Below are 71141 nucleotides of genomic sequence, written 5' to 3' on the forward strand. Positions count from 1 at the left end.
TTGTATTCTAGTGAGTAGGATGCAAAGGTGAGCTGATAAACAGCACGTACAACTGTGCATATTTGACGCAAATAGTCGACTGTGACGTGCGTATGTGGTTTAATATGTCATGCTATACAATAGTGGGTCAGCCATACATGTCAGTATATTATATAGGATAAACCGTTTCCTCGATATCCTTTATATATAATTGCCAAAATGGTCTTCGTACAAAAGATTTCTGATGAGACGCGGGCGCTTGTTCGATTCTTAAGTATGGAAAATAAGTATTCGATTCGTGAAATTGCTAAAAAAGCTAAAATCTCTAAGTCAACTGTCGCGCGATATTTGAAAACACCGAGGCTAAAGCAGAAGAAAAGGTCATCTGCAAGTACGGGGCGACCTAAAAAGCTATCTGTTCGTGATCGCAGGCATTTAGAGCGTAGTATAAGAAAGTTGCGTGATGTTAATCCGAATTTCACATTGAAAGAGCTTATTCGCTTCAGCGGACTTGAATCTTCGGGAGCATCTTATTCAACGTTCTACAGAGAGATTAAGGGCGCAGGATTCAAGTTTTTGAACGCTAGAAAAAAGGGAGTTCTGAATCGTCGTGATTATGCCAAACGGTACAAATTTGCAAAGAAATGTGAAAAAATTTTGAAAATGAAACCAAGTTTATTCCACTCTAACATTTCGTTTTACTTGGATGGAGTTTCGTTTGTATTTAAGCGCCAACCAATACATGATGCTACTGCCCCAAAGGGTAAGATATGGAGAAAAAAGTCTGAAGGGCTACGAGTAACAAGCAAGGGCTCGAAAAATTTAGCAGGAGGGAAACGATTACATCTCCTTGTGGCTATTGCCTATAACAGAGGCGTAGTTCTGGCCAAGGAGTATGAGCATATGAGTGGGGAATACTTCAGAGATTTCGTTGAGACGAATTTGTCAAAGCTTTTCACTGGAGAAACAGAAGAAAAGTGGTTCGTTATGGATAACGATCCTTCCCAGAGAAGCAAGGCTGCCAGAAAAGCAATAATGAAAGCACGTGCTACTTTATTTGCTATTCCACCACGTTCACCAGATCTTAATCCAATCGAGAACTTATTTCATGTAGTGAAACGAGAGCTTGAGAGGCAAGTCATCGCCAGGAGCATACAGCAAGAAACGTGGCAGGAATTTAAAACAAGAGTTCAGAAAACTATATTCGAAACACTAGTTAGTTATATTAACAATCTATTATTAAGCATGCCTAAGCGCATTGAAGCTGTTATCAAATGTAAAGGATTTAGAACGAAGTATTGAGCAAGTGAAACATGAGATCTCAAAAGGCAATTGATAAAAGGAGAATAGTGCGAATAGTCGACGAATAGTGCGAATAGTCGACGAATAGTGCAAATAGTCGGCGAATAGTGCGAATAGTCGACGAATAGTGCGAATAGTCGACGAATAGTCGACGAATAGTGCGAATAGTCGGCGAATAGTGCGAATAGTCGACGAATAGTGCGAATAGTCGACGAATAGTCGCATTGTGACATATTCTTCTGTAACTCCCAAATTCTTCTGAGAGCTACGCTGCTTTGGTGTGCCGTTAACGCCACAAATTGAACTCCACTAAATTCGCTAACCACGATGATAGGATAACACGTGCGCGGATAATGGTTATAAAATGTATCTTTAATGATAAAGTTTATAATACTATGCGGTTGAAGGTATATGGTAACTGATCAATCCGGTAACGGAATATTGAATAGAGTGATCGCGGAATAGAAATATAGTGGGTAACGTTCGAACTAAAAATACAAGAATTAAACCGCACTAAGTCATGCAATCTAGGCAAATTAAATACTATAACGGGCATGCACTAAATACGAATAAATCAACTAACGTAGCTACATATGTTTACAAACTATAATAACACAAAGATAGAGTCTTACTTTAGTTGGCGCACACACCAAACTGCTGCTGAATACCGTCGATAGAGTTCGAACATAAACGTAAATAACCAATTGTAGAGTAGAGTGACCATACTCTAGTTGACAGTGATATACAATGAAACATTAAACTGTGTGCAGCTGCGCGTGTAGTCGCAAGGAAGTAACAAAACGGAAATTAACGACATACGATAACAATAACAAAGTTAGGGTTTCAAACCAACATACCGGCCCCTTAAAGGCGGTACTACGAGCCTTTACAATACCGTTTTTTAAATGGTTTGAAACACGAAATAATGTCAATAACTAAATAAGTAAATGAATAAAGCGTTAGTTTTAATAACAATGTTTATCACGATCTCATACCAACATCAGGCGGCTTCTTCTAGGAGGACGATCTTGTCTACAGGCCTCACCAACTCGTTGCTGCTTGTCTTCAGTTTCACGGATCGTACCAGTCCGTCACGCTTGTTGCGGTACACTTCCAACACCCGAGCTAAGGGCCATACTCCTCTTGGTTTGCTGTCGTCTAGCACCATAACGATGTCGTTGACTGCCACGTTCCTCTTCGAAGCGTTCCACTTTTGTCTTTTCTGCAGTAAGGGGAGATACTCCCTTACCCAACGTCTCCAGAACAGGTTGCACAGATATTGCACTTGACGCCATCTCCTTCGGTTCTGATTGTCTTCCTTTCCAAAAACACCGGGTGGAAGGGCGGGTTGGTGACGTAATAGAAGCAAGTGGTTTGGGGTGAGTGGTTCTTCGTCCCGTGGATCATCTGACAGCTTCGTGATCGGTCTGCTGTTCACCACGGACTCTACCTCGCAGAACAACGTGTTGAGGCTCTCGTCGTGAAGCACTTGTTCCGTCATCAGCGCCTTCATGACCTTCCTTACGGTTCTTATGCACCTCTCCCACACTCCACCAAAGTGAGATCCAGCGGGTGGGTTGAAGGTCCACTTGACATTTCGTTGAAGCAGGAAGTCGTGGATCTGTTCTTGATTCCATTCGTCAATGGCTTGTCTTAGCACTCGTTCACCCTTGACGAAGTTTCCTCCGTTGTCCGAGCGGATCTCCATAGGTTGACCTCGCCTTGCCACGAATCGTCGGAGAGCATCAATGAAAGAGTCGGTGTCCAACGTGTGGGCCACTTCTAGATGGATCGCTCGTGTTGTCATACAAGTGAAGAGCACTCCGTACCGCTTGACACGACTTCTCGCACGTTTTACTTCGAACGGTCCGAAGCAGTCGACGCCTGTATACGTAAACGGTGGCAGCGAGGGCGTTACCCGGTCTTCTGGCAGGTCGGCCATCTTTTGATTGCATACTGTTGACTGACGTTTCTTACAGCTGAGGCACTTGCCGATGACCTTCTTCACGGCTGATCTTCCGTCTACGATCCAATACCTTTCTCTGATGAGGGAAAGCGTGTGCTCGACGCCGGAATGACCCGCGATGTGGTGGTAATGGTTTACAAGGAGTCCAATAACATGGTGGTCTTTCGGGAGGATGATAGGGTGTTTAGCGTTGTCGTTTATTGGTGCTCTCCGCAGTCTTCCGCCGACACGTACCAACCCATTCTTTAATACTGGATCCAGCTGGAACACGCGGCTCGATTTCTTAACCGTTACGTTCTTGCGATCTTTATCGCTACTTTGGTTTATTCTTTCTAGGCATTCTCGTTCTTCGCTGAAACATTCTTGCTGCACATGTCGAATTATTTCCTTCTCAGCGTTGACCATTTCGGACACGGAAATAGGCGTGATGGACGTTGAAAACCCGATCGCTTCAGCAGGATTTAACTTCTTCTGGATGACGCGACGTTTCAGGATCGCCTGGTAGCGCAAAACCAGCGCTAGGACCTTTTTCAGCCGACTCCAAGAAGAGAAATGCTTGACTAACTCTGCAAGTGGATGTAGATTAGAAATTTTGTTCGTGTACGTGGCGGATTGTCGCTTGACCTCGGGGTCGTTGTCTCCAATGACCAAGCTCAGATCACTGGGTGGCTGTGGCCAAGCGGCCCTTGGCTTGCTCAGGAAATCCGGCCCCTGTATCCATCGCTGGAGTTGTGTCGCTGGCACGCCACGAGATGCGTCGTCGGCTGGATTGGCAAGGGTGTTGACGTAATGCCACTGGAAAGTAGAAGATGCATCAAGTATCGTAGAAATTCTATTGGAAACGAAGGTCTGAAATCGTTTATCTTTGTTCTGTAGGTAGCGTAGGACACACGTGCTGTCGGTCCAGAAGAACGTGTCGTTCACTTCGAGCGTGAGTTCTCCCCGACAGATCTTCTCCAGTCTCGTGGCTGTAACAGCTGCTGAAAGCTCCAGACGAGGTATCGTAACTTGTTTGATTGGCGCTAAACGGGACTTCCCCATTACAAACGAACACTTGATATTGCCGGCTTCATCTTCTACACGTAGGTAGGTGGCGGCTCCATAGCCGTCTTGCGACGCATCAGAGAAATGATGCAGTTGGAACGAACTGATCTTGGCGTCATTGGTAGGCTTGAGACACCGATCTATTTGCACATCCTCGAGCTTCGGCAGTTCCTTCAACCACGATTGCCAGCGGGCCAGGTGTTCGTCCGGGATTGGGTCGTCCCAACGGAGCTTCAAGCGGCATAAGTCCTGCAGGATTTGTTTCGCCTTAAGGACAAACGGAGCGACAAATCCCAGCGGATCGAAAACGGAACTGACCACCGACAAAATGCCTCGTCTGGTTGCGGGACGGTCTTTCACTACAATACTGAAACCGAATTTGTCTGATGATACGTTCCAGCGAACACCCAGGGCTCTCTGAATAGGAGATTTGTCCAAGTTCATGTCCTTGACTTGCTCCGATCTTTCTGATTCTGGTAGTGACTCCAGCACGGCTTTAGAGTTGGACGTCCACTTCGTTAATCTGAATCCTCCCCTTGCCAACAATTCCCGCAGTTGGTTTGCCAATCTCACCGCTTCCGGATCTGTTGGAATGGACTTCAAGCAGTCATCAACGTAGAAATTTCTTTCGACAGTTTCGGTTGTTTCTGGGTCGAATTCGGCCTTGTTATCTTGGGCGGTTCTCCGCAGGGCAAAGTTTGCGCAGCTGGGCGATGAGGCACCTCCGAATAGGTGTACGTTCATTTCGTACTCCTGCACTGGTTGATCCAGGTCGCCGTCCGGCCACCACAGGAATTTCAGAGCCTTACGATCTTCAGAAGGGACACGGACTTGGTAGAACATGGCCTCGACATCCGACATCATAGCCACGCGCTCCTCGCGAAATCTTGTCAAGACGCCAACAAGCGAGTTGGTAAGGTCCGGCCCCTGTAAGAGCTGGTCGTTGAGAGACGTCTGGTGATACTTGGCTGAGCAGTCGAATACCACTCTCACCTTGTCGGGTTTCTGAGGATGGAACACGGGGTGATGTGGCAGGTACCACGCAATGCTTGACTGGTCGACTTCGCGGTTCTCGACTTTGCTGGCGTAATCATTCTTGATAAGATCGTTCATGAAGCCCTTGTACTTCTCGTGTACTTCTGGTTCTCGTTGAAGACGCTTCTTCAAAAGACTTAGTCGTCTTTCCGCTACCGGTCTGTTGTTTTTGAGTTGCGGCGGATGACTCTTCCATGGCAGCCCGATTTCGTAATGACCCTCCTTCAATTGGACGCTTTCCTCCATGATTTCCAGCGCTCTCTTGTCATTTTGCGACATTGACTGTTTGGCATCGTAGGACGAGTCGTTGAACTCCAAGTTGCAATAGTCCTGGAATTGCTGCTCAAGACGAGCAGTGCTCTGCAAAAAGTTGGACGTAGCTGACGTGTTCTTTCCTCTACCAAGAGGGCCATTGAGTACCCATCCTAGGATGGTCCGAGTCGCGAAAGGTCCTCCGCTCTCACTTTGTCGTACTTCCATTGGTTGTATTGCTTCGGGGACGTCGCTTCCGATAAGCAGGCCGATTTCGGCGTCGATCTCTGGCAAGGATAATCCTTCAAGATGTGGCCAGCGGTTTACATCTTCCTGGTTACTGATGGCGTCGCGGGAGATTGGTAGAGATGGTCGTGAATACACCACTGGCATATTAACGGGCTGTGCTGCTGAATCCAGTGAAGACACTTCAAGACTCACCTGGGAGCACTGCACGAGCGAGTTTTTACCTTGTATCGTCGTCAGCGACAGACTCGTCTTGCGGCCTTGAAGGTCGAGTTGGTCGAGCAGGGCTTCGGTGCAGAATGATGTATTCGAGCCCGAATCCAAGAATGCATACGTTTCCACCGTCTTAGATGCACCATGGCCAGATGCCTTGACGCGAACAGGAACGATGGCCAGCGCTGTCACAGAATCGTATCTTGGCGCGTTGGGTTTGGTCGACATTCGAACGTACAAACTATCGGCTTGTGTAGGGTTTCGTCTGCTGGCGTACTGTTTCCGTTGGCTACGCTCTCTTGACTGGTTTCTACGTCTACAGGGGGTGTTGCATCAGCATCGTGTTCGGGCGTCTTCTCGGACCTCGGATGCAGAAACGTCGAGTGCTTTGTTTCACATTCTGGCACCTTGCAGTAACTGGGTTTGGGACACGCATTAACAAAATGTCCTGGCAGTAGACAGTTGAGGCACAGTTTGCTGTTTCTGACTACTTGTCTTCTTTCGGCCAACGATTGCTTCCGGAACTTTTCGCAGCGTGACAGCCAGTGGGCCATCTTACACAGTGGGCACCACTTTTCTCTGGCTTCGGTCGAGGTTTGCTCGCCCCCTTGCGTTGCGAAACCGTTGGCACTACGGCGTGGTCGTTGATTTCCTGGGCCGGTGATTTTGTCTGACGCTCTTTCAAGTTTACCGAACACAGGATGGCTGGCTGCTCTGGCCTTCATCGTCACGAAATCTGTTAGGTCCTTGACTGTCACGTCTCTTTCTTCTTTTTCCACAATACGGTCCACCGCGTCTCGCCATTTCGCGCGAAGTGGGTACGGCAGGCGATCGACGATTTTCTTTAGGTTTTCTGGATTGTCCAGTTTCCCTATGTAACCAATTTCCTTCAATGTGTTGGTGCAACTCACCAGCTGGATGGAGAATCTCTGCAGCTCCTCGCCGTCCTCTGTTCTGATGGGGGCCCCGTTGATGAGTTTCTGTACGTGCGCGGCGGCGATCTTGTATTTCTGACCGTATCGCTCCTTAAGCAAGCGTCGCGCTTCTCTATATCCCTCCTCTGGCTGCATGGACAGACAACTTCGCATCAATTCCTGCACGCTTCCGGAAGTGTGCTGCACTAAAAGGTAGAGTCTTGCGCTGGGGTCGTTTGCCTTGCGCTCTACCAGATGTTCAAACGCACGCACAAAGTCGCAGTAACCTAGGGGATCGCCGTTAAACGTCTGTAAACTGGGTCGTGGTAAGGTGAGCGCCATTACGCTTTCTTGTTGCTGTTGGACTAGCTGCTGTAGCACCCCATTCTGACGTTCTTGCGTTGTCATTAGCGCTTGGAACGATTCCTCGCGAAACTTATCCAATTGAGAAAGGTCGTTGACGTACGAGCGTTCGTAGCCCTGCGGCGTTACAGCGCGCCATTCGGGGGCTTCAGGGTTGAGTGTTTGACGTGCAGACATGTCTACGGCAGCGGGCTTAGCTTCGGGACTTGAAGAAACCTTTGGGGCATTCTCGAGTCGTTGGTCGGTGAGATTTAACTTGCGCTGGACCGGTGGCGAACTATGCAAAACACTTTTGCCGTTACGACTGCGTATTTCCTCGATTTCGCTTTCTTCGTAGGCTCTTTGTTCAGCTTCAGCGACCGCTAACTCAGTCCTAAGTTCGAGTTTGGCTTTTCTTTGATTTAGTTTAAGCTCTTCGAGTTCGAGCTCTTGCCTTTCTTGGATAGACGCAGCTTTAGCTTCAAGCGCTGCTATCTTGGCTGCCGCTCTTGCTTTCGCGCTTGCTGAGCTTCTTGTCGAGCTGGTCTTAGACTTAGCGCGCGAGGAGGTATACGATGCCACGTTGCTAGCTGAGTCTTCCGGATGTACGATTACGTCAATGCATTGTTGTTTGAGCCACGATTGCATTTGTGTTTCTATGGCGCGCACTTGTTCTAACACGGTATGAAAATAGCTGGCAGACTGATCCAAATCGTCTTCATTCGTTAATTGTTTGTTGTATGCCTCATGAGCAGCCTTAAATTCGCTTGTAGCATGTTGTAATTCTATTGACATTTCCTTGACAACGTCAACACTGTCGCTTGAAAGCATCGACTCCGAAATCCGATTCACTTTGCGCGTTACGTTGGCCTTTGCGCTGCTACGAGCCTTCTTTAGGTCGTCGATTGCTATAGATTGTTCCATTGCGAGTTGAAGGTTCGCGATAGACAATGTTTATTGGCCGAGGTCGCGTTTATCGCCGCGCCGTGATGAGATTTGAACCAGATGGTTTACAACGCGCCGCACACAAGGCTAGCGGGATACTATTACTGTTGAAGCACAATAGAGCGTTGATTCTGACGATGCAAACGAGTAGAATTCGAACTAAATTCGAACTAATGTAACTCCCAAATTCTTCTGAGAGCTACGCTGCTTTGGTGTGCCGTTAACGCCACAAATTGAACTCCACTAAATTCGCTAACCACGATGATAGGATAACACGTGCGCGGATAATGGTTATAAAATGTATCTTTAATGATAAAGTTTATAATACTATGCGGTTGAAGGTATATGGTAACTGATCAATCCGGTAACGGAATATTGAATAGAGTGATCGCGGAATAGAAATATAGTGGGTAACGTTCGAACTAAAAATACAAGAATTAAACCGCACTAAGTCATGCAATCTAGGCAAATTAAATACTATAACGGGCATGCACTAAATACGAATAAATCAACTAACGTAGCTACATATGTTTACAAACTATAATAACACAAAGATAGAGTCTTACTTTAGTTGGCGCACACACCAAACTGCTGCTGAATACCGTCGATAGAGTTCGAACATAAACGTAAATAACCAATTGTAGAGTAGAGTGACCATACTCTAGTTGACAGTGATATACAATGAAACATTAAACTGTGTGCAGCTGCGCGTGTAGTCGCAGGAAGTAACAAAACGGAAATTAACGACATACGATAACAATAACAAAGTTAGGGTTTCAAACCAACATCTTCTAGCGATCGAATTCCGACCATACTTTACAAAACGAATAATACAAATTCCACAATACGTTTTACAGAAACTATTTTTTTGGAGAGGGGAATTCAAAAACCTGTTAGAAAACAATGCAATTCATCTAAGTGTTCTGGCAGTAATATACAAAGAATCTATTATTTAGTATAGAAAAAAAACACAAAGTTATCGACTTTTTAAAAAGTTCCTTAAAGTTCCAAACATAGTAAACCCCATAAGTATATCATAAAATAACCTAACATAACGCAATTATAGTGTATAAGAAAAAACAATACTCTATTTACATAAATTGGACATGTAGTCCTGATGCGCAGACATTTGCTTTAGCCTCTTCCGACAAACTCTGCCAGAATTCTCTTGCCACCATAACACGCCCGTCAAACATATAATTTTTCATCATAATGTGACCTGGATTAAGGTGGTAGTACGCTGCCTGAAAGCCATCGCTGTACACCAGATTTCCATGCGGGTCTTTACCCTCGACACGCTTATCATAGTGACGCACAACCACATTCTTCGGTGCTTCTCTGTAACACTTCGCAAAATTCTGAGCACAACCGTAGCATTTTTTTACCATATTAGTAAGAATCACTAGTTCATACCGATACGGGGAGTTACTTGAATGCCATTGTTTGCTGGTTGAAGGACTACACTGTTGATGATCAGGTACCGGCGGTTGCGGTGCTGGAACGGGTGGCATTATTCCCCGAGACTGATCATGAACATAAGAAATTACATGTCAAAAAAGAGCATGAATGATGATCGTCTAAAATATGCTTATTATCTAATGATGTTGGAAATGTGTCATTCTAATTTTACTAATATTTTCTGTTCGCTTATCATAGTATATAATTACCTGTGCAGTAGGGGTAATCATACCAGCAGGACGGTAGCGAGGGTTAGCAAGAGGTGGTTGAACTAAAAATGATCGCTGAATCTAAAGATATATATAACTTAGTTCAGCTCAATTTTTGCTACATGTTGTTTACAGCACGATGTATATATTTCAATTTAGTGTGTTTGCCGACTATTCGTCGACTATTCGCACTATTTGCCGACTATTCGCACTATTCGCCGACTATTCGCACTATTCGCCGACTATTCGCACTATTCGCCGACTATTCGCACTATTCGCCGACTATTCGCACTATTCTCCTTTTATCAATTGCCGATCTCAAAACGATGCACGCGCGTATAGGTGGTTCACACTTTGATTCACACAAACGTTTATTGATTGTCTGCTTGAATTTTACGCGGTATTTACATTTGTCTTTACGTTGAGCAAGCAGTGGCATCAGACCTATTTTTATTGGCATATTTTGCTTTTAATTTAACGCCAAAATAAACCAAATTTTATAAAATGAAATGATTCACACCCAAATCTATTAATACTTGAAAGGTCTTATCTGATTTATATAAACCAAAGTGTGAATCGTGCTAACTCTCAGTTTGGTCATTTATTATTGTCTGAACTTTAGGGAAAACAATATTGGACACTTCCAAGATACTATTCCAGGCCTCAACTTGATTTTAAACCGTTTTATTTTTTTGTTATTTAAGATTTTGTGTGTGTGAATCAGTGTGTGAACCAAGGTGTGAACCACTCTCATTTAATTTTAATTCGTCTGTCCCGGAAGCTTTAATGCGTTTGACTATATTATGTAATTATACACTGCTAATAATAAGTTTTGCAAAATATGAAATGCAAGTTTTCATCTCTTTTTGTTGGTGTTTTGGTATTTGCCTATGAAAATTAAATGTACACCATCTTACGTCCATCATCTCCGTGTTGACTCTGTCGATAGTACCACCTTTTACAAGTGCTAACGGAGCATCGCTGGTTGCAAAGAATGGCGTGTCTTTATCCAACACGATATCTTTGCTCATCACATTTTTGGGAGCAGGAAAATGAACAGTATCACCCTCTAACACTTGCAGGAACTCACACCAGGGTATAAGCGAAGGCTTCCAGCGAAAATCGTTTAGCCAAACCACCTCAGCATCTTCAATTCCAAGCCAAGCGAAGCTTCCAGACGCTGGGTTCATAAAACATCGGAAAATCTTTGTCAGGGGCGAAGAATGAACGATTTGCCACAATTTGCCGGCCCATAGATATATATGTTGCGATATTTCCCCCGACCACGTTTCAATGCGTCATAGATAGCAGACGCGAAACACTCTTTGGCGATTCCGTTGGTATCTAAAATTTCATTCGCAGCTGAAATCCACGCACCATGGCAACCATCGACACATGAACTAGCCGCACTCTCTTCCAGCAGTTGAAGACGTGATTTATTTGCGCGTTCCAGCTTTGCTTGCGCCTCGCTCAGCTCTTTAGCCGTATCTATGGCCTCGTTCACTATCTTAGGCCCCCGGTTCGAAACGAACTCTGCAAGGTCTGTCTTACCCTCTTCTTGCCATTTAGCCGCCAATGCCATCAGTTCCAGACGTGTCTTAATTTTTTTGGTTTGTATTATCCGTACAACGTCAAACACGGCCAGTCGCTTTTTTTTTTCCCCTTGCAAATCTTTCCTGCCTTCTTTCGTTGCCGTGACCCATTTGTAGATGGCGGTGGTCCTGAATTTGCGAGGTCTGGATGGCCTTGAGACAGCACAAATTCTGTATCTTCCTTGACAACGTATTCATATGCTGTATAGTAATTTGCGTGGTTGTCGGAAAAGTTCAGTTTTACTGCCGTATCTATTATCGATGAAATTTCTAACAGCTCGCCATCTAGCCGTGTTGCTCAATTTTATAGCCATATGGAAGTGACTACCACCGTTTTGATGCGCCTCCAAACTGACTACCCACTGGATTATCCTCGACCGGGAACAGGAATGCCATGAATTAACAATTAGGTTCGCAAATTCTACTCTGGACATGCAGTTGTGAACTGTCGCATTGACTAAACGTGATCAAATAAACGCTCTTTGGCTTTGGAATACTCGAGTTAGCAGTTGTCTCAGCCATTGCCTTCGACTAAATGAGGTGGCTAGAATAACCGGAAGTTACTTAACCTAAGGGAAAATAACTCCTGGTGCGCCCGTACAAGCCAATGTAAGCCAAGTCTTGCTACATAATATTAAACAACCTAGAGATAGATAAACGTTTATAACAGAAGTCAAAACGCGAAGTTGAACTTGATATTCAGAAAAGATTGACTCGGAGAGGCCCAATACTCTGTTAATTATTAACTTTTTCAATTTTCGCTCGAACTCGCTTTTTGAATGTGCGGAAAATTGAACTTAATAAGCCCGACCTAAATGTATCATTACCATCTGAAAATATTCCTAATACATTAACATTAACAAAATTCATTTTAGGCTGTAGGGTTCAGACAATCATTTTCAAAAGAGTTAGGACAGGTAGCCAAATTACCGATTTATAAGACAAACCCAGATCCCCCGCGCCCCCTTTTCAATGTTGTGTCCCAAATAGATGGACATTTTGTTCCGAAACGTGTTTGGATTTGAAAACCAACATTGATTGGGGGAGGGGGGTGGATGTATAGAAATCATCCTATATAGTAGATTTTAGCTAAAGATAGTAGGTGTCCCAACTACTTTTGAAAATGATTGTATGTTGTTTCTTACAGAATATTCTGCGTTGATAATGAGTCATGATTTAATATAAAATGATGCATTTTAATCAGATTCATGTTTCATAATATGAATATGAACCATGGTTTGGTTCAGGATATTGCAGTGTTTCAAAAATTGATACATAATCAAAAAACTGTGATTTGTCTAAATAGTATGAATGATATATTACTTTTTTAGACTGCACAAGTATTGGATATGGCAAACAAAAAACTTGAGGTTGCCAGAAGAACTGAGCCATCTGTTTGGGGGACAACAGTCACAACACAATGACAAATGATGGATGTCAGAGGTGTTGGAAGAGTTGGCCACCAGATGGATCAATTGACACAAGAAAACATTCTTATACACTATACCTTAGCAGGTGAATTAGCTGACGAAGATTCAGAAATATAAAATATAACATTGCATGGAAAAACATTTTCAACGCAAGCAACCTCACTAATATTAGGATCATTTTCTTGAGGACTGTTCATTTATTGCTTATTAAAAATAGTGTAGATAAAATAAGTTTATTTATGTAGATAGAACTATTCCTACATATGCACATAAGATGGAAACGTTTGAACATTCCAAAAAACATAGTGAACAAAAAAAAACTGTGAGTTATTGAAAAGGATTTATTTGTTAGAATTTGAATGCCCGAGGGTGTATAAAGAAAACAAGATGTTTCCAAACTAATAAAATGTTGTCAAGCACAAGAGTTTATCACAACTATGTTTAATCTAATAGCCAATAAGGTCCCTTCTTTTAAAACACAATGTATATGTGATGTGCAAACATAATTAACTTAAATAAAGAAAATAAAATATATTGTTAAAAGCACATAACTTTCTGCATGCCCTTGGAAGTTTGAAGCCTGTATATCAATCTTAACACTGCAGGGTTGTTTTCTGTCTCAAACTATCAACACCCTTGTTCTACAGCAAACTCTAGATACAATGTCTGCTGTAAACATTTACATTTATTTTCACATGAACAAAGTTACTTTAGGATTTCTTGCTTCATCTAAGAGGTTTGTGGGACATGGAATTGTGCACTACAAATAGCCTGGTGTCAAAATTGATTGTTTAGCATAAATATATTTTCTTTTGTCATGTTTATTGTTTTGGTTCTAACTTCTAATGCTTTTCCTATTTAGAATAGTATATTTACTCAAGTTTAAATCTGTATAAAATGGTACACAGTTTGTGTCTTTACTGCAAAACTACCTTAATTGTGAACTAGAAAATCATATTAAAATGCTCCAATTATGAAAATAAAGTTCATTTGTTAATGTGTCAGTGTATCAAGTTGAAATTTTTAAGTTTGTTGAACAGCATTCTAATTTTTTGTCTGCTTTTAACACACAAGCATTTAACTAGTGGTGGTGTGGAAGTCCAGCCATAGTATAGTTGGACTATAATTATTTAGCATAAAAATTAAAAATTTTATGGCATTAATAAACTGTAAAAGTAAACTTGGGTGCAACAGGGTTATATTTAATATAAAATGCACAGTTTTATATACGGTAATCTACCACATACCAGTAAACTATGCAATTTCTCTTCAACTATCACACGCTTGGATTCTGCTCATGTTTAAGCCAGATATTGGTCTTTCATTAAATAGTTTAATTTAAGGGCGAAACGACAATAGAAATGATGTTACAGGGCAATTTTAATACTTCTCTCCAGAAAGCATTAGCATATTATTTGTCGCGCAACTTGTATTTCGCGAACACCAACATGGGCAGCAGATGAAAATTTACGGACTTTGTATATCCCTTCTCAATGCAGACATTACATTCTTCTCTAAATAGGCACTTTCCAGACAAAAAAACATGCTTTGGATTAAGAATAACTCGTTTGTTAACAAACAAGACGCCTGTTCTGGCGTTAACTCCGGCGCACGTGCCAGTCTTTAATATAGAGCTTCTGAACATAAACAATACAGTTCATATTCGCATTTAGATGCCTTACGAAGCTAAATGTTCGATCGCGAAATTCAGCAGCACATCGTACTTTAAAAAGTATAGAAGTTCAATTGTTCGAAAATGTAAACAAACCGCATGATACATTCGCTTTGTCTCACACTTAGCCTTTGGAATTCGCGCTTATATATTATATCTTCAATCCTGTGCAAACTACGACGTGTCAACGCGCCCATACACGACCACATCATCTTGTTAAACGGCGAAATAGCAGCGATACTATTAAAATAGGACCAGAATCTACATGTATTAAATATATTCTTACTCCAATTCAATCTAAACTTAATCGAAGAGCATGAAAACAACGGTTTATTTGTTCCTCTTGAAGGAATTGCCGTATCATGCGAGCGAAATCGAATCGCGCATCGGAAAATTAGCCAAAGGTGTGCACCACAACTCTTAGGAGATAAGACTGGGACGTACATAAATACAGTCACATACACACTTTAATTACTAGAATGTTTCCCGCCATTTCAGACTTGCGACGACGAAAAATAAAAAAAACAAAAAAAAAAAAAAACAAAAAACAAAACCAGGGCGAATTTTCAACTCCGTCGCTGACGCCGGAGTAAAAAGCGATATGGTCGAAGCAAGAACATAATAGCGATTTCCAATGAAAGAACGCTACAAGTGGAAGCATGTAATACGACCACTGAGCTATATAATAATTCCTGGAGGACCGGCCACTGAGCTATATAATAATTCCTGGAGGACCGGCTCCTGATCAGAAAGTGAAGCAACAAACATGGCGGATTTTGAGCTTTGTGACGTCACCTGGTCCCCTTTGCCCATGGTATTTACCACTGACATACCGCGATACAAAGTGAAAAACTATGTGTCTCCCTCCTGGTTTTTACGAAAATATTTTTGATTTTAGGTATATATTTTTTTCGTATTTCCTCTAAAAAAGATAAAATTGTTTATCTTTTTCCCTGTTCGACAAAGTAAATGGAGAAGCGGCTTCTTGCTCTACATATGACGTTGTGAATGGCTTAATTCACTTATCGGGAAAGCTATTTTTGCCTCAGGTGAGCCGGTTTTCACATTATTTTCTTTTTTGAACTGTTTTTCTTTCGGACTATAGTATAAACAACTGCAAAAGCGTCTGGATAAATAGTTATATGCTTTTATTAGCCTTTTTGACCTTTGGTACGTGACTTAATTACGATGGGATTCATAGGAAAACTTTTTTGTGTCAGAAAGTTATCAATAGTCAATCTTTTGAATTTTGAGGTGCTGACTGCTGATACAAAATATATCACTCTCAGATTTCAACCTCTGGTAGACTTGTAGTGGCTGTTAAAGGTCTATATGTTAGGCTTGTTTGCCTTGTCAAAAGTCAATTTATCATGGTTTAATATGGACTTCTTGCACCTTGTTTATAATTAATCTACATTTAATTTGCTCTTAATGTTGATTAGTATTATTGTTACTCTCAATGGGTGCAGAGTACTGTATATATTGAGTACAGTTAATCTTAATAAGATCTCCATTTTTCAGGATGAAGATGCTATAGAATTTAACAAGAGATGGCTTGTTATGCAAATTACTGGAACATTGTACTGATAATTTTACTATATAGACTTGTTGGCTGTTGTTGGCTGACATTTTTTTACAATGGTTTTTCAGATTAAAAATAATAAATAAATGCATAAAAAACATGCATTAATTGAGCAGTGTGTCTTCAATCTGCAACAACTTTTATAATTTCCTGGACAATGCATTTCCCCCACACACCATTAAAGGGCTAAAATTATTGGGCTAATCAGGGTTTTTGGATAATAGACTGACTAATGGAGGGGTGAACAAGCACAGTTGCATTTTTGTGAATTCATTAGGCTATTATATTTGTACTACTCCTGCTATTAGGTATAATTTCATATCAAATACAAATCATCAATGACTTTTCTTAGGTCACACAGGGACACCTTTACAGGTTTAAACTAAGGTACATTACAAAAAGCATATACATCGTCTGTAGCTCATTGAGGCACAAGGTATGACCTAAATAAATATATGCCATGTAAATATCACTTCTGGTTATAACTATTGTATCCCCCACTCAGTACAATTGCTAATCTGCTGCCCAATATCTTGCATGAGCTTAGGCCTTGTTTCTTTGGATTTAATATGCACAGGCATGGACACAGGACAACATAACAGTCATAACTGGATACTTTCTGTATTCTTTAGTTCAGGGTTTAAGAAAAGTCAGATTGGTATCCATAAAAGACACTAAAAAATTACGACAATGCCCCAAAAAAATATTTATACAGTAATGTATATTGAAATTGAAAACAAAGAAAAGAGAAAAAACCTGTCAGCTTCATATCATTGTAAAATTTTCGACTTTCGTCCACGTATTAGATATTTTTTATGTTCGCCCAATATTTGTTTGTTTCGGCATTTGCAAAAACAGTACCTATGACTTGTACATAACCGAAATAAACGCTTTATTACGGGTTAGGTAAAAAATATATCGAAAAAACAGAACAACAAGGTTATTTCACGGCAGTCGGAAGAAACAAAATATTCATAAAAACCAGGGGGGGATCTACAGTAGCGGGCTCAAATTGAGCCTGGTCAGTGGTAATTACCATGGGCAAAGGGGACCAGGTGACATCAAAATGACGTCACAGAGGCCAAAATCCGCCATGTTTTTTGCTTCACTTTTTGAGCAAAAAACATTAGGAGCCGGTCCTCCAGGAATTATTATATAGCTCAGTGGGACCGGCTCTTCATTTTTCAGTAACTTCGCCGCCATCTTTTTGTCGCCAAAAACATGGCGGACTTCGCCCTTCTGCGCAACCGCAGAAGCTCTGCTGACGCCACATGGTTCCTTTTGGCCATGGTAGTTACCACTGACCAGGCTCAATTGTGAGCCCGCTACAAGGGTGTTCTCCCCCCTGGATTTAGTAAACAACAGATTCTCCCCCCTGGCCTTTATAAAAAAAATTTCCCGTGAAAACTTGTTTTGTTTTTTTGAAATATAAAGTCATGAAAACATAATTTTTTTGAAATATAAAACGTTTTTTTAAAATGAGTACAAGTCGTAGACGCTGTTATTGCCAACGCAAGAACAAATATATATTAAAACGTCAAAAAATTGTGGACAAAACTGAAGATTTTAATTCTGACACGAACTGACAGGTGTTTTTTTTATATTTTCATTATTTATACATTCCTATAACAAATGCTTGAACTTTTTGGCACTATTGTCGGACATTTTCGGGACAACTGGATATTTATAAACATCAATTAGACTTTTTTGAACCCTGCATGAGCTGCAAAATTTCTGAATTCAATTAATAATGTTTTCTTGAATGTCTTCAGGACAATATATCTAGCTATAATCCAAAGAAACAGAGGCCAAAGCTCAGGAGCAAGATGCTTGGCAGCTGCCTAAGTGCAAGAACATAGTTTCAACCAAGAGCCATATTTGCATAATATACTTTTTATTAAGGTCATCAGCTTAATTGTACCTCAATGGGCTATAAAAGTTTTCAATATTATCTAATTGCACCCCTGGTCTTATTAATAAATAATATTCATCCCTCCATAGACTCAATTACTCCTGATTAGCCCATTGAATTTAGCCCTCTTGAAGTTTGATACCATAAACAGAAAATTATAAAAGTGGCTGCAGATTGAAGATACACTGCTCACACAATGCATATATAGATATATATTTATTTCTTTTACAAATATAACAATGGTTATAAAAATACCAGCCAACAACAAAATCAGATAACATGGTAATTAAGGATAACATTGCAGATTCATAACAATGTGTACAATGTGCTTAATACATCTCAGTTCAATGTTCCAACAAATTGCATGACAATTAACAAGCCATCTCTAGCTTGCTTTATTTCATAGCATCTTCATCCTGAAAAATATAAAAGGAGATCTGATCAAGATTTATTCACAAGGTGCAAGAAGTTAAAAAATCAAATAATTATTAGGCATGATAATTGATTTGAATTTGACAAGGCAGATAAGATAATATATTAACTAGGTTTTAACAGTCACCATCATCAGAGGTTGAAATTTACACTGTTTGCAGCAAAAATCTTATTACTTTGTATCAGCACCCACTCAGCACTTTTGTCAGTTAGATCATGTAATTATTGCTTGAATCTAATAGACTCACTGGGGGGAAGGTTACCTATTTACATTATTGTTTGCTATCATGAAAACAAAATAGACCAAACTTAAAGATTGACATTGCCAGGAATTTAATTCCTTCTCCACACAAGTCAAGAAAAATGATAAAGTTTGACTGTTTGAGAATATAACATTGCACATGTACCAAAGGTCTAAAATAGTATATTTGCTGTTTGTACCATAAGTTTTGATGGATTTATATGGCTCAGAACCTTTAGTAATCAGTTTATATTCGAGTCCAAAGGCAAAAAACTGAAATTGTTATAAAAACCGGCTTACCTGGATGCCATAAAATAACAGCCGAATGAGAAAAATCATTCCCCCGATAAGTGAATTAAGCCATTCACAACGTCAGACGCAGAGCACGAAGCTACGTGTTTTTTCCATTTGTTGAACAGGGAAAAAGAGAAACACCTTTATCCATTTTATATGAGAAACAAAAAATATATACGGAAAGCTGAAAATATTTTCATAAAAACCAGGAGGGAGATGGACACAGTTTTTCACCTTGTACACGCCTAAAAACGCACGCGTTGATGCACGTTGATATCAACTTGTTCGCGGTTGTTCTCGACAGGATTGAACAATGTTGTGCTGCACCCTGTCAACAAGCTTGTTAACAATATTGTTCGTGCGTGTTAAAACGATGTTGTTCACGGTTGATGGATGAACAAGACCTGAACAAGTTGTTGCAACAGCCCAAATCAATCTGATATCATGCGTGATTTACGATGTCAACAATCGTAAACAATGATGATTCAACATTGCGTAAAACAGCATGATGACAAGCATGTTGAATGATGTTTTAACAGCTCAAAATATGTTGTCCCAACAACATTGTTTTTTCAATCTTTGGCCGGGGGGTGTTCGCCGCCGCCGCTACAGTTCACTGCGCCGCCATGCCTGTGACGGATCGAAAATGAAAAGTATCCGTTTCACCAATGGAATAATGTATTCATTTTAATTTAATAAATACAAAGGTACGACTTATATTAAACTTTTAGATAAGCAAAGTAAATTAACTCTAAGTCTCTAACTGCTTGACAAATAAATATTTCTTCCCGTGTATAAAAGCTCCTGCGATTCAAACTTCAAAGTAGTTTATATAAAACAGTTTTTAACTGCTTTAATAAAGTATTAAACAGCTCCATAAAAACAAAGGTCTTATACTCATATGAGTCTGAATTGAGAGATGAAAAAATATTAATTTGAGGATGCATTAGCGGCTTAAACTGTCAAATTACTAATTACTGCACATACATTATTTGAAACCACACCCTGTAGTAATAATTCTATATTATGATTACATATATGTTCATACATAGATTCATGAAATATAAATATTTAAGGGATTCCCCAAGATAAAACTTGTTCACCAAGTAGTAACAATGATTTGTGTTGTGAACAAACTTATATGTTGCTTTACTCACAGCCTCCCTTTCAACTGTCACAGTGTTTGACTCTCTTTATAACAACAATCTTCCTGCAGAGCAATCATGGATGAGGCATACTTGTTCAATAACACACTGAGGTGACAACAATTTCACTTGCCCAGTTAGTTCAACCTTGGGACACTGAAATGCTCCGAATATTTGGTTTCCAATTCATCTTTGGCGAATCTCACTTCCTCAACTGCCACAACTTCTTGGTCAGGATTTTGATCTTGATTCCTTTTTTGAAAATACCAAGATGATGCTGAAATAAGCAGTGATTGATTAATATTTTTTTGCGCACATTTTTGGTGAGTTCATTGGTTACTTAATTAAGATATATAAATATGATGTTGTGAGACATCCACGCATGAGATCAATGCTATACTGAACAGGAAAACAATGGTTATAATAAAATTAAAAGTATTATATAAGGTGATCGGAATGTAATTACAAAGAATATAAGTCAATTGTAGAGTTTGAGAACGTAAATACATTTGGTTATTCCTATAATATATGTTCAATTATCTTGAATGCATCAGTAAAGCTTTTGTGGTACTATATAATAACTGCAGGTGTTACTAATGTGTTAACCTTGTAACAATGAATTTGAGGCCTCTAACATTTGTTTCATATACTCATGTTGTATTAATCTTATATGTACCTGATGCTGGTCATCCACATATACAATGGCTGAACCTGAATTAATAAGAGTTTGCCTCTCACTAAGAACAGCTTTAAAGGATGTGACTTCTGTATCATAAGGGAGACCAGCTGCTTCAATTGCGACTTGTTCTAGGCACTCACTCAGAGGCTTTGTCTGCAGTTTCCCTTTGTCATAGTTTCCCTAAAACAAAGAGGCAGTCAATTATTGATGTTTTAAAGTTTTAACTTCATTTCTGTTACAAAATTATAATTTATATATGAACTAAACTACAATATGAAATAAACTACAAATTGTTTACTTTTCTTAAGCATCCAGGGTGATAAATTGCTTTATCTTCCATGCTCTCCTTCTTTGGGATGTTGTCCAAAAATTGTTGCAGCTTTGGTTCTTTTGCCAAGTTTTTGATGCATTCTGATGCTTGTAAGCTAATATGTTATATATAGAGTACATGGAATTAATATTATGCAAGGCACATGGACAAGCTGAAGCAATTCTTGCAAACACATCTGATATCAACTATATATTGCCTATAGCAAACTTGTTTGTTACAAGTATATAGTCACCTGTGGTCTTTTCCCCATGTTCCTCCTCTTAGGACAAAGCGAAGCCTTTCCATCTTAGCAAATTTTGTACATATATCTAAGCTTGATGCATGCCTGTTGCTGTTTATATTTAATCCTCTGATGAAATGATTGAAGGCCTCAAATCTAAAATATCGATTTATTTGGTGTATTAAAAGTTTGTAAACATGTTTATATAATTATATAGGTATACTGTGTTTTTTCAATCTTGTCGTTAATGTGTGGTTTTACCTTTCAGTGCAGAAACCATTTGCTGGCCCCAGGCTTTCAATGTCATCAACAAGATGTAGCAGGAGATGTACTTTAGCCTTCTTTTGAAATTCAGGGTAGGTTCTTGCCACTGCATTTGTAAATTTTTGGACTAGCTGCTTTGCTGCTTCTGAGTTCCTCTTGTCAAATTCACTTGAATATGCTAAGATGAATATCTACAATGAATATTGAACATAGAATAGGTATAAAGATCTTGAGATAGAGAATTTTTGGATTCCATTTTCACAGGATTATGAAGAGTTATCTGCTGCTCAAAAGTGCATTGACAGTCACCAAGGTCTAACAATTAATTCCAAAAGCATATGTTAATTGTTAATATGTTATGTTTCCTATATTCCTTTCAGCACATGTATTATGTATCTGGTGTTATACCTCGCTCAACAATTCCCAGACCAAGAGTTGTTCAAATGGAATGATATCTTGCAGAACAAAGACAGCAACTTGCATCCACAATTTGTAATCTCTTCCAACATATGAGCCATAGTTTCTTGTGATGTTTCCCCTGATTGTGGCTGAAAATGCACTCATGTCAAGTGCTTGAATCTTTGCATGGAGCTGGTTTTTCAATTGCTGAGGTAGGGATTGAATTGTGTTGGATAGCATATACTTAACAGGCCCAAGTAGAATTGTATGCAGTATTTCAATAGGAGTTTTGCTAAATAAAAGCAAAATGTAATTAATAGTACCAATAGAACAGGTGCTATAGAAGTTGCTGCTTATATCCCACAAATTTACAAAAGGGTATTATTACCACCTAAAGAACACCTTCAACTGTAGTATTGTAGACAGTAGTAGTAGTAGACAGTAGTAATGTACTGTCTACAAGTTTTGCAAGGTGAAAATGCCAGTAATCGCACATTTGGGTCGCCACACATTTCGAACCGTATCTGCATACATACTTATTTCCACGAAAGCACTTCAGCTTGTCGAACGCTCCGCCTTGTTCTGTTACTCCGCATTCACTTCTTTTAATTTTTTTCTGGTTTTCAGTTCTAGTGTTGGCAACAAGAATTTTACTGTGGGTAAATACGGTTTCAAATTTCTATGGTAAGTCAAAATTTTAAAATAAACGGGTTTTTATTAACATACGGACAATCTTGTATTTCATGGATCTTCTCTTGAACGTATTCATCACTTCGTATTTCTTGAATTTCTGTTCCATTATCAGATGTTGCCTATGGTGTAATTAAATGTTTTAACCTCGCGCACACATGCATGTATAACATGTAAAATCGTGTATTAAAACGCAAAAGGGCAGAGCCTCTCCCCCATTTATTGCCTCTAGATTTCCGAAACCGCGAATTTCGAGTCACGAATTTGGAAGTTGCTTTTTATCAAGTATATAGAAATTAACGTACTTTACACTTTCTACAAAATTTGTTTGCACAGCTTCCCAAGTGATGTTCGAATTCTGATGCCCGTGGATTGTCCGCTAACACGCATAATACAGGTGACTTTACCAAAATGTTCTCATTAAAATGCGCGTCGTACATTAATTTACCTTCTTCGAGTTCTGCAACGAAATGAGACAAAAAGACTGAGCATGTAGCACTATTTTTTGTCGTTTTAAACCATAATTTGAAATTTTGACTCTACCTTGTAGGTCACAGGCAATGGATTTCCCAAGTGCAACAGACGGAACTACGTTAGATGTGCTAATAAAGTGAATGTTTTCGATTTTTCGAAATTCGTTTCGTGGAAGGCCCGCCAAACTCATCGAGAAACTCTCCAACCGATTCCATTTCTTCGTTGTGTTTCCGCTTGTTTCGTCGCTAAAGACGAGCAACGGAACTGTGGAAGTCGGATTTTTTCCACCGGATTGTATCCTGTCGACGTGTGGTGCAAGAATGTCTTTGGCTTCCTGTGATAAAAAGGTTTTAATAATAAAACGTTATTATACAAAGAACAAGAAACCGCGTATGGATTTACATAAATATATGCTACTGTTTAGGAGTTTATTAGTTGCGCAAACCTGTTCTGATACTTCAGACGCTTGTTCGTTTACATATTTCTGCTTTATTTGACGAGGATGTAGATCAACTTTACATTGGATACTGGAAGTATGGATGGTCACTATCACATCTGGACAAATGCAATAACGTCCATCCCCTTCATCTTGAATATATTCGATTTTTGTCAAAATTTCCGTTTGGTTGCGAATGACCTAAAATTAAACTGACACTATAGAAGTCGCAAGCCGGTTACAAATATAGTTCAGCTGATTCGAGTATGATTATCTTTCCAAAATCGTAGCCCCTTATTCTCTAAAGTTCCTAGGTAAACGTGGAAAGCCAACCTAATATATGGGTCTAAAAAATCGACAACCCATCATCCGTTCCGTGTTCGGAGAGGACTGGAAGCCGGACAATCTTAATGGAATCTGTTTTTAAAGCACTGCACACTTACCTTAGCGAAGAATTTGGTTAGTTTTCCTATATATATATCCCCGTCAGATAAAAATTTCACGATATCTTTCAGATAATACGTCGTTCCGTTCACAGAGATCGATGAGCTTTGAAAGTCTTCGTTTTCCAACCACTTGCGTCCCTGTATCAAAGGGAATACATGTACTGTTCATTCTGCAGTTCAGTGTACGCGTTATCTTGCTTCGTGTGCATGGTATAAAACATTTGGACAAAGTTGTACCCATAGGCGTACGGGAAAGTGAAGCTGGGCTCCCCCTCCTCCTTTTCGGGCAAAACGTGTCTTGTCATTCAGGCAACGACGTTACAACGGTCTATTTAGAGGTATTTCAACAAGTTCAATTTTTACAGGTTTACTACAAATAGCGTAGATTGGATTTGGTTTCGATTCTTACGCATATCCACAGACTGTAAATGATAGCCTTTCAAAGGAAAGTCTGTCACCTGTGGTCTTCTCAGATCATATAATTTTATGATGACGTCACGAAATCTATGACGTCATGTCTTCGGACAAATTTAGTCCAGCCCCCGTACGTATGAAAATCTGCCCGTACGCCTATGGTTGTACCTATAAATCTAACCTGTGGCATCTCGTTAATATACGTGTCGTCTCTTCTGGAAATCTCATAAGCGCACTGGCTCTGGTTGGTATTGCGAGTTGAAGTTGAACGATATCCGAAGGCCGTAACCAGTAATATGGATAGCCGTTGTAATAATCCTAGAAATTGAAATGTTTACCTGTGTTAATAAATGGCCTTAATTGCACTTTGTACATTGGCCTTTTTTTAACGATCTTAGTCGGGCTTTAATCTGTATATAATACAGGAAGACATGGAAACCCAACCGCATCGTGTAATATTTACCTTTTGTGGCTGTAGTAACTCCTCTACTCCCTTAATTTTGAAATTAATCACTGAATTAAGGGAAGGAACATCTACGTGAAGTTTCTTGAATATCATCCACAGAAAATCTAGGTCTGCACGAGACTGAAAGTAGCAATTTAAATAGCAGAATTGACTAGATTATAATGATTACAATTGATGGTATAAATAGCTATTGCATTATTGTTTTCTTTTGCGAACTATTTGGTTATGAAAATGGAGAGCAGTAACTGATGATAAAAAAATGATAAAAAAATTTAACCATGCCAACCAGAAATACGAATATAGTATCGATATTCTAAAAATTTATTTGAAAATTGTTACAAATGTACTTCTTAGCCCCTGTTCTGCCGCCCCTAGAAGCTATGAAATAGGTTCATGTGCAATGCATGCACACTGTTTTAGCATGAAACAAATAATCTTGGAGAGGGAAACCTTGCAACTTATCTGTAGATGAAACTCGCTGCTGTAGTTCGGTGTGTGTTTGACTGGTTGTACGACAAGAATTGATGTTTTACTCCAGACTGAAATAATTAATGGCCGTTTTCAACTACTAAAGACGCATAATACGCCAGGACCAGGGCGCTTATATAGAGGCTTTTATCTATGTGTGCGCCCAACACCAATAACAAGGCGTAAAACACATTATTTTTACATGTGTTTCACGCCTTGTTATTGGTGTTACGCGGCTATTTAGGAAACCTTTCGCGGTGCTGGTGGCTTTTTTTAGTCCTCCATCCGCGGTGGAGCGAATTCAGAAGTACCTGCGATCAGAGTTATGGTAAAGTTAACCCGGCTTTGAAAACTAGAAACACTTCGTCATACACTACATCAGGGCAAAAATCGTCAAATCGCTTTATTCAATTCAATTCTTTGATGATAAATGAAAAATTACCTTCGGTCGGGAAACGTTATGGACGTAGCTGTAAAGCAGAAAAAATATCTCAGACGGAAACGGAAAGTATAAGCCGTTGCCTTGCTCAGATGGTCGTAGCATATTTTCTCTGTCGCTTTCTTCCTCGCTATCGCTTTGCTCCGGCTCAGAGTCGCTCAGGGCGACGTCACTGAAAGTATCGTCGCTTCCACTGTCAGAGTTATTCTCAAAGCTAATATCTTCGCACATTGGTTCTTGCATGAATAAAATTCCTGTTGACTTGTGGCATATACGTCGGTGGGTTCAAATGTGTCAGAAACCAGCTGGATATTTTGTGTCGTCGTCCTTGTCGCGAGCTGTTTCATACGATGTCCTCTTGAGGTTAAATGGACAGAATACCTATCCCACGAACTCAAAATTAACTGCACAGATGTCACAATGATATCGACATGTTCTTTTTTTCATTTTTGCGTTCAAATTAAATCAAGAATTTTTATTTACCAAATTAAATATCCCTTTGTTTTGTTAAATTCCCCGCGACGTGCTTGCCTGGCAAAAAATTTTCCCGCTTCGCATTTAGCGATTTTGATTGGTTGATTTACGTAGGTACTTGTACCTGATTGGTCGAGCCAGTAAAGGACAACAACGCATGGATGCTTTTGCTAAAACATATTTTAAAGCAGAGTTTTTTAAGGCCAAATTTCGCGCCATATTTAATTTGAAAAATGACAACCAATGAATTAAGAGCATTGGGAGCTTCACGCAGGTAAATATAATATAAATTGACGCGTTTCATCATTATTTCGAATATCTGGTCTTATAATTTCCGAAACACTGTAGGCGAAACAATTTGCTGAACGATGTTGACATTGCCCTCAACGGCAGCACGAGAAACGCACAAAGTCAGAGGAGAGGACCGTATGGCCGTGGGAACTTTCCTGCTAATATATTTGACGGTAAACAATATTACATTTTAATATTTAGTATTGTTCTGAAATTGTCTGTACATAGACATAATAGTACTGAATAAACTTTGACATTTTTTTGCCAGATGATTCCGAAACGCAAGACCCGAATTTACTGAGAGAGCCGGACACGGAGACGATGATCTAAAGGAATTGAGAGAGCTGAAAGAAATGGTCAAAGACGTGCAGAAACGGCAGGCAACAATGGAGAAGGCAATAAAGAATCTGGGCTCCAAGTTTGACAAGCAAGAATTTGACTTGGCCAAATCAAGCCATGCAGTCAGTATTTATTTATAAACAACCATGCATTTTTTGCGTTATATTTGGCACATAAGACTTTATTCTTTTTTTATAATCTACTTACTAAAACTATTATAACAGACAAATGTAACGAAAATATTGGCAAAGGCATACATTCAACTTGGACGGTTTCCCAAGACCAATGAAAGCAAGACTGTAAGTGTGTACATACACACATACATACATATGCATAACAACACTAAATATTTTCAGAAATACACTACATTTTGTTTTATGCAATATTATGATATGATTTTGAATTAAGGAACAACTACGGATTGAGTTCGAGAACTCACCATACGGGCTAAAAATTGAAGAGCTAATGAGCAAGGTTGACAAATTTGAGGGGAAAAAGTTCACATATTGGAGAAGTGAAGAGAGGAGAAGGGTAAAATTTCATCAATCCAAAATGCTTCTTGATTAAATAAGTGTTTAAATAATAAATTTAGTAAATTAAATGTCTCTCCACCTCAGATACTTGGAATTGGGAACTGGTCAGCCATGGAAAAAGCTTCAATCAAGGAGCTCTCTTCAAAGATTTGTGGGCTGCTAGGTGTGAAGTTCAATGCTACTCTAGAGAGTACAGTGCATCATCACACTGCTCTTGTGGTAAGATTATCACACATAATTTGTACTTCTTGCTTGTTGCAAGATCAAATTAATTCCATTCTATATAAAAAGATTATATATGATTAAACAATTACTTTATGGTTTCCATGTTTGGATGGCCTGATCCAATAAAAAAAACTATTAGTTATCTATTTACTAGTATCTAACTACCAGTGCTATAGGATTATGTAATTGGGGAAATAGGTTTGTAAATTAGCATGTAATGGTAACCTTTTTGGCAAAATTTACCATACCATGCAGTGGAGCAAGGTTTTTTGAATTTGACTTTAGAAACTAGGCTTGATGTATGTAGATTAGATTAAATGTACTCAAAAAACAACAGCAAAAGAACAGTTTTCTCAACGTTAACTCACCATTATCCTTCCTTTTTTCCAGAAAGTATATGTGGCTGAAACCGGAAGGGATGATTGCGTGAAGGATGATAAGTTTTGGATTAATTTCCAAACATGGAAGGAAAGAAGATATGGTGCAAGAGGGCCTTCTGCATCCGAGTGGGAGGAAATCCTACATGAAGAATGAAGAGGATAAAAACAATTTAAAAAATTTAAAAAATGACGTTGATTTGAATTTTGAAAAATATCAGTTATTTAGAAACATTAGTAATAATAATAGTAGCAATCAATAGTTGTCAATAAATTTTTCGTTTGCTGCTTAGAAGAAGAACATTTTTCATTACCATATTTTAACAATCACTTGCGGCCATCAATGACAGTGCGCCATTTGGTCGTCAGAAAAGGATAATTTACAATCCACTTTGAGTCTTTGAGAATATTATAAAGTCGGATGTGATAGAATATTATAAAGTGGTAATAAGTCTTGATCGCTACCGCCGTCATCAATATCTCCTTGTAAAGGCTTTGAATTTCAGACTGGCATAGTGGTATACTTGTTTGACGAGGATTCTAATTTCCAACCACGAGGACCTTTTCAAGAGTTTCCAACGATGACATAATTCACATGATCTAATAGGCCGTATTCTCTGGCACGAAAAGTCGCTTAGAAAACGATTTTCGTTGCCCCCCTTCGGGCACTACTTGAAAACACGATAGAAAATTAGGATAAATTATAGAAAGTCTAAATTCACTTGTTTTCACCTTCACAAACCTGCAGTTTTCGAGCATTTCATCTTCGAAAAATCAGTAAATTTGCATGTTTTGCAATACACCGACGCCATTTTGATTCAGGAAATGTATTGGATACTTGGTGTAATATACGACATATATTGCAGATTCAGCAGTTTTATACCAGGATTTAAATGAAGTTTCCAGCATTTTTGCGGGGCAAGCAGGTTTCAACAAGGAAGCTTTGAGTCAAGTTTTACGAGGTTTTTCACAAATTTTCATAGTTTTTCTAAACTAAATTAGTCAGAGAAGACTTAGACAATTTTGCTTACACGCATCAAAATCATCCACGGGCGTTTTGTTTCAGTCAAGTTATATGAAATAATTACTACACAATTCCTTTCCTGCTTAACCTTTGTTTTATATTAACTACTTTTATAATACACACGTTTTCTCAACAAAACTATTTACAACATCTCAGTTTTTTTACAAAGTTAATTACCAACGCCTTTATCTTATTATCATCAATCCACTAAAAAAACGAATTTTTTGAGCGAAGACCCAGACATCTTTACGAAGTTGAAAGAGAACAAATTTCAAACATTTTCCTTATGAAAACGTGAGAGGACTTGTGAAAACTGCCAAGTTGGCCCAGTCTAAACTTGCTGAAGTATTGGAACCTGAATCTGGAAATCCAGAAGTCAATGTTATTCAGTCGATGAAAGGAAAATGCAAAACATTTGGCGATGATGCAGAGAGACAACGAAGAGCTGAAAAGTGAAAAAGGAGTCCAGAAAGTTCACATCTTCGGAAAAGATCAGAGTGTTCCAAAATAGTGGAAAAAGTGTTTAAGATCCGGTGAAAACAAGGAATCCCTCATATATTTTTTATGTGAACACTGGAGGTGATGGGACTCCTCCCGGTGGTTTTCCATTTCAACTATGTACGTAACTGCTAAAGAAAGATGCTATGTTTTATATCCCGGTGATTCCCCGAACGATAGTGTTACAAGTAATGAGGTGTCTTCGCTTCATAGCAACCACGAAAAAGCAGACACTCGTTTAATTCTACATGCTAACCACGCAGCAGCAACGTACGATAAAGTTGTTATCAAAATCCCTGATACAGATGTTCTTATACCTGCGATTACCATGCAACAACAGATGCAAAAAGAGATTTTCTTTTGACTGGCACGGGAGATGGACGTCGTTGCGTATTTGTAGCAATTATCTCGAAATTCTTGGGCGTAGATGTTGCTCCTTGTTTACCAGGCTTTCATGCTTTTACCGGTAATGGCATTAGCAATCAAGCAGCATCATAGTATCAGTGTTTAAGTGCAGAAATTGATCTTTCATCACCGGTTGGCAATGGCTGGACGTTTGACGATAAAGAGCTAGAGATAACTTGGATGACACGCCCACCCGCTCCGCGATCTTAAATTGAGTGTGCTGAGTGAAAGTGCAAGACTGGATGCTCGACCATGCGTTATTCCTGCAAAAAGGCTGACTTAAAATGCACCGACCTATGTTTGTGTGGTGATTGCCAGAATGCAGTGGTTGAAGATGGTAATGAGAATAATAGCAGTTATGGCCTGGCTCAATCTGATGACGATGATGAACTTGAAGGATCAGGATCTATTCTGGATTTCGGAGATGACGTCGATGATGAGTTGTGGTATTAGCTGTCCGATTAAAAGGGTTGAGTTCAACGTTTCATTTGTGTTTTGAAATCATAAGGCTCTTGTAATTCTCCCACAATTTTATTTGGTTGAAATTGATTTAAGATACGCAGTATGTTGTTTCTGTATTATATAGTTTTAACTATAGCAAGTTAGTTTATTATAAAGGAGAGTAGCATCAGTGTATGGGGTAGTAAGGTTGTAGGATAATGCGTTCTTTTCTTATTTGCAAAATTCCAGACTTTGTTGTCTGCCAATTTGTTATGTGTTTTCTTTTCGGGTCAAAGAAAGAAAGATCAGCAATGGAAGAATTACCACAATTCAATTCTAAGAAGAAAGAGAAGCGTTGGCTTTTAACCTGTAAAAGCGTTGCTGCAGCATGGGAGGGAGAACACGCTCCAGATTTTCCCAGATTAAAAGAATTGTGTAGTAATTATTTTATATAAATTGACTAGAAAGAAAACGCTCGTGGATATTTTGATGCGTGTAAATAAAGTTGTTCTTATTTATTTGTAAATTCCAAGAGCAGAATGCTATAAAAAAATCACAAAATGTCGGATGTTTTTCCGATTAATTTTGTCTGTTCTCTGACTAATTTAGTTTAGAAAAACTATGAAAATTTGTGAAAAACCTCGTAAAACTTGACTCAAAGCTTCCTTGTTGAAACCTGCTTGCCCCGCAAAAATGCTGGAAACTTCATTTAAATCCTGGTATAAAACTGCTGAATCTGCAATATATGTCGTATATTACACCAAGTATCCAATACATTTCCTGAATCAAAATGGCGTCGGTGTATTGCAAAACATGCAAATTTACTGATTTTTCGAAGATGAAATGCTCGAAAACTGCAGGTTTGTGAAGGTGAAAACAAGTGAATTTAGACTTTCTATAATTTATCCTAATTTTCTATCGTGTTTTCAAGTAGTGCCCGAAGGGGGGCAACGAAACTGAACGATAATCGGCCACAGAATACGGCCTATAAAGTCAATGACCAAGCGACTGATATGAATACATTCTGTTGGATGTTTTAGAATGCGAACGTAAATAGTTTCCAAGTACTCTTAGTTTAAAATAAAACTAAATCTGCCATACAAAGGCGCGTTGAAGTGATTCAAAACAAACTGTCAAATATGATCGAATCAGTACAGTCATCGTCGCGGGTCGCTAACGCCCGCCAAATGCCTGACACATTACACAAGGTCAAGGCGGAAGTCAATAAATATTCAACATTGACAACAATGCTTATAAAGGTTGTTCGAACAGTTGAGAACAACTTGTTGTTTCGTCAATGTTGTTCCCGCTTGTTCGAACATTATTGTTGACGCTTGATGAATAAACAGCGCTGAACAACATTGTTCTGACAGCATTTGTCAAGCATGTTTCATCAACCCTGTTGCAGTTTGTTCCATCATGTTGTTGAACCATTGTTCGTTGATCAAGCGTGAACAAGTTGTTAGAACAATGTTGATAACGATTGTCGGTTGAACAACGTTGTTCAACATTGATAACAGTGTTGTTCAGGCATTGTTCGATAAACAACACCGAACAACCTGATCAATTTTTGGCTGTGTATCGCGGTATGTCAGTGGTAACCACCATGAGCAAAAGGAACCATGTGGCGTCAGCAAAGCTCAAAATCCGCCATGTTTTTGGCGACACGATTTGGCAGGGAGCCGGTCCTCCAGGAATTATTAGCGACCCATCCTCGTCCCCAGGGTCTAGCTCCGTTGCTCTCCACATAGGCCCTGGGATACGCTCACTGAGCTATATAATAATTCCTGGAGGACCGGCTCGTCATTTTTCGGTAACTTCGCCGCCATCTTTTTGTCCGCAAAAACATGGCGGACTTCGCCCTTCTGCGCAACCGCAGAAGCTCTGCTGACGCCACATGGTTCCTTTTGGCCATGGTATTTACCACTGACCAGGCTCAATTGTGAGCCCGCTACAGCAGCATTCTCCCCCCTGGATTTTGTCCTCTCGTAGATTATTTTTTATACTAAAAAAGTTCTTTGTCTGCTGTAAAATCTGAACAAAGTATTGAAATCTCAAGAACTGAGGAGAATATATTTTTAAATCAAACCGCACCAGAATTGCAGGACCAATGCAGGTACCATTTTTTTTATGAAAATCGCTCTTAGGATATGCCGCACATTAACCGTATTGAATTCAAATAGATATTTGTTAATTTTGTTTAGATTACCTTCGCACTTGTCGTGATTTTCGTCTAAAATCAAATGTTGTTGGCTTTTTCGACTGTCCCTTTGCTTTTAATAAGCTGGCTAAGTCGTATTAGCTATAACTTTTTCTTATAAATGTCATTTGTATTAAAAATTTGAAATACAAAGGCAAAAAATCTAAAAGCCATATTTTGATTTCGCTGGTTATAAACATGTGGTTTCTATAATTACCAAACTGCTTTTGTAGTCCAAGCAACAATAATAAGAAGAAATGCTCTTTAATCGTGACCTTTGATGATGACATCGTCGTGTTTAAAAGGTAAGGAATAACTAAGTGAACGATTTCAATATTTTATTGAACACTGATTACAGTAAATTTAATTTAAAATTACATTGTTATGCGTTGAATTGAGATACATTAATATTATTCACTAGTCAACAATTAATAAATGCCAATGTGCCCAACAAAGATTAACATGGGCATGTGAAATGTTAAATTTATATGTAATTATCCAGGGACTGGTTGTCCAAAATCTGGTCAGCTTAACCAAGGGTTAATTAAAGCAAATCTTTACATCAATTTCAATTGCTTATTTATAAATTAAGTCTTCACCAATGTCTTTTTTCATAAATATTTTCTGGTCTGACTAAAGCCATATTTTGTAAATCTTTTGAAACAAACAGGGAATTAAAGTTTAACCCGGGGTTAACACTTAATTAGCTTTGAACAACTGGCCCAAGTACAATTAAAAAATTTCACAAAGAATATTAAATTCAATGAAGAACAATTATAAATAGCCGGATGATACCCAGATTAATCTTTGTTGGGCAAAGTGGCTCCAGTAATGTTCATTGTACAATTTGTACAATTTTTTAAAATGTATTTAAGGGCCGGCTTCATTTTTTGGTATTTGCACTGATGTGCAATATGGCCCAGTCTGCCACAATTGAAACATTTTCTCTCTACAAAGGAAGGAGATTTATTCATTAGGGGTTGTGATCAATAGCCCATAACAAACATAGATAATATTAACTTGTAACTAATATTAACATAGATCAAGAAAGCTTGGTCCAGTTGTGCCAGGTGGGAACTGACCTCAATATCAATGTACTTGAAAATACTTATATGTCATGCTGTTAAAGGAAAATTTACTGCTGTCAAAGATGCATTTACCAACTAATAGGACACCATATAATTTGTTAATAATAGGTAAATCATGGAATTTTAGACTTACTGCTTTGAACTCGTTTTTTGGCTGCAATAAATAAACAATAAATATATTTTTTGTTTTGTGGAGTCTAAATACAAATATGTTGTTATTGCTTCATTTAGGTGAATGGATATTTATTCAAGATGAACTAAAGAGGAAAACGTACGTTGTTTACATTCCCTTGCTTTATGGCCAGTTAGGCCACAATTATGACATTTTCCTGGAAATGAAAATTTGTTAGCTAGGTTAGAACTGTGGAAATATCCACAATAAAAACAACATAGTCATGGTAAGCAAAGTTTCAATACCTCTGAATTTTGTACTTCTCTTGCCTTCTATAAAGGAGAAAAGACACTTGTTCAAAATAATCGTTGTATATACTAAAATATAAAAATAATAAAAACATACCACTCTTGCATTGCCAAGCCTTGTGACCTCTAAGTCCACAATTATGACACTCGCCTAAAGGAAAAGGTTGTTAAATAGGCTCTATAGGTTAAATAGTTTTATGCATCTTAAGACCCGTTTCAGTCGTTGAACTTTTCAGGTGCCAAATTGAATGCAAATGAACTTAATGAAAGACTTTAACTCATAAACATTAGGCAAAATGAAAATTTCGAAACGGGCATAAGACACCCATATATAAAAGGTATTGTTCTATTAAAATGTAAAATGTCGAAATATATAGAAAATAATACCTTTGAACGTTTCTTTTTGCCTGCTCTCATCTAGAAAATAAAAGACAATCTTTAATTTCATTACATGTTCATTACTTCTTGTTTATTTTCAATCTCGGTAGGTTTCTCTCTCTCTCTCTTGGTAAGTAATAAAGCAAGAAAAGATAAAATGTCAAAGAATATAAATCCCAAATACCTTCAATCGTTGTTTTTTGCCCCTTCTCGACTAGAAAATAGAAAGATAAACTTTACTTTATCGCACCGTGGTGTTTTACCGCTTTTACTTTCAGACTCTCATTATAGTTCGCCTTCGGGGTCCGACAAGCCTGCTGTTTTTAAAAAAATGCGGGATTATCATTAAATCATGATATTAAAATTGTCATGAAAGTGCGTAAAAAAGTACCTTCCATGTCCTCGATTTCCTTGACTATTTCTTCCTCATCTGCTTGCCCTGCGGCGAAAACGCAACATAAAGACTTAAAGTGGGAGATAATTAATGTCGGTCTAGATAATTTATTTAAATGCCAGCACGAAATATATCATATTCTGGAAGGACAATTTATCTACGAAATCTCATGGCTCAGTAAAAAGATTTTGAGCTAAACCCGAAGTTCAAATACAACAATCATTCACGTACCTATATCAATATCGTTTTCATTCCCGTTATCGACCATCTTCCTGCTTTGAAAAAAATTATATAGAAGATATACCATTAAATATTTAATAAAGTCAAAAATAATTAATAAAGTGCCACTCTAAAAACCTTTTTAGCGTTGTATTTAATGCCTTCCTAGCTGCAAAAACCTGTATATATGGGATATAGCTGTATGGATAAAAAGCGCGCGAAATAAATTTGATTTTTGATTGGTGCAGACACAGAAAACAATGTTGATACAACATGAAGTATTGCACTTCGAACGATTTCTAATTGTCAATTGAAATTTACATAAATTGAATTCCGGAGTTTGATCTACCATTTTTACGACAAATATTTTTTTATCGCATGCTTCCTTTGAACTGCGATCACTTGAATTAATTATTTCTACTTGACTGCATATGTAAAATTCAAACGGAGCAGGGAAATTTTTTAGCTGAAATGAACATGCGTCAAGTTACCAACACGCGCTTGCATATTTTACGCAGGCGGCAATCTAATTCCAAATAGCCAATCTGGTTTTATTATAATTGCATATTACTGCACAATTAGAATCGGCAGTATGGCATTAAAATAAACAATATTGGGGGTGTGAAAGCGGAGGTGTGTGGGTGTGCACGGAAGGAGCTAACAATAACACGGTGATCGATTGTGGACAGCCAGAATACAGTATAATGTAATAATATCAGGTGTGTACCATACCTCTCACATAAGATCCTTCTCTAAACACCATCTTTCTGTTTTAGCACTTGAATTAAATAACCTTCTAATATAAACTAAAAGTAATATAAACGTTCAAAAATAAAAATTGTATTTCTGGGTTGAGCCATAACGCCCATAACGCATAACACGAGTATATTACAATCACTACAAAACAATAATAACAATTTCTATTTGCCTATCCCAGCCTCCAGAAAACAAATATATGATACATACTACTTACAGTTTGACATAAAATAATGTACATTGTACTCGCTAGTATATAATTTTAAAAGTTTTTTATTTTTACATATATAAATTTACAAATACTAAGAGAACATTCATTCATAACTATAACCAAAGCATGTGATATTTCACTGACACCTTTGATGAATTAGCAACTGTTCTTGTTTCTTCAGTCAAATTGTCCCCAAAATCATTCCACATTGTCTGTGAAAGTTTGTTGATAATTAATTAATCTTCTTCATTAACATTATTTTGTAACTTCCTGATTTCATTTCGTTTCCTCTATCTATTATATCCATGACCAGAAGAAGGTTCGTTCCCCCATGATACTTTGCAAAATGACAGCTATGAAATGAAATTGAGAGCTGGCATGTATGTTGCATTTTCAAATATATGTTATGGAATAAAATATGTTCAGTTAGGCCCATGATGATATTATTTTCATCCATTTAGAAGATACATAATCATTTGTTTATATCTGTATGACAACCATTTCTGCTCCATATTTTCTTTCTTTCTCTTTGCCTTGTTGCAGAAAAAGTACCATTGCTTTAACACTTTGTAGGATCCTGGATGATCTTGATCAGTAGTCAGTGCTATAGTAGTCAGTGGAGGATCTTGATCAGTAGTCAGTGCTAATTTATATGGTTCCCATTTGTATCTTCAACATATATCTCTTGAGTCTTGCAGTTGTCAATTCAAAAAAAGTGTAAGGAAACAGTATACCTGGCAGAGTTATGATGTTGGCTCTTCATATAAAATAATCTGTCTTAAATTTATGTATATTATTATATACTAACTGCTTATTTATAGCAATTAAATAAAATTATAAAATTTAACACCTGATGTTAATCTTATGATTAAATTATTTGAATGTAAAGTAATTGTACATATTCCTTGAAATTATTTTTCACAATTTGATTAAGTCACATGTTCAATTGGCACCTTTTTTTCTTCTCCTAAAAATAAACAGAAAGTAAAATTACAGTTGCTGAAATGCAGATTTAACTAAATATAGAAACATAACTAGGAAAAACAATTAGTTAATACTTGCCTATGTGATAATTTGATGCGTGCTATTAGAATTTCACGGGTCAAACCTGTCTATGCATATGTAAAATGTGCAGGTGTGCTACATCCACCAATATATTCAAACACCACACAATAATTCACAAACTCTGTCAAACCTCGAACACATCCACAATGTGCAGGTATCATTGACAATTTGCATTATCAGCAATGCACACTTCCTCGCAACACAACTTATATTGTGCCAGGACGCCCCACCGCTCAAAATACAATGTTCATGTCTAGCACATGTTTTGAAATAGTTTCTATCTTGGCAAATTTCTAATTATAGGTTTACAAACCTCTTTTCTTGTTAAAATAAATCATGAATCAGAAAATGTAATTGATATTGTAAATCAATTTGATAATTTAGGCAAATGAATAATTGAATTCCATTTATGAACATTGTATTACTAGGTATACGGGCAATCACCTCGGAAGCACCACAAGAGTGCCCAGGTCCAGTGAACTCTACTGGTGTTTGAATAGCACAAGCTTTGAGAACTGTTTACGTACTACCTTCTCGTGCATTCTTGCATTCCTCAACTTACATAAATGATGCATACGGATCGTCACGTAACTCTGACAGCAGCATTTGATCAAAGCAAGAACGTGGTTATCGTCTGCACTCGAATCAAGCATGTGTTCATCTAAGGTGCTGAAGACCCCACCTCTAACACAGATTTCTAACACAGTCTTGGCAATCGCATTCGAAATCCCGGCGCTTTGCGGTAAACCACCTTGATTTGAGTTCAGCATTCTTACGATGCACTTCTCCGTTTCTTCACAGATCTTGATAACGCCATGTGATGGCAATATCAGACCACCATTCGACTTCCACGTTACGAACAAATCTGGAATCTCCTCTTTGGTCGTCGTCAAAACCGTTGTACATTTCGTACATTTGATCTTTTTCATTACCATCTTCACCACATACCCAGCGATGTATGATATTGCAGCCTCTTTGTATTCCGACAGTTCTATGACATTGGACACGTCACAATAATCATGATCGACGGCTGCTGGCTGTCTCAACTCTAAGTCATATCTTCTGGCAATGGTCACATCTGAAATCCCAGTGGATGACTCGTCAATTTCACACTGGTCTTGAAGAGCATTCAATATTTCCGTGTCATCTTGTGCGATGCAGTTTCCACGTCCTCCTTCAATATTGTGTCTCATCAGCAGTTGTTTGTACGCGGCTACAAACTGGCGTGTGGTTGGATTATTATTCCACCCTCCGCATGCTCGCACAGCACCGAAGAACAACTCCAAGTGATCTTGACTCATCTTGTACGTCAAGAGATAATCCAGGACTGGTTTCTCACTCATAACCATATCGTCAGTCAATCCCAAAACTGATTTGATGCAAATAAGGAAACCAAGAAATCCTGTTTTCCTTCTTGTCTTGAAAACTGTTACACCTTCTGGATCCTTCAGATTTCGAATGTACTCGCTCGCCTGGTCCAGAAACTTCTTCGTGTACTGGTAATTCGATCTCCTGATTGGCGCTTTGTAATGCTTCGCCAGCGGGTTTCTGGAATTCAGAACATCAAACAGGCGATCAAAAATACGAATAAACTTCACTGTTGGACCACATCCCTGAAATTGTGGTAATTTCAGCTTACCTTCACAGTATTCTAACGCATCAGCAACGCTCGAACTGAGCGCCTGCGCCGCAAGATTTACCTTCATCTTCTGGGGCTTCCACTTGATATGCGCTGTTCGAAGCTTATTAGCTAGATGTAAACCTTCGATTCCTGCAACTGATGCAATTTCTCGATAAATTGCCACTGAATGGTGTTGTCATCTTCATCTTTCAGAACTTTCCAGTCCGACATGACGTTCCGTACTAACTTTATCATGTGACAAGCATCTAAAAACACATAGATCTTGGCTTCGGGGTCACACGGATGCTTGAAATACACTTGCAGGTCATCAGTTGACAGCTTGGCTCCGAGCTCCTTCAACATTGCCTGGTGGGTAGAAGGACCATCGCATGTGAATGAAATCACCTTCACTCCAACCTCGTGCAATTTCTCAATGCATTCTTTCGTCAGGTTTGCCTTCTGTTCACCAGTCAGTCCATTCACCAGAAAATATCCACAGGGTATTTTCCATCTCGAATTTGCGCAAACGGCCATGTACACCAGCGCATCGGTTGCTTCAGGCAGCGAGTCATTTTCAATACCCGTTCCGAGGTCGACATAGCCACGCATTCTCTTACCATCCCACTCGATATGTTTACGTATGGACATCTCGTCCAAGTTCAGAGCGCAAACAACTTCTTTGCCACCATCTCTTTTTGCAGCTAAAACTTTCGCTTTTAAAGCTGTCAACGCGTCCTTCGTGAAACCAGGTTCGCCGTCCATCGAGGTGTACCATGATCGAATCACCGATACGTGTGGCAACCCTAGATTAAAGCTTTTCCTGACATAATTATATGCCTTTGTCGAATAAAATTTCAAGGTCAGTGCGAATGACCTGAGCTCAGGCGGATACGCGCCAGGATTTTTCTTTTGCGATGTTATCCTTTTCATGAGTTCCTTTGGAACTCCGGAAAGGGTACTCTCTAATATAGTAGCACAATCACTATTAATAAGATTTTTCTCTTTCAGTTCACTTACCACATCAGTCAATGTGCTAACCTTTCTTTTTAGCCGTCTGGCTTTCTTTTGGGAAGTTGTTAATCTTCTCTTCATGTTTGTCATTTCATCCACCATATCATCCATTTGTCGTTTCAAACTACTGGGAGATTTACTGACACAATATGTGTGATCATGACTGACAGCATTCTTACCTGTTTCATTCAAATTGCTTACCTCACTCATGCTAATTTCCACATCAGAATGCTTTCTCTTTTTTTCAGTCATACTTACATTGTCAGCCATACTCTCTGATTGTATATTAAGCATGTTCTCTTCGGATACATCATCAATCATCTCGAGCATACTTTCCTTATCAGCAACATCACTCACTGTTTCATCCATGACGTCTATTTCCATGGACTCATTATCATCATAACCTGCATCTATAACCTCATTCCCAATGCAATGATCATCTACTGCAACAGGATCTTCATTCACCATAACCTGACAGTATAAAATGTCAATAAATTAGGTAGGGCTGATATGATTAGCATCATTATGACCTAAGAAGTATATCTGCTCTACCTACTGTACATGGTATATTGAGCACTCAATCTCTAGCATTTTGTAAACCAAATGAAATTTAAAGTTGTTTGCATGGTTACATGAACTCTTTTTCCAGATTACCTAATGTTTCAAGTTTTGAAAATTCCAAATCCATATGCTGGAAGATGAAGATAATTTTAATATAAAACAGTCAACCTCAATCAGCCAGGGCCTAATTAAATAGATTAATCCTGATAAATATTTTGCCTATTTAAGAATCATGACACCCCAATTGTGTTGGATATTATTTTTTTTTAAAACAGGATAAAGTGAAATATGGCAAAAATAGATTATTTACAGTTGAGCTGACTGCCATCCTTAGAGCACAGTGCAAATGAGAATACTTTATTGTACTCCAGCTAGCTATGACATTTTCTATACAGTTTATCGAATAAAAGCAATAGCTCACATATCACTGCTCACACCTAGGGCAATAATTCATGCCTCTGATAATAATTTCAAAAAGGAATTGCAGTATTATGTGATATCTGGTATCATTCATATAGGTTTTCCTTATTCCCTTACTTTGGTAGTAGTACAAGTAGTGCAAAGTACAAACCTGAGAGCCCTGAAATAGAGTAGGGACAGCATCTGGCAGCAGCATCATTCTTTGTCCAACCTGTTGCAACATGTCCGCACTGAAATGCTCCGAGCAAAGACGACTCCCTTTCGTCGGAATAAACTTTACTGCTGCATCCTTATTCATGTTCTCCACCCATACAGCATGCAACTCAGGATTTTTTTCGAGATCAGGAAATCTACAAGTGAAATCTACAATCTACATTTCAAACTAATTAATGTTTAGAAAGGGGCCATATAAAAACTATAAATATACTCAAGTTGACGTTCACTGCCAGTATTTACTGGTTTTACCGCCTTTACTGTACCACAGTTTTTCATTTTTTCATATCATATACACCTATGAACTATAACTGTCTATAAGAAACGCTTTATAATAGCTAATTTGATTAATAATTTTTAAAACCGTCATATATCTGCAATCTGTCTGCCTGTGTACATTGTATTTAGGTAATACTGTAAAAAAGTTTGACGCCATCTCGGCCGGTATTACATTTGTGAAAAAAACTATTTCTGTGTTTATTGAAACTACAAGTAATATTTGATATTGTATTGAGGAAACTTACCGGTGAGAGGAAAAGTTTTTTTCCTTGTTAAAAGAATTGTGGCACCCAAAAGCGCAGCAAAAAGGCATTTTCTCTTATCGTTATTTTAAAAACGCGAAGCGAAAAAGATGAATAAAAGTATTCAAATATTTTCATAAAAACCAGGAGGGAGATGGACACAGTTTTTCACCTTGTATCGCGGTATGTCAGTGGTAACTACCATGAGCAAAAGGAACCATGTGGCGTCAGCAAAGCTCAAAATCCGCCATGTTTTTGCGGACACTTTTTGGTGGCGAGCCGGTCCTCCAGGAATTATTATATAGCTCAGTGGATACGCTGTTGATCCCTTCATCGTGATTGGCTCTTTCACACTAAAAGAATGTTGCGGGCGATAATTTTATTGCGGGTCACTGATAACAAACATGGCGGCTGGTAAAGAGCGGGCCTTTTACATCCTCTTTAGAATCCAATGTATAAAACAGCGAACTGGGGTATAAAAGCGCAAGACGAATTACATTTTTTTAAAAGACATTCATAGAAACTGGAACAGGTCGTATGCTATTCATTTTGAACCCAAAAGAAAGAAATCACTTGGTTAAACATGCCATAAAACAGCTATCGGAGTCAACGCTAAATGATTTCATTGATTTGATTAATTTTGGCGGTGAAATCGCCAATCAACAACGAATTTTATGCTAGTCCGACAAGCTGATCGTCTCAACAACTGCTAAATGCAACACATTTATTCTCATTGACAATGTTTATTACCATTTACGAAGCTCTTGGTCCATTATAGAACAAATATTTTTGTTCATATCTATATGAAACGATGTTTTTTGAAAACTATATTGAAACTTAATATATAAAGAACAAATATAATCTGTCAACATCAAATATATAATAGTTCAGGGACTCCTTGTATAAAACTCTTTAAATTTCAATTACCACTACATATAAACAATCAGTTATATTGTAGACAATTTAAAATATTTAACTATTGATACTAACTATTGTACATTATTAAAATAATGCATAATCTCACAACTTCCAGAAAGATTTAATTTGTCAAGTAGCTTCAGGAAACATGTTAACAAGTTCTTGAATTGCATGAGGATGATAAGTTGTGAGAACAGCCTTGCTGCAGACCTGTAAAACTTGTCAGTTGATGAGCTGGTAACAGACAATTTGTGTATATCCTGTTAATAATTTGTTGGAACATTGCTACACAGGGCCATATGCAGCAGGGGTGCAAGGGGGCAGCTGCCCCCTAGAGTATGTTCAACTTATGAATTTTGAACTGTGCCATGTTGCTCTTTTTCCTCAAATTGCTCTTTTCCCTACCCATGGAACATCACTACCTCCCTCCCCTAGCTCAAAATCTTACATACAGGCCTGTTGCTACAAGTCTGCTGTGTGTTACAAGTCATGCAATTTGAATTTGCTTGTGATACCAAGCATTGGGCATTACCTTGTGTTTGATAAATTAACCCTAATTAGTTTACCATACATAATAGGAGTTTCAAGATCCTTTGCCACAATTTCAGGTAATAATATGGATAGTATGTACTGGTTAAGGGAAAGTATGTAAAACAGCTATTTCTCCAGAAAACCAAAAATCAATCAGTGGAGGTCAATTACTGGTGATTTTTATTGAGATTGGTTATTGGCTGATCATGGTTCAATTGACCTGTTTCAGCTCTGATACCACTTTTTTTTGGCTCATTTACTAGTGTCATTTTCTTTATTTAACCAACAAAGGCAATACCGTAACCGACACAGTTTTTTTGTTAGACAGGTTCTCTTACACAAACTCTGTTTTAATAATGCCATTAATAAAAAAAAATTGTGTACAAGAATGGATTTGATTGGGGATTGTAGCAGTATGCATGCCAAGTATAGTATACTGTTAGCCTATAAACATATCGAAAGGAATCACAGACTTCGATAGTCTATGGTCTAATGTATTAGGATACATGAAGGATTGCCATATTTCTATATTATATATGAATTTTAGATTTTGCAAAGCATTTATAAAACTAAAATAATATTGAACTGTTGGGAGTTGGCTCTTTTTGCCTGAATAATTGAAATGTTTTTCAAAGCATGACAACAATCCTTGCTGAGGATCATCAGTGATGATTTATCTTGCCACTGCTAGTATATGTTCAGGTCCTATTATAAGACCATTACCCACTCAGTAATCCCTAACTGAATTTGCACCTGCCTTTACACCCATAACAGCGTTTAATGGGGAAATTACGATAACGATTGTTTCTGGCAATACGGCAGAAACATTGCTTCTTTTCGCTTTGACAAAGTCCAATAAAGGTGGCAAAAGTTGGTATACTATATCAGAGATTTTCCAAACCCGGTCACCGACGGCAGGACGGCGATTACATCTCTCCCATTAATAATATGACGAATAGCGTCTTTCTGTTCCTTTTTTAATGTTATGTTAGAATTATTAGTCTTGGTTAGTGAAAAATTTACAGCTTCTTGAAGCAAGGTTTCATCAATACAGCATTATTTTGCATTCTTTGCGCTCGCCATGTTTTCTTATATTTTAGCCTGATTCTATTCTATGCGACCAAGCCTTTTTGTCGGAATTCCAACAAAATTCAACAGCGTATCCCAGGGCCTATGTGGAGAGCAACGGAGCTAGGCCCTGGGGACGAGGATGTTAGCGACCTTAAGATTAGACGACGGATAATAGACGACGGTTGTTACGGACTGGATCTAGCCTTACCGTCGTCGTCTGAGGGCGGGAAATTTAAGATTAAAAAAAAACAGACGACGGGGAATTCACAAAAATCGAAATGACAACTTTCAAAAAGACCAGAAAATTTTTAGTTGAAAGCTATTTTGATAACATTATCGACGACGAAGAGTTTGTGTTGTTGTATGATAGTAATTTTTCCAAAAATCCAGCGTTTCCTTACCAAGAATACGGCAGATTTTGTCTGGAAAAGTTGGAAAACACTGAATGCGAAGCTGAGCTGCGATTCAGAAAAAATGATATACCTGAGCTTGCTGAAGCTCTTGGTATACCTGAATATTTTAAATGTCCTCAAGGAACGAAGGCAGATGGTCTTGAAGGATTATGTGCTGTTCTGAAACGCTTTGCCTATCCTTGCAGATACTCGGACATGATACCACTGTTTGGCAGGGCAGTTCCTGAACTGAGCATGATCACAAATGTAGTTGTAGACTACATTTATGATCACCACGGCCACCGAGTTTCTCACTGGAATGAAATGCTTTTCAGCCCTGATAATCTAAAAGATTATGCTAGTTCTATTTTTTTAAAAGGAGCTGCACTCAATAACTGTGTTGGGTTTATTGATGGAACTGTCCGAGCAATTTGTCGGCCAGGGAAACTGCAAAGAGCTGTCTACAATGGTCACAAACGTGTCCATGCTATTAAATTTCAATCTGTTGCTCTGCCAAATGGAATGATTGGTCATTTGTATGGACCTATGGGTGAGTAGGTTTTGAGCAGTTTTTTTGTTTATTTTTAAAGATCAATTTAGCATGGTTTATTCTTGGGTTAACTATGTATATACATGATGGTGCATTATTTCTAATTTGTTCAGAGGGAAGAAGGCACGACTCTTTTATGCTTGCACAATCTGGTCTACTAAACCAACTTCAAACATTTTGCTTTACTGAAGAAGGCCAACCTCTATGTCTATATGGAGACCCAGCTTACCCATTAAGGGTACACCTGCAGGCTCCATTCAGAAATGCTGTTTTAACTCAGCCGATGAAAGAATTATACAAATCTATGAGCAAAGTTCGCATAGCAGTTGAATGGCTTTTTGGAGACATCGTGAACTATTTTAAATTCATGGATTTTAAAAAGAATTTAAAAATTGGCCTGAGCTGTGTTGGGAAAATGTATATTGTTTGTGCAATACTACGCAATGCATTAACTTGCCTCTATGGAAATCAAACCTCAGAGTATTTTGGTCTAAGCCCTCCCACTCTACAAGAGTATTTTGGGAACTATTGACTAAAGACATTGTAGATAAAACATTTATTGCACACTCTGTAAAGTACAGTACAATATTAAAACCATATAACCTTAAACGTTTAGTTATCTCAAGACTTCATAGAATAACAAAACAATGTTCACTGTTTTTTTTAAATACTATGTAAAAACTAACAGTTTTTAGAAACTATATTTCAATATAGTCCAAGCTAAAATGGAATATGAACACTTTATATATATAATAGTTTGTCATAGCTTACTTTCTATGGCTCAGCTGTGTTAACAAAGTCAGAATAAGATCATTTTGTTGCTTTTGTTGTTGTTGTTGGATTTGTTGTTGATTCATCATCATTTGCATGAGTTCATCATGTTTCTTGCTATCAGCTTCCAGCCTCCGTTTCTGCAAATCTAACTCTTCTTTTTTCCACTCATTCATTACAGCAGATTTTCCCTCAAATAATTAACTGCATCACTGCCGTTTGATCGCCTTTTTACTGGTTTATTGGCTTTATTATCAACGAGTTTTCGTTTTTGAGTTTCACCCAACGTCTCCATGGCCATTAATCGAATCGATTCAGCATCTTCTCGATCTTTATTTTCTTTTTGCAATTTTTGCTCAGTAACATCCTGCTGATTTTGATCTGCTGCATCTTCAACTTCTACGATATCCTCAAGGGCCTTATCGATTTCACTAACGTCATCAATTTCGATGCCACTGGCCGATTCTTCGTCCTTCGTTTTCTTTCGAAATTCTCTTGCAAGTAAGTTGTATCTTTCTCTCACAGACCTTTGGTTGACTCGGAACGATACGTGCTGAACGCTGTTGAGATTTTGTGCAATCTCATTCCATTTAGTGCCCCTCTGTACTGTCCTTCGCCTTGTGCCTGTAAAGGGATCTACGACCAGGATTTCCCTGCACAACAGCTCGTCATGGTCTCGCGACCAAACCATTTGCCTCCTTAAAAGATACAAGGAAAAATCGAAATTTACACATTGATTCGACGAAAAACTCACACAGGAAAATCATATTTCTCCATCAAATCGAGAAAGACAAAAATTAATAAACTTACGGCTTTGGATCCATGAAAAGTAAGAGGCGTTTTCTAGTGAACGGCAAAACAGCAAAAATGGCGTCGTCGTCGTGATGTGGACGGAGCAATTTCTTTCAAAACATTTACTGCGCATGCTCAATAGTTCAATTCATTTCCGGTTACCGTCATCTCCACTAACCGTCGTCTAATCTTAAGGTCGCTATTATATAGCTCAGTGAATACGACACTCTGCCACACCCCCTGTGGCGATAGAATTTTAATTGCTCACGTGACCAGCCCCAACCAGGGTCTTTTCTCCCCACGAGTAGAGTAAAGACCCTGGGTACGAGGTTGTACCATTTTCAACTTGTAAATATACTTGACCCTATTTTGTAAATATAAAAACCCACTTTTGTAAATAATAATTGACACATGTATTTGTTATTGTAATCTCATATTTGTATCATATGTCACTTTATTGTATCACACATCCTGCTGTAAATATTCTTAGCCCACTTCGCACTGAAGTTGGCTTAGTGTAAGCCGAAACATGTTTGCTATTAAAAATTTAGTCGTTTACTTCAAATGTTTAACTTGTCTTGTGCTATTACGAAATTACGGAAATATCATTAAGACCCTTACCCTGGGAAAGAGACATTATAACTATACTCCAGCCGGATTTAAATTTATGTTAATACCTAATAATACCAGTTTATGTAAGATTTTGTTATATATTTTCATATCTTATTTTCTGTGAAATATTTATGTAAATAATTACCAGTAAATAATCCAAAACCACACGTGTAGTTACGTAGTGGCAAACTAGTATAATATGTAAAATAGACGAGAAGGAACAACAATAAATTTTCAGTAGATATATAAAGAAAAAACAGTTTTATTATATTGTTTATGAACTTTCCAATATTTATATATGTATATATATTATTTGTTTTCTAACTCTGTATCGGATCAAGATTAAGATTCATAGCTTGGGCTAAATCGTCTAAAGGCACGGTGTCTTTTGCTTCTAGTAACGAAAATCTGTTGTCAAAATACATTAAATGAATAAAAACAGTATTTAGATATGGATTAAGCTGCAATTCACTGACATCCGCGATATGACTGTAGTATAAATGTCCAAGAACATGTAGCAACAGCTTGATGAATTTTTTTACTGACGTGCCAAAACTGGCGGGAAATTTCGAGCCTACAGAATGGGAAATTTTGAAAAAATATAAAAGTCGATCAGAAGCGCTGTACCAGGCAAAATACCACAGGGATATAAGTGTCTAGAAAAGGCGAGGGGGGCGAGCTAGAAGGCGATAGCCTTTTGGAGTGAAAATAGCTATAATAATTTTTATACAAACAAAATGATAAATTTCGAACATATTGAATAAGAACTTTCATAGAAATGTATTTAACTTGTGTTCGTTAAACGGAAATATAGACTATGTGGATTCCATTCGTATTTAATATGGATTACATTCATATTTAGAAATTTTCAAATTATGACCATACAGTCAGAAATTTAATCTCCTCAAAACTAAATAAAACATGTTCCACGCGCGACCCTTGCCATCTGGATTCGTTTCTAATTAGGTATTTCGTGTTAGGTGAACCACTTTACATCACGTACTGCCGGACGATGAAGATGGATGCATTATCATGTAATTCAATAAGCATTAGAAATGCTTATATATGCCAAAGCCTTCTTGATTGTCTTTTTTGCCCCAGAACAGTGTATAGTATCATATTTCTTGCTTCAACAAAGGTTTCGTAACAACACAAACAGAAACGACAAATGGTTTATGTGCGACCGACGTTTTGCACTACACATCAGGTAGTGCATGGGGTGTTATTCCCTCCTTCCCTCTTAATTGTTAATTCTTTTTATTGTTTTAGATTTGTTTACACGCGTTTAGGAATCCTAAAATTGGTAGATATCCGCCAATGCGAGAAAGGTAAAACAAAAATGGCAGAAATCCCTTCAAAACAACTTCTTGCTGTTAGAGCTTAGCAGACATCTTACCATATTTTGACGGAAAACAGGATTCATCTTCAACATGTTTTTGTATATGTGTCATCACTAGATCAATATATTGGGGTGCCGATATTTTGCCCTTGCGTCCGTACCAACTGTACATGCTATAAAATATGCAAAATTACGTAATGAATACTAAATGTTCATTGGACAAAATTGGCAAACTTTTAAGGAGCTGTTTACATGAGCCCGGTTACCCGAGATTCAACGACGCGTGAGAGGACTTTCAGGTATTGAAATAAGTCGTTATGACACCAAACAAGCTCATGCTATTGTTGTGGTGATTGTACGACTGCCAGGATCATGTTATTTGCTCATTTTAATACCTCAAAATCATCTCACGCTTCGATGAATCTCGGGTAACCGGGCTCATGTAAACAGCCCCCTAAATCATCAGTCATCAACCCCAAATTGTGCGAACAACATTGCATGATTACCTACACAAATTAGGTACTATAGGAGAAAATAACACGTGTTGAGGCCTTGCAGCTTAGTTTACAGTTTGTATTGGTGGTTATTCGCTATAGCTAAAAGAGCGGCGAATATAGAGCCTGATTTAGAATGCATTATTACAGACACCAAACTACAGTTCATAAAAACCTTGTTATCTAAAGTTTTCATCAGAACTTTTCATCAGATTATTTTGAAAGAACTCGCAAAGTGATGGGAATAAACCATTTCCCGTTTAAACAATCTATTAAGCCAAACACCCTGTATACGCGGTATGCGAATGATATACTATTTTGCTCATATTCGTAATAAAATGCAAATTTTGCATGCTGATTGTTAGCAGTTTGGAAATATCAATGCACTTTCCGGTGCTAAATTCACCTTGATACTTGTTGCACTAACCATATCTTCGAAAACAAGGAGCAATTTTGGAACCAATCGGCAAACTGCCCCAATTTTTAATATTTCATGTAAAATGGTAAATATTTCAATAGTTGTGCATTCTGATTGGTTATATTCTAAAATGCAAACAAATTTGCTGATTGGTTTAAAACAAAATTTCTCCTTATTATATTAGAGTTTAATTAAACAAGGTGAGCCAAAAGCCGATTAATATAGCGCGAATTCTGTGAAAACTTCCATTAAATCTATATTCGTTTACATCTTCAGTGAACATAGCCAGCGAATTTCACATCACTTACACTGTGCCAGCAGTCATCGTTGGGCATGTGGTTGCGGTGCAAAACTCCGTAATTGCTCCATAAATGTGATTGATGCTGTTGAACAGCGTTAGTGCTTAAAAAGATTAAAAAAAAACATTTAAAGACAGGTCACAACGGCTTCTGCGTGTCGGTTCCGCTCATAACATAATTAGGTCCATGATTTAGAAATTACACAAATTTTGTATGTTTTGAATTTCTTTGAGCTGTATCTGTTACTAATTTACAAATATAGTGAACTAAAATGGTAATAAATATTCTGATAGGACAGGATATTTTAAGAGATATAGCGATGTAATATGTAAACACAGCGTTTGTTTATATTACCGACTGTAATCTACCTTTAAGGATTCCTGCGGGGCTGTTTAAGATGCAAAGGCGCGAATTGCGATATAGTTTCTTTTCGACAGTGTTTAAATAAAGTAAAAGAATCAACTAGAATATGGATTATGGAGACTAAAAATTAAACGGAAGGAATCTCTCAACGTGCTGTATCTTGGGATGGTATTTTGTTAGCATGCAATTCGTGTCACGACCACAGGCGTATGCTGTAGGGAGAGAAGGGGATCACCTAATCATTTTTCAAAACTGGGGACAAATAGCTGCAAAAGATAAAGCAAAATAAAACGACAAGACGCCTACTAGGCGTTATATGATCGCGTCGTTCACAGCGGCGTAGCCAGCCCAGCTATGCAAATTTTGTGTCGTAAATGTTCTTAATAATAAAAATGAACAATATACCGAACTATAGTCGCATGTTGAAAGCAGGAGAAACACAAAACAGCCCATTTCGAAACTGCTTGAAATCCTTTAGTGCAGGCTTACTCTGCTCGGCGTGTGCAGTTAGTTGTATGTGTAATGAGTGTAAAGATAAAGATAACACTTGCTAGCATTTTGATCGCTTTATTGATTCTACTTTACTGCTTCGAAGTTCGAAGGTGAAACGAAATATGCCCAAAGTGAATACAACACGTGATATAACTAGCAACTTACCTGTGCGCAGGTTCCCGATTAGGGTGATATGGCCCGCAGCTAGCGACGCTGGGGGTCGACCCGAGAGGAAAATAAAAAAAAAAACCAAGCCGAAACTATAGATCGCTGTCGCTACGCGATCAATTATGATCCCTTATGTCGCGTAATTAATAAATAGTTGTCGCATTTTTCAATATTTCAGGACCGCAACTATAGGCATATTTAGAAAGGGGACGCCTACAAAACTCGATTTTTCAAAAATTGTTTTTGAAAAATTTTCCCTCGATGACTGGTAAGTGTGTATAATAAACGATGTTAAGTTTACGACATTGATGTTCTGAATGTCGTTTTTGGCCACTCTGTCTCTGCGGTCACTTTCGCCTCGCAACTATTATCCTTTATAATACAACATCTATAGTACGCGCGTGCAGATTGGTCGAGAAGTGTGTTTCTATTTATATTCAAAGACCTGTATAAAAATTATGAGTTTGTATGCATTTGATTTATGACAGTTAACCGCAACTGTTTTAGGGTAAATTGACCATGGCGTTCAACATGGTAACGCTGCCCAAACGATAACACAGGGCGCAACATTTTAAACAGACCACACCCAAAAAAACGGCTCATTCACTATAGTGCTAACTGCCAAACCAAAAAGCTTTGACTAATCTGAGGTGCTTATGTGTTTCAAGGATGGTGCGTTTCAGAAATGGTGGGGTGGTCATTGGTAAGTAAAAAATGCCTAGCACTAATACTTTACGAGAAAATGACTATGCAATACTCGTACACAAGTATCAAATTGTGACTTACAACTTCAAATAAAGAGCAGTGGATCTGCACTGCCTTTTTCCCCAAATTTTTTACTAAAACATAATTACGTACATCTTTAAATATATATTATCACTGTTTGGTGTAAAAAAATTAATATTTTGTGACTGAAATATTAATTTGAAATTTACTTACTTCCTGCAAATGGACGCATTTCGCCAAATTCCAAAGTACACTCCCGTGTTTATTAGCGAAAATCGTTTGAATGCTTTTTAATATGAAAGACGGTTGAGACATAATATCATTTACCTTTTTAATACGTTTCCAGAAGTTTTCAAGTAGATTTCAACAGTTTAACCATCGACAATGTAAAACCCTAACTTTGACCAAATACGGCGCCATTGTGTCATCCCGTGTCGATTATTAACAATCCCCCAATCTTTTTCAGAATTAACAAATCTGACCTTTATAACGGACTTGAAATTAAAAATATGAATAAATAGAATATGACAAATACAGCATTTTACCACCCTGTAAAATTTCTGCTGGAAAACTTCTGGAAACTTGTTAAAAATGTCAATGATATTATTATGTCTCGACCGGCTTTCATATTCGAAAGGATTCAAACGATTTTCGCTGATAAACACGGGAGTAAACTTGGGAATTCGGCGAAATGCGTCCATTTGCAGGAAGTAAGTAAATTTCAAATTAATATTTCAGTCACCAAAAATATTAACTTTTTTACACCAAACAGTGATAATATATTTAAAAATGTACGAATTATGTTTCTATAAAAAAGACTAGGGGGAAAGGCAGTGCAGGCCCACTGCTGTTTATTTGAAGTAGTAAGCCACAATTTGACACTTGTGTATAGGGTACTGCATGGTCATTTTCTTGTAAAGTATTAGTGCTAGGCATTTTCAACTTACCAATGACCACACCTAAAAGCACCATCTCTGAACCATATATGCGACTCAGATTAGTCAAAGCTATTTTGGTTTGGCAGTTAGCATGTGCCATTTTTTGGGCGTGGTCAGTTTCGGATGTTTCGCCCTGAGTTGTAGTTCGGCAGCGTTACCATGTTGATTGCCATGGGCAACTTACCCTAAAACAGTTTACCTGTCCTAAATGAAATGCATGCATACAAACTCATAAAGATCCTTGACCATTAACAATTAGTCGACTCATGCAGGCTCGGTGATTACAAGCCTATATTCCCTGAGCTGAAGGCGGAGTGAATATAGGCTTATTATCACCGAGCCTGAGGCGGCTACTAGTTTTAGTATAAATTTCGAGGTGTTTGCAAATAATAATCAACATAATTTCGAAAAAATTATAATTACTTCAAATTTCTTATTTGAAAAACAACAACAAAAAGCTATAGTCAGCGGCCAGTGAAATTTATACTAAAACTTCTCCTTCGGCTCAATATAGGATTGTAATCACCAAGCCTGAGGCGACTAATTGTTAAATAGAAACACAGGACTTCTCACGCCGAAATTGACAAGCGAAGTAATGTAATTTGAATTTAATTGAATCGAATTATAATAAATTATTTGAGTTATATTGTAAAAGAAATAGAAAACATTTTTTCTTTGTTTATATACAGTTACACGGAAACACTTGTGGAATTTTTGGGGTACTAGAAATAAGCTGAAAAAACTCGCCCTACGAGCTCGCTTTCGTCCACAGATTATTCCTCGTTCTCCCAAACTTCCACGCGTGTTTCTTTAACTATACAGGATGTAGAACTAGGGATCCAATCATCCAAGGATAGAGCAAATTTCAATGCCTTCCCAATGCCTAGACAAGGTGACGTCTGTCGCAACATACAGAATTGTGACTTTTGCCAATTCCGCCAAATTCAGTTTTCGATACGATCCTACTGTTGTTCCGGTAGAATATTCGGTTAGCCAAATTGCAACGCATTTCGTGTTGATATTGGTCACTGGACATCATCTTCAACGTGGCTTAGCGGCCGATTAGTTAGGTCACTTCAATGTCCAGAATCACGTCTTCCAGTTCGGACCAGGATAAATATCCGTCACCAATTGACTTATACAAAGCTTGCTTTTCCAGTCCAATCAACCTCTCATACTGCCCACCCCACCAGGGTGCACAGCTCATGCTGAGTTGCCACTTGATTGACATCTTTGCCAGGATATCGTTAAACTTTTTGTTACCCGTCAAACTATTACACGGAATGCTACATTTTTGTGGTTTAATTCACTTTACGTCGAATATATTGTGAAATATAAAATGAAAAGAATGCTGCTTGTTCACGTGAATATTTCTATAGCGTACCCAAGACTAGCAATCCTAATTAAGCTATTGGCGATCTTAAATAGCTACGCCAAACACTCCCCTTCCAAAAAGAGTGTTCTCTAATATTAACCTAAAAATGTCAACAAATCCAATAAAAATACTAAAAAAAATTGTCCGAGCCCTTCAAAGTCAAACTTGTAAAATTTGCCGTTTGCAAAATTGCAAATTGCCAAGCAAATAACATTTGCTTCTCTTATTTTCACGTGGTCCAACTGTCTATTTTCCTCTTCATGAAATAACAGTATCATCTGTACCATAACAGGGTCTTGAGGTAGGATCTACTCATTGCTGTACAGTTCAGAAAACCAAATACTACATTACATTTAAATTTAACCAGTAAACCAATGTTAAACAACTAGGCCACTGGTAGCTTATTCGAGAGTAGAAAGGATTGGGAAATGGAAGGGTCCATGGGGTATACCATGCTGGTGGAGGGAATGATGGTGGGTATGATGGTGCTGGTAGTGGGCACCCTGCAAATGGGAAAATGAGAAAAAGGTCGGAGGTGCCGTAAATGAAGACACAAAATGTTCTGGGTTTCCATCTACCTCTTTCTTTCCTCGTTTATGGTACCATATAGGTCCTGCGTAGTCGACCCCCACGACTTGGAAAGGAAAGGTTCCCTCGATTCGATCTTTGGGGAATCGTTTGCAGCCGAAGTACTTCTCGATGACGCGTCTGGAGAGTCTTCTCAGCCGTGGAATCCAGTATCTCTGTCACACTTTCGTCATCGTCAGCCCCACCCCCCATGGAGGGTCACCTTGTGGGAGTGCTCTATTAGTTTCTCCGTGTACAAGTCGTTGTCTGGTAGTCTCCTTGTATGCGACCGTGGCATTCGAGAATGTCAGGTTGAGCCTAGCACGACCTTCTTCGAATTCGGGTGAATGCTCGTTCCTCTGTTGTACCCTCGCTAGCCACCAAATTTCTTGTTCTTTTACCTCTCCAGTTGACAAGGGACCATGTTTGCTTTTCTCCACGTTCCTAGCGTTACGGATGAATCGTGAGATCCATTCATATATTCTCAGGGTTTTCCAAAAGCTATACACTTTTCCAATATGTCCGGTTTCTGAATAACACGTCCGATTTCTGAATTACAGTGTGCAGAATATACTGCCATACTCTCTTAACTAGGGCTTGTCACGAAATCTGCTGGCCAGTTCTCTTTGGCCGCCATCCACTCTGGGCCTTCAACCAAAGACAATTGGAACCGCTGACGCTTCCTCCTCTACTTCCAAGATCGGCAGGATTCTCTTGGGTGGGAACATGCCTCAATTGGATGAACTTCTACTGCTGAATCTTCCGCACATAATTGCCCACGAACTGTTTTAAATCACCACCATCGGGTATCTAATAGAGAGTTACCGTGCTGTCAAACCAACCGAACACATCACACAGATCAATCCTTCCAACGCCTTCCGAACATTGTCGACTAGGTTAGCGGCCATGTGAGCGAACACGAGTTCTAGACCAGGTACATGGTAAGGTTCTTCTTGGCCAACCGCGACTTTGAGACAACTAGACCTTGGGTGATACTACTCGGTTGTCGAACGACTACCATTACTGTAGCCGGGACTCCTTGTCAACTTGCATGGCAAAAGGTGTGGAGCTCGATTTCTTGGATTGGCTCGTGGAATCTGGCCAAATTCTTGGGGCACTTACATGATCTGGAGGGTTGCTTTCCCATGCTGACCACCTTATCTCTAGTTTGTTCGGTAGTTTCGTCCCAAAGCAGTTTCGGGTAACGACAGTCCCGGTTAAAGACTTTTCCTTCCAATGTCACCGGTGATATCAGCCCAAAGGGGTCGTAAATCTTCGCGATCTTACCAAGGACTCCTCGCTTCGTCGGCTCAGCTCTCTCTGTGGGTATGCTGACGTTAATAGCATCTTGCTTCTTGTCCCAGGGAAGACCGAGAAGAGCCGCTTGTCCCAATTTGACTCCCAACTTGTTGTTTTGCGAACGTCTTCCCCGTCAGCGATGACGTATGTGATTCTTCTGCTTCGAGTTCAGGCACATTGGAATGACATGCAGTTCAAACTGAAACGTTGCATCGTTGAATATCTACTTCTGATTGATTTAGCTTTTTGGACTGTTTCGCTTTTCGTTTGTTGCTCGTGTTACTGCAGGTGTTGTTGTATCACCAACCGAGAAGGAATGGGAAAGGGGGATAGTCCGAATAAGGTTTTCGTAGCGAAGCAAAGGGTTAACCCCCACCCCTCTGATTTTAGATCGTTGCATCAGTGGAACCGCATGACGTCCCGGTCTTCGTTCCGGTTCAGGTCACCAGGTGGAATCTATTTCCACCAACACTTGCCAAAGGTGGTTCTGAAGGGGTTTTCCTGTCTCGAGACACTCATTCAAGGAAGGTGCAGCGTCGTTTTCCTGCGCCGATGCGTCAAACACAATTCTAAGCTTTGTGGTCTCCGTTGATTCTCTTATCACAGCTTTATGGGGGTAAGTAAAACTCTTTACCTTATACTTCTTTATCAGTTTTCTCTAGGATACCTTCCTTTATCTGTTCTCTTATAATCTCGTAATTTCCAGGTTCTGTCTCTCTAACTTACTCACCAGTGTATTCAAGAATCAAATGCGTTAAGCTCCCAGATTTGTTGCTTGGCAATGGGGGACGTTTCCCTTCTACAAGACTGGTTTCGTACCAGCCTTCTTTACTTCTAAATCATTGTTCCTTAAATTCACTGTAAACATTCTTTTGGTCACCAGTTGCGGAGTCTTGCAAGCCTAATATATCCAGCCTAAACAAATGTTCGTAATGTTCGCGATGAACTTGAGTTAGAAACATGTTATCGATGTTCACTTTCTCGCCGGGGGACATGATTGTCCAGCCAAAGCGTCGGAGAATTATATCCTGTCAGAGGTGCCACTTGTGACAGGAATTGCCGTTAGAGGCAATCCAACACACACACACACGTTAGTTTTTCCTCATTATTCGGATCACAGATAAACCACCCTCTCACTATCACGACTTACACGATTCTCTCTCTAGATACTCATGCACCACCCTACATATTTGATAACCTATGACCTATAAATTAATTGACACATATTTAACCAACTAAATTATTCCCCAAATGAATAATTTTTCTATATGGACATAGATGATTTACAGAAAACTAAAAGACTCATATATGTAATGCGTGTGTTTACTCACGCGAGTTTTCCCGCTTTGTTTCGTTTCATTAGTGAGTTTCTTTTAATGTTTGTTCATATAATATACAGAACATTGCATGGTTCGCTCAAAGATATGGATTTTATTTCGTGTCAAAAACAATATCTCACTCGTTTGTTTTTGCCACTCGAACATAAAATCCATATCTTCTCGCAACCGCGTAACATTGAAATTAATATTAAAATTTCACCAACGTCATAGCTCATAGATTACATGCATTGGTCTGGATGTGCACATGAAATAAAATTAGATCAAAGAATCATTGGCATCGAGAGGTGGGGGAAAGGGGTAATTACCCCATTTAACACATTGGCTTGCATCACAGTTAATAGAATATACATGGTTTGGACACTAAATAAAGGCACAATACAACTCATTAACTATGTTATTGTCCAGAGTTATGCAAAAAATGGTTCCTTTCTCGTCACGTGTCTATTGTATTTTAGCAAAATTTACCAATGGCACTCATCTTGGCAGTTGCTAAGCTCATCAACCTTGACTTGAAAAATATGTTAATCATAAGATTGCTATGTTGGTTTATCTGTGCAAAATACAATAGACATGTGATGAGAAAGGAACAATTTTTTGCATAAATGTACCTCAACATAGTTAATGAGATGCATTGTAGTTTTATCTGGTCTCCAAGCCATGTATATTCTAATAACTGTGCTTGCATATATCACACAACAAACAGTAGAACTTAAAATATGGATAAGGTCCTGACCAAAAAATTTCCCTGCAGCCCACTCATCCTCTCGAAACCCCTGCAAAGAATTACTGTAAAAGCTTTACAAACAAACTTACTGTGTGTAGCTAGCCATTCATTTATATCCATGCCAGCAGGAAGAACAACAATTTCTTTTATTTCCTCTTTTGTTAAATTAAGATTCTCATAAATTTTCTTTTCCATGTACGGTTTAATTTCTTTTTGCTCATCGTTGATTGGATATTTCCTCTTACTCTTGCTAAATAACGTATTGAAATGAGAAAAACATAACCACCCGAAGCACAATTTAAGCACACTGAGTCAAAATATGGACTACGCTATTAGTATTATAGATAACAAGGAGGAATCTCGTTTTCGACCAATCATAAAATTTGTTTCTATTTTTAGTGACCCCAATCAGAATGCACAAATATTAACCACTTTAATATTTAAATGAAGTATTATAAATTTAGACATTCTAACTCGCTTAGCCAAAGCAATGTAAACAAGTTTGTTGATTAGTTCAAAGCAAAATTCCTTATCATAGACCCTGTTTACACTACACTGGATTCATATGGTGAAGTTGTTTTATCTCCAGAACATTTTCATTTGGCACATCATGTTATAAAAGCTGGCATGCTATCAACCTTTGGGGGGTGAAACGCACTTTGACATGTCTAATTTTGACACTGTGACCATGCAAATGAGGTATAGTATAAACCAGGCCATAGTTGGTGCACAGGTTAGCAAAATAAATATTCCAGTTGAAAACACAGGAATAGAAAATTTATCTTTAAGGAATATATTTTTATTTGTTATATAGGTGTTGTGCATTTTAAATGTGATTGGTTCATTCATAGTCAGAAAATATATCTCTAAGGAATATATTTCTAATTGTTATATAAATGCAATGCATTTTAAATGTGATTGGTTCATTCATAGTCACATGATTTTAAATAAATGCAATGTTTCCCTGGCATTGTTGCATATTGTCATAACAAAGTAATTTGTTTTTTTTAAACGAAATTGTTGTGTAACATGTATTTTTTATGTTCCTACATAACATTTAAGCACTTAATGTAGGAAATAGTGAGTTTTGTCTTTCCTTGAGTCTCAATGTTTTCCCTCGAGTGTTAGACTTTTGGGAAAACAACTCACTATTTCCCTCGGGTAGTTTCTCCAGGATAGTTGGAGTCTTTTGATATCTGGATATACAGTTGTGCAAACTATCTGCTATTGTAGCCTGACATAATTGAAAAGGTGGTTTGTAAGAGATTTTTATTAATCAACATCTTTTACAGAAATGTATATATAAACCCTCCTATAAATTGACCCTCCCTTACTATAATGGTGTGAAAATTCATAGCACATGTTTCATATAAATAAACTACTTGTGATGTTAAATGATAAATACATAAATATACACCCACCCCCAGTTAAACATGTAATTAGAGCGCCACTAAAACGTTAATGTTTAAATACAAAATCTTTGACAGATACATAATTGTCAGTCAATATCTTTAGTCAATATTCACGAAGAAGTAAATAAGATATAAAAATCTTGTAACAGAGATTTCGATCTCATTTCCAAGACCAAGAAAACTATCATTGCTAATATCCTTTAACCCTAATGAAACGCAATTTCTCTATTTCTGTTTAATTAATGTTAAAGATCAAATAGCAATACATATAAAACAGCCGTACAATACATAAACAGGCGTATAAATTTATCGACTGAAAACACGTAACCACTCACCTTATAAACCATTCCATATCATTAAAGTATACCAAGTGCCTCGAGTCATTGATTCATATGTACATTTGAACTACAAAACGGCTACAGCTTTCATCTTTCATTCCAAGGCTCTATTGAATATCAAGATTCAAGATTCAAGATTTAAGATTCAAGAAGAACTTCATGAAATCTAAATTAAGGTAACTGAGATAACTTCAGTGATTACGTCATAGATACACGCCCAGTGAACTCTAATAAAATCTGGAAGGCTAACTCCTAAGATTTGCCTTATGATTGGTTGAAGCCAAACTCCCGCGAAAATGACTTCCCCCCTCCGTTAAACGTTCTCGTGTTCGTTGCTGGATCGCATGACTTGAAATGCGTGTTCGAAAAAAATGATATTTTTTTGTGTTTTATTCTTCTGTTTTTCATGCATTTTTTCTGCATTTGGCCGGCGCCGATAAAAACGTCATATGCAAATGAAAAGCAATCAGGGAAATATTGTTCAAGAAAGAAGACGATCAACTGTTTCTGAGGAAAATTTATTTGACAAATTCACAAAGATATATTCAAATTTCAACCTCGATTTCAACAACAACAGAATACAATTGTAGTGAAAATATTTGTTTTATCAAAAGATAAGTATAATTATCCGTTTAAATAAGAATATCAAGTGATTTTTCGCTGATTTTTGAATAAAATTAACTTTGTTAATTGAAATCTTTCACTAGGTTTGCCTTCTTGTATAAGGGACTCGGAATGATGCTTGCCGTACGTGAAAAGACGAAACGTAAAATATCAGTCGGCCGTGATTTAATTAGCTTCACTCTATGGTTGTCATGAATGCCATTTAATCCGGGTTTGTGATCAGCGAAGACAGTTGATCGACAACATTCATCTGCCATGAAGTGATGGCAGACCTCCCAGATCATTTTGCTGCGTAATTTTTCGTTCGAACTGATTTGTTTCCCATCCTTGCTGACAATCGCTTTAAAAACATGTTCCGCGTATTTGAAAACGGGGAAGACCGATTTCGATGGATTGGTCAAACCACTCCGGTTTTCAAACTGTGTGAAGGCTGAGGCAGGTGGATCACAAGGATTTCTTCCTGATTTTGAGCCACAGTAATCACGCATGTTCTAGTGTTGGTATGCTGAAACTGGATGTGAGGCTGCTTATACAAGCTGTGCAGGTAACGGACTTCGATATTTTCTTAACGACAAACCCACCAACACCAATGTAGAACAAAATATTTTCAATAAACTCAGAATGCCCTCCTTGGTCCAACTGCTCTAGCAGCATTTGTTCTGATGGGGTGAAATTGTTGATATCTTTGACTTCAGTCTTCTCTTCAATCAGAGGAGAATTGTGTTTTCTTTGGTGAAAAATTGGAATTATCGATGAGGAATATTCGGAAAATTCAATGCAGTTGGCATGTTTGGAGGCTGTGACAGCATTTCTGAAGAGCATCTTCCTCAACGCATATTTAAGTTGCAAGCTGTTAGCGTTGTTATTCCATCCACCTTTAGATCTAATGCATGAGAACGATAACTCTACATGGTCTTGTGAATATCTATACGTGAGAACGAATACTTGAAAGGATTTTCAGTGATCGAGAACATTTCGCTTGCCATTTCAATCGTTGATTTTATCGTTGCAACAAAACCAATTATGAAAATCTTTCTCCTGTGTGTTGAGAGGAACTTTTTCTTCTTCATGTTTTTTTTTAATGGTGGAATAGTAGTATAGTGACAGGAGATAATCTGCTGTAGATTTGAGGATAGGTTCCCATGTTTTTTTTTTATGAGGGTCTTAGGGGTTGTTTGTACCCTTGTCCAATTTGGTTCCTTGAATTTAGAATGTCAAAAACTCGGTCAATCATTCTAATAAAGCTAACTGTGGCCTTGCTGTTTTTAAATTGTGGCATCTGCATTCCAAAATCAATGAATTCAATTGCTTAATGTTTGTGCTGCTAACCCCACATTCATTTTATGTTTTTCATATTTCAGATGTTGTGATGAAAACTTGTCACCCAACTTCAGACATTCAGCTTCCTGAAGATTATGTAAATTATGGAAGTACACCCATTGGATTTCGCTATCATTGTTATCAAAGAAGGATCCAATACTTCCCAAAGCATTTCTGGCGAGTTTCAACATATGACAAGGGTCTAAAATGATGTAAACATAGTAGTCCTTTGATGGGTGCTTGAATTTGGTGACCATGGATTCATATGTGGTACTAAATATGCAGCCCAATTGTTCAAATGTGCTAATATTGACGGATGTACCATCGGATGTTAGTGTCCATACTCGTAATTCCACATCAGCTGTTTTTTCAAGAGCCATCCTAACTAGTTGTGCTTGAAGTGAGGCATTCAATTTGCTGGTACGTGTTCCAACTAAAAGAAAAACAAGTGCTTCTGTTGCAAGCATGAAGCATGTCTGGATCCTCTGGTGGTTTAGGGCCATAAGCCGTGTTTACACGAAGGGGCTGACATTTACCTGACATTTACCTGACATTTACCCGTACCTGAGAAGTACCTAAACAAGTTTTACAGGATGTGTTATACACCAGTTACCTAACGGGACTTATATACATACACGCAACATAAAGTACTTTGAGAAGAGTATTAAAATAAGCTTGCAGTTCTTTGTTTGTTTATTTCGTACAAACTACAAAGCCTCGTAAAAGAATACGACGTAGTGATTACTGGGATTAATGGCAAACAACGATTTCATGCAAAATTAAGAAATGTGTGATATAACTTATCGGCAAGTTCCGAAATTCGCAATGTAGCTAATTATCAACTCTGAATTTCCCCCTAATTTTTTCAAAATCGCGCTAAAATTTCAAGACCGCTAAATGCTGACATCAAAGACTCGAATTTACGTTTGTTGTCATGGAAATTAACTTCCATCACACTTGGGTTAATGAAAATGTGTTTACACCGCAAGACTGACCCGAGACTTACCTAGGACTTACCTAATACCATGTTTTCAGGCCACCTCTAATGCTTGGCCTGAAATCATGGTCTTAGGTCGGTCCTAGGTTGGTCTTAGGTCAGTCCTAGTGCGTTTACACTACAGGGGCCGGTTGTATCAAGCCCGTTTAGCTTAAACGGTGGATAAGTCAAAATTAAATAACACTCTTACAACTCTCTTGAATGAGTCAACCTGAATTCTATGCACTGAATATGTAGTTGTAAACAGTATCTTTGTATTAAGGTTAAAAACATTTAGTTTGCTTGTTGAGTAAAACGATAGACTTGCTTTCTATTTTGAACTTAACCACCGTTTAAGCTAAACGGGCTTGATACAACCGGCCCCAGGACTAACTGCTTAAGTTAGGTCTTAGGTCAGGTATAGGTCTCTAGTGTAAACACTGCTAAAGTTTACAAATCCTAAACACTTCTCCTTTTTTGGATCCCAAAGTGTTTGTTTTCTAATGGACATAGCATCTATCACCAAGGAGCAATCTTTTTGGCAGGTGTTTTATCTACTTCGGCTTTCAAAGATTGGAATGCTTCATCAATGAAACCAGGTTCACAATCAATTGAACTCGACCACTTTCTTATGAGCGATGGGTTTGGTAATGGTATGATTGAGCGCACATACTCATATGCTTTGGGAGAGTAAAAATATAAAGTTAAAGAAAATTCTTTTATGTCATCACTATATTTTCTGCCATTTGGAGAGGTAACATTATTATTTTTTACATTATGAAAAATAGACAGTTGGAGTTTGTCAAATGATGCATGGAGTCGGTCAGCAATTTCAGTTTTGACAATTAGGTTTTCTTGCAGATTATTGATGATAACTGACATAGTGGATAGTTTGGTTTTGCATCTGCGGAGTTGTTGCTGTAAATTTCTCACTTTACACTTTGTTACGAGCCGGTCCTTTTAACTATTATAATGGCTGCGCTTTTGGCTCAATTCGCTCGCAACAAAGATTGTGAAACCGATTACTTTCCAATGATTTATTCTTTGATGCTATACTTATAGTTAAACAATTAATAACGTCTTTTGATATATATAATATTACTTTATAACAGTTCGACTTATCTGACTGAGCACAACTCTCGATATCTTGACAACTCCGTTTCTTTCTTTTGTAAAGGTTCTCTTTAGTTCTTGTGATTTGTGGTTCTTTCCACGTTACTTCTTTAAATAGTTTTCAAAGTAATGATGCTATTCAGGCTAGCGCCTTATGAATAATGCATGCTTTCGAGAGTTGTGCTCCGACTTTTATATTGTTTGGTAGGGGAAGAAACTATAGAACTGTGACACATTTTCCCTACGCAATACAGCGTGAATAAGCAAATAAACAATGGTTAGCCCCAAACCAAGCTATGTCGTTTACGTTTGTTGGTTTGCGGGATGAGGTTCTCCGCAAATATTCCCTTACTCATGCATGTAAGGTTAACTAAGGTTATACTAAAGTTTATTGAATATATATTATAACTACATGATAGGTATCATGTAACAACTTTAATTGCTTCTTCGATATTTCTGCACTCTCCACCGCTTTCTTGAAGATTTTTAGTAGATTAGATTCGTAGCTCATGTTTATCTGAACTTTCGCAAATGATGGTTCTTCTTGGGATAGCTGACATCTCTTGCTTCCAGCACGTAAGTTATTTTCTGGCTGCTTCAATCGGCTTGTTGCTGATATGTTGTTGAAAAATAATTGATAATGATGATAATAATGAGGGCATGAACCAGTTGAGTTTGGAGGCTGTATGTAATCACTGATTTCGAAATGCTTACATCAAAGAAAACTATGTTTTGTTGCTCTCCAGCATTCACCATCCTTTCTCATTCTCTTGACTTCCTGTTCCCATTTTTCAAAATTCTCTTTATTTTCTAAGAGGAACCTTATTTAAGAAATATTTATGTATTATAAGTCCATTTGTGTATCTAAAAATAAAAAATCTAAAGTTTTTATCTATTTTTGTGAATTTTGTGAACTTACCTGTGGTATGCAAATTGCTCAATTTGTTCATTTTCCTTGTTTTCTTTACTTTTGCTTCTACATACAACAGAGTTGTATGGCATACTTATTCTGAAATACAAATTTAATGCTGTTTGGACTTTATACTCCGGCGTCAGCGACGGAGTTGAAAATTCGCCTCGGTTTTGTTTTGTTTTTGTTGTTTTTGTTTTTTTTTATTTTTCGTCGTCGCAAGTCTGTAATGGCGCGAAATATATTAGTTAACTTAAATGTGTATGTGACCGTATTTATCTGCGTTCCAGTCTTGTCTCCCAAGAGTTGTGGTGCACAGCTTTGGTAAATTTTTCGATGCGCGATTCGATTACGCTCGCAAGAGCAACAAATAAACCGTTCTTTTCATGCTTTTCGACTAAGTTTAGATTGAATTGGGGTAAGAATATATTTAATACATGTTCATTCTGGTCCTATTTTGATAATATCGCTGCTATTTCGCCTTTTAACAAGATGATGTGGTCGTGTATGGGCGCGTTGACACGTCGTAGTTTGCACAGGATTGTTAATATAACTATATAAGCGCGAATCTCAAAAGCAAAGTGTAAGACAAAGCGAATATATCATGTGGTTTATTTACATTTTTGAACAATTGAACTTTTATACTTTTTAAAGTACGATGTGCTTCTGAATTTCGCAATCGAACATTTAGGTTCGCAAGGCATCTAAATGCGAATATGAACTGTATTTTTTTATGTTCAGAAGCTCTATATTGAAGACTGGCACGGGCGCCGGAGTTAACGCCAGAACAGGCGTCTTGTTCATATTAAATAAATAATATTAATTAAAATATATTGAAGAAATCTGTCACCCTGGGATAAAAAAGGACTGGGGCTAACAACCCATCAATTTTTTTCATTTGCAGAGGCAATTTTTTGTGTACATTGCTGCCCTATTTTCACACATCCTGCATTATAGATGTATTTTATAATGAACTACAATAATTCTGTGGTTTGAACCCTTTGTCTTGCTAGGAACTTCCAAAAACTCGAAAAAAGGAGGGGGGGGGAACGCGGTTTTTTCTCAACGTTTATCTTTGACGACGAATTTACGCATCATTTTACAAGGCTGGTTTATATTTTGATTTAAGAAGACTGGCACTACCTACAAAGCGCAGCTTAAATTCCCCCCCCCCCGAGTCAGCCTTCATTAGAGTTCATTGTGCACGCCTTGTAGGACTTGCTCGCGGCCACTGAGGTGACTGAGCTATATTAAAATTCCTGGAAGACTGGCTCGTCATTTTTCGGTAACCATTCAATGTCGGCAACTTCGCCGCCATCTTTTTGAAGCACTGAGCTCACTAGGCTATATAATAATTCCTGAAGGACTTGCTCCTAATGTTTTTGGCTAAAAAAGTGAAGCAAGAAACCAACCTCGTTCCCAGGGCATTTCCCTTTTTGTCATTGGGGAGGGCGGGAAAAGGCCCTGGCTCCGGGCGGTCATGTGACTTTCAACACCCAGCTACAGTGGGTATAATAAATTATAATTTTAAAACTGTATCACAGTAGCAAAACAACAAAGATGGCGGATTGCTCTGGGAGGACACCGCAGAAATTGGTGTTTAAGACGTTTCAACCCGAAAATCTAATCGCTGGTTCACAATTGTGCATTTCTGTATCGCCCTATCAAAGAGAAACCTTTTGAATATCTTAAAAAAGTTCAATTTTTCTTCTGAATACGCATTCTGCAATCTTTTGACAGCTCATCATACACATCTGACCGCTGTGAAATCACTGAAATGGCCATTTTGAGGCTTAAAGTATACACAAAGTTATTAATTCAGACGATTCGTTTTTACCGTGAGCAAGCTTCAAATCTTTTGTGCAAGACATATTTTCTTGAATATTTATAAATTTTTTTTCCTCACCAAGTTTGAAGTCTAAGTATCGAGAATTGCGGCTACAGGCGCGGATCTAGACCGTATCGAACGTGGCTCGAGCCACGGTCAGATTTTCCCATCCAGAATTTCCCATCTGCAATCTAATATTCACACATTATTTAGAAGTACATATTAATTCTTTGAATCACACCAAAATTAAGGAATTATGTCTAAAACAATAATTTGAGTATATCTTTCGTCATCGTTGTCATTTTTACCAATTCCTGCTAAAAGTGGGAACAAATTCCCAATTATTATTCCTTGTTTCATATTACGATTGTTCAGTTAACACTGAACTATAAAATTCGCCGAAAGCTTGCCGAATTGTGCCGAGTATGTTCGGAAGCTAGTCGTGCATTCGAAGCTGCGATCACAGCAACTAGTTGACACGGTCAGCGTGCTGATTATTGCGCAATTGTTACTAAATATAGTAACGCTCGGACACGGTGCAGTGTAGCAAACCAATCACAGGGCAAGCTTTTGCCACGTGAGCCACGGTGCGACACGGTGCGACACGGTGGCCTGTTTTGATTGCGCAATAAACATGTAAAACAATAAAGTTCGACACTTCTCGACTTCGAACTCGGATAGTTTATACATAACCAACCAGTCTCTTCCTAAATTGACTGTATATACTAATTGTGTTCTGCTGGGCAAATTGACTGTGAGAATCAATTTCAAGGACGCTTTACAATCTACCAGGCCTGGTTACGCTGGATTTATTTCACGCAAATATTTCGCAATTTTGCTCGTTCTCTGCAGCCATATTTCAGTAAAATTTGCATATCGAAGCGTCGGTGTTTGTCATTATTAACATGCAATGGCTGACAGGTATGTGGGACTAGTTGTAAATGATATTGATTCCTTGGGATAAAAGCATTATGTCTATATATTCGTATAAATCGCTCTGATTATGAAATGTGGCATTTCTGGGGGCTACATTTTGCTCAGCCCCCCATTTTATACATAATATTAAGACAGAGTAATTTATTTCACATTTTAGGCCCTGTTCACAAGGTACCTTATTAGCCGGTCACGACACTTCGTTTGCCGTTATTAAGCAAATGTATTATTGTAATTTATATGTGTTGTGTGGGCCTCTTGTGGGCCTCAATTTAATACTGTAAGACAAATTAAACATGAGAAGACATCTCTGAATATTTGAATAAATAGTTATTTATTTTATGACTTAACATTTTATGCACTGTACAGTTTGTACTCAGTCTTCGACATTATTTACACTTTTACTGCCTGTACATTACTGTATTTATATTATTGATATGTATATATTGATATCGATATTAATGCAGTAATTAGTACAGACAGTAGAAGCTGACCGCACGCGTAAACAATGTAGTCGAGACTGTGTACAAAGTACTAACAGATTTCTGGGCAACCTATGGTTGTACGTATGCTTCTTACACATGTGGGGGGCATAATGCAACAATTTAACTGTATGGTACTTTTTGTTTGACAGTTAAGTGAGTTAACTATTTACATGTATCCAAGCTCACCTATCAACACACAGGTCATTTTGGCTGATGCTTGATAATAATTTTTGTGTTAACTATTTTATTATGTATATTTTCTCATAACTATTTTAATTTTCTTCTGCACAGCTGCATGAGGAACTTATTTTAGTCTATATAGGTATTTGCACCATAGTGTAGGCTATTTTATAACTGCATGAATGCTTAATTATTTTAGAAGATTTATCCATCAAAGCATTAACCACCTGTGAAATATATTGTATTTTTAAGTGATTTAAAGCTGCTTCATGGTTAACCCTTTTAGTGATGTGATATTTGCTTCTGACATTATAACAGGCTTACTTTCAACTCAATTTTTTATGAGCATGACAAATTTCACTGCATGAGTTTACTTCTTTGATATCACCTATTCTGATTTAGTTTGATTGTAATAAGCTACAGGTATTGTATCTACTACTTTAGTACTTATGACAATGTTAGCCAAGAAGCAAAATATTTTGTTGTAATCCATAATGATCTTTACTGATCATATTTAATTTGTAACATTCCATCTGTTCCCTCCCAAGGAGATTTTGTACCCTGTTATAATGTGTAGTCTATATCTAAACGACATTGTGAAATTCATAAGCAAATTAATGAACTTACACATAAAAACTATTATTTTGGCAAATTTATGGGAATTTGGATCACTGAATACCTCTGTAAATGTTACTACATGTTAGGGAGTGATTTGATTTCATACACATGAGTACCAGCAGTAATTGTAATAAGCCTGATAATCTGATGAAGAGTACTTATCTAATAGGGTATAAATTACAGCCAACATTCTCATTCGTGTAGTGTACATGACTATAATATTCCATTTTGTGCCTATCCAGTGACTGCTTATGTTGTAAATAATACTTCTTAATTTACAATGACCCAGTCTTTTAATTGCCTTTGTTTTTCCTCAATATTATTACTAGATGATGAAAAACAAGTTGTGAGTGCCACATCAGAAAAGTTTGTATGTTGTCACGTTTTAGTAAATTCAAAATTTTTGTTGTGTGGAAAAGTTTTAATATCTCATTTTTATATATCAAAATAATATACCCTAGTGTGATACAGTATGTTTTAACAGTATGAAGGATATGTGATCAAGCAGTAAATATAGTAATATTTTTATTATTTTGTTATTATCTTCATGATGGGTTTGTATCATTAGTCACTGTAAATACTTGTACATATCTGACAGAAGTTGACAGCCTGAGAACAAAGCTGATCATTGACTTAAGGCCAGGGCCGTAGCTAGACCGCTTAACTGGAGGGCGTATATTCATATATTCATGTTTATCTCCCAGAAACAATAGCGTACAAAAGAAATCAGTCGGGCATAAGATGAATTTATGAATATACACCCCCAATTTAAGCTTCTAGCTACGGCCCTGCTTAAGGCTGGCTTGCATTATCACAGTTTCTGCAGGTAAGCACAGTTTCTGTGATCAAAGTACACTTTGATCCATGTATTTGACAATGTGAACACCTTCAAAGAGGGCAGTTGCTTTGAAGCTCTGTGATTCTGTGAACACAGACTTCTCACAGAGGCTAATTGATCACAGAAACATTGACAGTGCAAATCGGCCTTTACTTCGTGTTACATTGCAACCATATCTTCCACCCATTCATTTTATTCATTCCTGATTCTAGTCTGCGCTCTTCTCCCGAACTTAGGTTTTCTATTTATGCTCACATTAAAATTGTCATTTTAAGCATCATTGATCGTATGTGTTTTTTAGACTACATCTCGTAAGAAAGTGTGCCAGAGTTGTTCAGCTGAGGTGGGCAATGCTTGTAAGCGTTGTTCAAACTGTGGTGAAGTTTTCCCGAAGCGCCTCTGTAACATTTCACTCCCTAAACATACAAGCACCACCAGTCAAAAAGAGCTTCTTATGAGGAGGGTTTGTATACAATACATATCAATATATATATATATATATATATATATATATATATAATATATATATAGGTCAGGTATATATATAACGAGGTCAGGTAACTGAAAAAGCCTATAATCAGGGATGCCGTAAAATGACGTAAATTGATGCCGCGACGATGCGAATCTGGTATGGCGAAAACAGGGCCGTAAGGTAACAATTGAACAACTAGCACCAGTTTTTGATGCTGATGCTGTTGTGCATGTCGGCCAATTTAAGCGTGAGTAAAGACCCACACACACTGGACGCGATTGGCCAACGCGACGCGAGTTTTCTACTCAGTGTTAAAAACTGAGAAATTCCTACAGATCGCGTCGCGTTGGCGGATCGCGTTCGGTGTGTGTCGGCCTTAAGGCTTTGTGGCTCCAATGTAAACAGCAACGCAATTTTTATTGTACAGGCGTTGACACTTCACCAGAACCACGGATACCACGTAGTTGTCATGTTTGCCATCCATCTTCAACTGGTGGAAAGACTATGTGGGATTTTGCATCTACTCCTGGTTTTGGCAGCAGACTTTATATCAGAGAAGTAAAACTGGAAAAGCGCCCGGGAGTTGTTCAAACACGGTATGAAATCACTGTTTTCTAGACAGCGTGTCGAAGGCGTCGTCGTCTGACCGTGAAACGCCTCAAACAAGTCGAAGCACGTCATCCACTGGCAAAAGCCCACCAATGCCTACGTCGTCTCCACCTACAACTCCCACCGAATCAATGTCAATTGCATCGTCTTCCGAACATCATCCACAACCTGCATCTCAAGGCTGGCGAAACCTCATCAAGCTCTCGTACAATTGTAACTCCTTCCTCGCCGTTGTCTTCAAAGTCTCTCACAAAATCCACCAGACCACCAAATGAGGCAACCAGACAACCAAATCAATCAACCAGACCACCCAACCAAACATCAAAACCATTAGATGAAACATCTGACTTACCAAATCAATCAACCCGGCCAATAACTCATACAACCAGACCGCCAAATCTAGTAGCGAAACCGTCTTCAACAACATTGAAAAGTTTATTTTCTGCAGGTAATATAAATCTTTGTTTTGCAACCTTGCTTATATAATTTATTACCTAGCTTGTTATATAATCTCAAAAGAGTTCACGATATTACCTATTTTATATATATATATAATATATATATAATATATATATATATATATATATATATATATATACACCCGTTTGCAAAAACGTTGGCCGCAGATAGATATATAGATAGATACTCGAAATCTACTTAGAATTGCGTATGTTGTGTAATATGATTGAA

At 38.1% G+C, this 71141-nt stretch overlaps 6 protein-coding genes and 5 long non-coding RNA genes across 14 annotated transcripts; 3 read left to right on the plus strand and 8 right to left on the minus strand.

Annotated features, from left to right (window-relative positions):
• Positions 1–2281: 2281 nt before the first annotated feature.
• LOC114526508 lies at positions 2282–5971 on the minus strand. The gene has a single exon (XM_028548121.1). It carries the CDS (start codon positions 5969–5971, stop codon positions 2282–2284), a length of 3690 nt encoding a protein of 1229 aa, XP_028403922.1.
• Positions 5972–6225: 254 nt separating this feature from the next.
• Positions 6226–9021, minus strand: LOC114526509. Its single transcript, XM_028548122.1, has 2 exons — positions 8805–9021; positions 6226–8660 (listed from the first exon to the last, which is right to left on the minus strand). Exon 2 carries the CDS (start codon positions 8215–8217, stop codon positions 6226–6228), a length of 1992 nt encoding a protein of 663 aa, XP_028403923.1. The 5' UTR covers positions 8218–8660; positions 8805–9021.
• An 11903-nt stretch (positions 9022–20924) lies between these two features.
• LOC114526584 lies at positions 20925–21780 on the minus strand. Its single transcript, XR_003687349.1, has 4 exons — positions 21697–21780; positions 21448–21591; positions 21183–21309; positions 20925–21064 (listed from the first exon to the last, which is right to left on the minus strand). It is a non-coding gene; the product is annotated as an uncharacterized LOC114526584 (long non-coding RNA).
• LOC114526582 lies at positions 21203–24741 on the plus strand. Its single transcript, XR_003687347.1, has 7 exons — positions 21203–21304; positions 21704–21791; positions 22080–22310; positions 22726–22782; positions 23125–23185; positions 23339–23609; positions 24214–24741. It is a non-coding gene; the product is annotated as an uncharacterized LOC114526582 (long non-coding RNA).
• LOC114526583 lies at positions 22320–23419 on the minus strand. The gene is made up of 5 exons (XR_003687348.1): positions 23332–23419; positions 23094–23248; positions 22825–22910; positions 22635–22727; positions 22320–22390 (listed from the first exon to the last, which is right to left on the minus strand). It is a non-coding gene; the product is annotated as an uncharacterized LOC114526583 (long non-coding RNA).
• A 2305-nt stretch (positions 24742–27046) lies between the features above and the next one.
• On the minus strand, positions 27047–28751 carry LOC114526595. Its single transcript, XR_003687353.1, has 3 exons — positions 28485–28751; positions 28162–28312; positions 27047–27847 (listed from the first exon to the last, which is right to left on the minus strand). It is a non-coding gene; the product is annotated as an uncharacterized LOC114526595 (long non-coding RNA).
• A 3673-nt stretch (positions 28752–32424) lies between these two features.
• On the plus strand, positions 32425–34554 carry LOC114526586. Its single transcript, XR_003687350.1, has 4 exons — positions 32425–32654; positions 32972–33043; positions 33780–33934; positions 34058–34554. It is a non-coding gene; the product is annotated as an uncharacterized LOC114526586 (long non-coding RNA).
• On the minus strand, positions 33466–36708 carry LOC114526585 (cellular nucleic acid-binding protein homolog). Of its 3 annotated transcripts, none has more exons than XM_028548184.1 (10): positions 35970–36708; positions 35250–35290; positions 35016–35063; positions 34809–34838; positions 34634–34663; positions 34344–34397; positions 34244–34270; positions 34102–34155; positions 33960–33980; positions 33466–33687 (listed from the first exon to the last, which is right to left on the minus strand). In XM_028548184.1, the coding sequence occupies exons 2-10, from the start codon at positions 35284–35286 to the stop codon at positions 33539–33541; spliced, it is 450 nt and encodes a 149-aa protein (XP_028403985.1). In that variant the 5' UTR covers positions 35287–35290; positions 35970–36708; the 3' UTR covers positions 33466–33538. The 3 variants fall into 3 exon arrangements, with proteins under 3 accessions (XP_028403985.1, XP_028403986.1, XP_028403984.1); XM_028548185.1 differs by having other exon boundaries at positions 34244–34267; positions 35250–35293; XM_028548183.1 differs by having other exon boundaries at positions 35250–35293.
• Positions 36709–44431: 7723 nt separating this feature from the next.
• On the plus strand, positions 44432–45889 carry LOC114526587. Its single transcript, XM_028548186.1, has 2 exons — positions 44432–45078; positions 45192–45889. The coding sequence occupies exons 1-2, from the start codon at positions 44745–44747 to the stop codon at positions 45608–45610; spliced, it is 753 nt and encodes a 250-aa protein (XP_028403987.1). The 5' UTR covers positions 44432–44744; the 3' UTR covers positions 45611–45889.
• Positions 45890–46024: 135 nt separating this feature from the next.
• On the minus strand, positions 46025–46833 carry LOC114526510. The gene is made up of 2 exons (XM_028548123.1): positions 46660–46833; positions 46025–46547 (listed from the first exon to the last, which is right to left on the minus strand). Exons 1-2 carry the CDS (start codon positions 46671–46673, stop codon positions 46025–46027), a joined length of 537 nt encoding a protein of 178 aa, XP_028403924.1. The 5' UTR covers positions 46674–46833.
• A 710-nt stretch (positions 46834–47543) lies between these two features.
• On the minus strand, positions 47544–59689 carry LOC114526599 (MOB kinase activator 2-like). 2 transcript variants are annotated; one of them, XM_028548196.1, is made up of 6 exons: positions 59543–59689; positions 57885–58045; positions 49813–49906; positions 48650–48765; positions 47730–47827; positions 47544–47647 (listed from the first exon to the last, which is right to left on the minus strand). In XM_028548196.1, the coding sequence occupies exons 1-6, from the start codon at positions 59557–59559 to the stop codon at positions 47624–47626; spliced, it is 510 nt and encodes a 169-aa protein (XP_028403997.1). In that variant the 5' UTR covers positions 59560–59689; the 3' UTR covers positions 47544–47623. The 2 variants fall into 2 exon arrangements, with proteins under 2 accessions (XP_028403997.1, XP_028403996.1); XM_028548195.1 differs by having other exon boundaries at positions 47544–47827.
• Positions 59690–71141: the final 11452 nt, after the last annotated feature.

This window comes from Dendronephthya gigantea, unplaced genomic scaffold, assembly GCF_004324835.1.
Source record: "Dendronephthya gigantea isolate DGI-Jeju-01 unplaced genomic scaffold, DenGig_1.0 000039F, whole genome shotgun sequence".
Taxonomy (NCBI): Eukaryota; Metazoa; Cnidaria; class Anthozoa; order Malacalcyonacea; family Nephtheidae; genus Dendronephthya; species Dendronephthya gigantea.

Bases quoted from the DNA above. Each gene is read 5' to 3' on its own strand.
- LOC114526508 (XM_028548121.1), bottom strand. From the start codon at position 5,971: ATGCCAGTGGTGTATTCACGACCATCTCTACCAATCTCCCGCGACGCC.
- LOC114526509 (XM_028548122.1), bottom strand. From the start codon at position 8,217: ATGGAACAATCTATAGCAATCGACGACCTAAAGAAGGCTCGTAGCAGC.
- LOC114526585 (XM_028548184.1), bottom strand. From the start codon at position 35,286: ATGGTCGATAACGGGAATGAAAACGATATTGATATAG. The intron at 35,064-35,249 runs GTACGTGAATGA...TTTTCGCCGCAG, and splicing joins TGAAAACGATATTGATATAG to GGCAAGCAGATGAGGAAGAA. The intron at 33,688-33,959 runs GTAAGTCTAAAA...CTTCCTTTGTAG, and splicing joins CAAAAAACGAGTTCAAAGCA to AGAGAAAATGTTTCAATTGT.
- LOC114526587 (XM_028548186.1), top strand. From the start codon at position 44,745: ATGATACCACTGTTTGGCAGGGCAGTTCCTGAACTGAGCATGATCACA. The intron at 45,079-45,191 runs GTGAGTAGGTTT...TAATTTGTTCAG, and splicing joins TCATTTGTATGGACCTATGG to AGGGAAGAAGGCACGACTCT.
- LOC114526599 (XM_028548195.1), bottom strand. The intron at 48,766-49,812 runs GTAAGTGATGTG...CATATTTTATAG, and splicing joins ACGATGACTGCTGGCACAGT to CATGTACAGTTGGTACGGAC. The intron at 47,828-48,649 runs GTAAGATGTCTG...CCCATTCTGTAG, and splicing joins CTGTTTTCCGTCAAAATATG to GCTCGAAATTTCCCGCCAGT.